The sequence below is a fragment of the Enoplosus armatus genome, chromosome 20 (assembly GCF_043641665.1).
Source record: "Enoplosus armatus isolate fEnoArm2 chromosome 20, fEnoArm2.hap1, whole genome shotgun sequence".
NCBI lineage: Eukaryota > Metazoa > Chordata > Actinopteri > Centrarchiformes > Enoplosidae > Enoplosus > Enoplosus armatus.
In genome coordinates this window covers 8111544-8170193 of record NC_092199.1, presented here as the reverse complement: position 1 = coordinate 8170193, position 58650 = coordinate 8111544, and the positions used below count along the sequence as shown (strand labels likewise).

Genomic DNA, 58650 nt, shown 5'->3' with positions numbered 1-58650 from the left:
CATTAGTGTAGGTAAGGTTTAATGAGACTCCATTGGATTGTAATCAGCGTCATGTCGGATTCATGTAAACTACAACATTGTAACAAAATGGCGACTGTTTAGGTGACATCAGTAATGCTGGCAACACTGTCATTTATCAGCTCAACTCAGCGGAACACAACTGTAGGTTTGTTACGTAGTTATTACCGGTTTCTTCCTTCGTTAAACGACTCGGTGGTTATTTGCAGACGTGCCTCAAACGTCCAACGGCAGCTGTCAGGAAGTGAGCATTGATTATAGCTACATCTGTCACTAACGCTCGCGCTGATCAGTTTGTCGTTGCGGACGTCGAGCTGTCAAAAGTCGCGTGCGGACAACTAATGGTTAAACTTTACGTATGATCTCCTTTTTTGTCTTTTTAGTCAGTTCGTGTGTGTTAGTTAGACTAAGAAATGTTACGGTGACATTTAGGAAATTACGTGCTGCAGGAATAAATGTTAACTTGTAAGGGTTTTTTTCATGTCGCAAAGGAATCTGAAACCGAAAATATGTATCTGTCGAGGAGACTATTTATACTTTCCCAGAACTCGGTAGAAGTTTCTAGCTACCTGTCACAGTGTGAAAACTTATACTTTTACAAAATAGTCTCTTTTTAAATGGACATGGTTTGGTGTGGTGTGGGGATTATGGTGTCAGGCTATGGATTAAGTCATTTCTTTAGCAACCATGACAGCTCCTGCATCTGTTTTTATCCATCTGTTTCTCATGTTTTAACACATCTTAAAAGTCCTGCATTCCCCTAGCTTAGCCTGCATATCCAGTATGCTATAAGCTAGTTTATATAATGTGAATGACTAGCAGTTACTGGAGAGTTTGTAATTTTCAAATGTATGTGACCCATTTCTTTTTCCCCTTTAGATTTGATCTGGGATTGCATCAAAATAAAGCTCCAGGTCAGCTGATAACTACCATTGTGGAATTTACTCGTGACAACTTTTCCTCAAGTTCAATGTCAGATACCCAGGATTGAGAAGTAATATGTGGATGCTGGCGTGGAACATACGTTTTTGACCTTATTAAGGATGTGGATGTACCCAGTGTTCAGCAGCAGAAAGGGGGAATCTGTATGGATCTCATTTTTGTGAGTGTAATTGTTCAACCATGGTAAAACTTGCAAACCCTCTGTACACGGAGTGGATTCTTGAAGCAATACAGAAAATCAAAAGGCAAAAGCAGAGGCCCTCCGAGGAGAGAATTTGTCATGCGGTGGCCACATCGCATGGACTGGACAAGAAGACCGTCCTTGAGCAGTTGGAATTAAGTGTTCATGATGGCTCTATTCTCAAGGTTACAAATAAGGGGAGCGCCTCCTACAAGGACCCAGGAAATCCCGGGAGAGTTGGATCAATCCCGCCTGCAAATGTGTCTGTGCCATCAAAGGAATCTATATGGAATTCAAGCGATCTGCGCCATATTGATTGGAATAAAATACTTAAGAGGGCCATCGAGGGCCTGGATGATACCCATGGCTCCTCACTAAAGAACATCGAGAGGTATCTGAGGAACCAGGATGACCTCTCAAACATTGTTGATAACCCTGCTTTCCGGCAGAGGTTACGGCTGGCGGCCAAGCGGTCAGTTAACAACTGCAGGTTGTTAAAAAATGGCCCGCGATATAAGCTCAGCCATGGCAGCGCGGAGGGAAGGGGCTCCAGGTGTCCAAGTGCTTCCCCCTTGGTCCTGTCATCAGTGACACTCCTCCCCCATGAGCGAGATCAGGTACACACAACTTGGCCTCTGCATTCTCACTAGATCACCTCATGCTTATTACCCTGGACTTTGGTCCGTCATATGCTGCTGTCATCCTAAAGGGACATCTCAATGACCACAATAGTAAAATTCCTGCCAAAATATTCTTCTTATTAATGTGCTATTGACTTCAACCTTCTTACCCAGCTTTAACATGTAGAAAGCTTTATTTTCCAAGAACTAAGGACTTTTTTGGAACTTTTAACAGTGGCATTTCCATGATATCATTACCAAGGAGGAAGGGTGAAAGTTTGGGCCACCACTGAGGGGAATTTTCTTGATATGAATTTTACGATTGTGGTCTTAATCTTTGGGCTTGGCAGGTCAGAAACAACGCCATCTAGAGTGTGTCCTTTTGGGGCTGTGTTGCTGTGGGTCTCCATAATAAGAGGGCTTGGATAATCAGAAAGTCATGCTGACAGTGTGTGGTAGGCAGTCTGCTGTAGGCTTCCCACAGGTTATGTAACTCTAGCCTAATGACCTTAGGGGATGTGGCTGGTTGTCTTGTGAGTAGCAAAGCATTAGTGAACAGATCTGAGATATTTTATTGGTTACAAGGGCATGAGCATAAACTAGTCTTCACGTATAGTTCTGAGAAAGGGCAGCTGAAGTATGTGTGGTAGGACAGAATATTCTCAGACTACATGCTGCTGTTATGACCTTTGTGCTAACTGAGATGCCCCAGAGAGGAAATAAAACCATATAAACAAACTTCCAGGTTGCATTGTTTCTGCTGCTTTTGGCACCTCAGGGGTGGTTTATAGTTTGCAGAGATTGTGTCTCTATTACTGGTGCTTAGCTATAACACACACTGTAAACAAATGTCTGTAAAATGAGAACATTTTTGTACTTGCTTTGCAATTGTAAAACACTGTCAAGCGCAGGAGGGTGTTTCATGGAAAATAGTTTTCATTTTGTGGCCCTGTGTGCAGTGTACAGTCATCTACATAGTTTGTTGTGAAGGCTTCTTGCAGATCGTGTGTTGAGGCTCATCAAGATGAAGTGCGGTCTAATAGTTTATGCACAAGTTATGCAGCTGAAGTGGCTAGCAGCATCAGGCTATAGAGATGTCACCCTGCTCCCCACCAGTTTCACAGTGAATAATCAGGAAGCGACACCTTGATACTGCAGCCACAACTGTGACTGTGTCTGTGGTCAGGCCAAAAGTGAAACTGAGAACTGTTTAGAGACACAGTGTCCTGTGATGGTTCTCATAGCTGAGGAAGGCCTGCTGTTTTCCATTTGGAACATTTCAACCTATTGCTCCCGGCCTGATGACATCACCTAGCCCATCCAGGTTTACCGTTCACTTCAAAGGATGAGATGGCTCTGCCTGTTCAGTTGTTGAAGCACGAGTGTGTGTGTTGAGAATAAGAGATACTTTGAGGCAAAAAAGAGCAGTCTTGGTTTAGAGTTTATTAGATTCTGAAGAGACTCTGGCAGGAACAAAGGCAAGGAATGAGAGTTTTTTTCCTGCTGTGTTATGCAACCACTTGAGCGCTCTCTCTCTCTCTCTCTCTCTCTCTCTCTCTCTCTCTCTCTCTCTACCAGCAGTTTTCTAATAGGACCCCACCCCCTCACTCAGGACAGCCTGCTCTTTTGAAGCAGCATAATTTCCTGTAATGTACTTAATTTAGAATCCCCAAGTAAATCATCAGCATCTCTTCAGCTGTGTTTGTTTCCCTATTTTCGCATTTTTGTGCTGTGCAGATTGCAAATTGCTATTGGTTTTAATCACCAGGCCTGAGAATATTCCTGATGGAAATTAATTCTCCAGTTCCTGGATTAGACTTCATAGCTCAGTCAGTGGAGACTATGTTATGAAGTGAAGACTTATTAAAAAAAATACTTTAGCTATCAGCTCTGAGCATTTCATCAGCAGTATGCACTGGCTGCATATTAGCACTGATGTCTTATTAATCTCAAGCTCTTTACATTAATTTTCTTGCTTGTATCTGTAATTCTCTTGTAGAAATCATATTTATGATGTTTGTTTGCCCAAAATCAGAGTTTTAAGGCTCAAGAAAATAGTTAACTCAGTGATTTCAGTTTGCCTCTGCAGGCAACATAATAAAAATGACACACATGCACTTTTTATACATGAACAAGAAGTAATAACTCTTGAGTAATCACAGCACTGAGGCCTTGTTTTCAAATGCCTTTGGCTGCATCTTTTAGTAGTAATAACGTAGAATGGCTTGTGATCAAGGACAAAAACATTTCTCCATTTATCTCTGCTCTGAGCGAATGTGATTTGAACTTTGATGAGCCCTAAATTGACAGACTTTGAGCCGTCCAGTTAACAAAACATTGGGCTTATATGAAGGGCTGCAACTAACTATTGTTTTCATTATTGATTTATTGATCTTTTCAATTATTTGTTTAGTCTATTTAATATCTGAAAATAGTAAGTTCTAAGAACCATAGGTCTCATCTTCAATTTGGTTCTGTTGTCCGTCTAAAACCCAAAGATATTAAATTTACAATGATGAAAAAATCAGAAATCAGAAACCGGAGAATGTTTAGCTTTATAAATGACCTAAACAATCAATCAATACTCAAAATTGTTGGCAATAACATTTTTGTAGACCGCCAAATTGTTTCAGCACTTGTTATGTGCATTTGGATTATGAGGATTACTTAGAACCAGGCCTATTCAACGACATTACAGTTGCAGACATTACCAACTTAAATTTGAGCATCATGTATGTTATTTTTCTTCCTCAACATGCGCCAATATGAAAAACTGATTACCTCTGAGCCACAGTGTTATATCCTACAGGTGTAGCCTCATCACACTGTAGCATTTCAGTGTTTTTATGTCCATAATCACAGCTGTGTGAGCAGCAGTCGGCTTCTAATGCCAGTACCTGCTTTCAAATATTGACCTGGCAGGTTGGAAAATAGAGTAATCATTGATGTGGCAGTAAACTGCTTCCCCTCACCGTAACAACTAATTGATACAACAGCCAGGAACAATGACCAAATCCCCGCTATATCCTTGCTGCATTTTCCCCTGGGGTTCATTTGGATGGTGTGGCAGGTTGAAAGGATGCTCCTGTGTTGTGTTTGTTGACGGATGAAGAAAAAAAGAAAAAAGAACAAGATCTCACGTAATTCAGCAGTAGTTCAGGAGGAGGTCAGGACCAATAGAGATTTGGAGGTCACAAATTTTGTTGAGTTCAGGATGCTGATCTGCGTCATAGAAACCAGGAACTAATTATGGGCATCCCAAGAGTGCCCTTCAAAGCTCTAGTCAATTGACGAGGCCTTAGTGTGTAAACTGATGATGAGGTGCGTTATTTATGGTCACACCCTGTGAGTGTTATTTTCCGTTAAGAACTTCCTCTCAAGCAAGGAAGGAGGCAGCAGTTTGTTTGATTCTCCTCTGGAGGCTTGTGTATATGATCTCATATTTTAAGGGACACCTTATGAAAGCAATATTACGTCAGTCTGAGTTTAGTCTGATTGTGATTTCAGCCGAAGATTGGTTACAGTTTGACTGGCTGTTCTATGAAGAGGTGACACTAAGTCTTCCCCCAGTTTCCTCTGTGAAGTCAGCCTCTCTTCATTCTGAGTGATCAATGGGGAAATCCTCTTAAACCATGAGCTCCTATTTTACTTTTTCTGAACTTAACTGTAAGCCCTTAAATGAGTGTTTGTTCTGAGACTTGCAACATTTACAGTGGATCATGGCGGCAACAATGAGAGCATGTTTTATTATTGAGGTAATTTGATTACATGCTGGTTAATCCTTTCAGACTGGAGTGCAAGCTTTAAGAATTGGATTAAGCCCTTAAACTATGATTACTAAGATCACTTACCCATTCAGATGTAATGGATAAAGGAGGTGGATCGCAAACGCAGCATATCTCCGAGGATGAGATTCATATATTATTCATTTCTAGTCTGTGAGAAGTCAACTCTTTTTTCATTCTCTGAGCTCATGCTTGTAGTTCATATTTTTGTGGCTACATCATTAAAGCTCACACTGGTTTTATTGCTTGCTTTAACCAACAATATGTCTGCAGTGATCTCTAAAAGCCTGACAAGATAAAATGTCCGAAAGCAAACAGACTTTTTGAGCACTTCATTCACAGCCTGTGCCCGTGTCTGTTTTTTAAACAGTTTGTCTCTGTTTGTGTTCCCACCCAGCTCCGGGTCGACCCCATCCCAATATGCAGTTTCTGTCTTGGAACGAAAGAGTCAAATCGGGACAAGCGGCCAGAAGAGCTGCTGTCCTGTGCAGACTGTGGGAGCAGTGGTAAGTCGCCTTGTGTAACGCTTCGGTTTTTGGATGTTCTCACGAGCTATAACATACTGTAGTCTGGCAAAACTGTTAGTATGTTGGTAAAAGCTCACAAGCAGCAGTGTGAATGTATATGAGGAACAGAGGTGGGCGACATGATTAAAATCATTATCACAATATTTAGAAGAGTAGTTATTAGATATATATCACAATAGGGCATATATATGTGTGTGTGTGTGTGTATATATATATATATATATATATATATATATATATATATATATATGCAAAATCCCATGTAAAATATCAAAACGTGAATGACCAAAACGCTTCAGACAGTTTTTAACTAAAATTAGCTTGGAGTCGTTCATTCAGACCAGGGTGGGTGACATGGATAACATCTTCTATCAAGGTATCTGTCATGGTCATTTTATGTCACAACAAAGTTATATTTGTACTTACTTTATTGCTACATAGTTACAGCATGATATAGTGCATTTTCTGGAAATTCAGTTGGCTAAATGTTTATATAACTAGATGTAAATGTCTGTTTTTTGCCTGAAATACCTGAAAAATCATTGTACTTTATCACATTGATGCAAAAATCCTGCAAATCCAATATTTTCATAGAGCATTCCTGCTCATTGATGTGCAAAATTGCCTGCATTCACCTGATACAGCCAGAGATATCAAAGCTACCTTGGTATAAAGGTTATAGAAAAATCTGTGGTTGTTGACAAATTTCCATCATCATACAATTTACAGTATACTGTCATATCACGCTACCCCGGTAGCAGCAGATCTCTGCATCGGTTAGGCAGATGTCACATTCTTGCTCCACATTTTTCACTTGCCTTTAAGGGATTTAATGGAAGAACAATGTTCAAATTGAGTGGCTGAAGGGATCCAAATTGCTTGCAACCCTCAGTGGGCTCAAGAAGGGCAGATGCTCCATAAGTGGCCGTTAGAATCTGAAATCACCCAAGTAATTTTCACTCAATTCAGATTCTTCTTATAGAGCGCACCAGGAACAGCGGATCAAAGATCAACCCTTTTCCCACTGCAGATTGGTGGCATTTCCTTTACTGTTCTTTTGTTCCAGACAAAACTGCTAACCCCCCCATAAAATTACCCCTGCCAAGGAGTCATTTATGTTTGAACAATTATTTTAAATGCCATAAGGAATTGTTCTCCTGGTGACATTTTTATAGCTCAAATTTGACTAAGTAGCGTTGAGGTGGTTTTCATTAACCGCTCGTAGTGTACACAAATTGTGCTCTCACTGTAAAACAGCTGTTTTACAACCATGAGAGGGAGCCGGGTGAGGGAGAAGGCAAGCTTTTACATGACTTTCATGGATCGGCTTCCATTAGAATGAGTGCTGCTACTGTTTCTGCCTCATTAAGATCAAATTATCTGTAATTAGCGCCTCAGATGTTTGATCATACTGTTTTTAGCCACAACTTGTGGCAGGGAGGGGGGAGTGTTGCGGACATACAGGCCAACCATTGTTTTTGATGATGTAATTTGTTAATATTTAACCTTACTGTGTGAATAAGCTTGGTCTCTAGCTCTGTGACACAGTCAACGCTGGTAAAAATGTGCTAATATGCATTTTGCTTCTGAAGGGCATCCATCATGTCTGAAGTTTTCCCCTGAATTAACCTCAAATGTGAAGAGATTACGATGGCAGTGTATTGAATGCAAAACCTGCAGCTCCTGTCGAATACAGGGGAAAAACGCTGTAAGTATAATGTTGCACGCATCTTAACATTTTCAGTGTTGTTGGCTTGGAGGTAGATCTCATTTTGTGCATCCCTTAGGATTTGTTGGTTTTCCCTCAGATTTGTAAAGCCTCTCTTGTGCACAATTTGGCTTATTTTTCCAGAGGACTTTAAATGACAGGGGGTTGTTACATGTATGCAACAGGGACATCCCTCACACATACCTGCTGTTCCCTTTCAGGATGAGATGCTATTCTGCGATTCATGCGATCGGGGCTTTCACATGGAATGCTGCGACCCGCCGCTTTCAAGAATGCCAAAAGGTGAGGTGTTTACACTGTCTGGCTTCTCTGTTTCCCACTCTGCTGTCATTTCAAAGCCTTTTCTTCACAGACGGCCGTTTGGGGCTGTCACTCAGCGCACAGAGAGGCAGCGGTGGCTTATTAGGAGCTTTGCATGCATATCAAATTATTTCAGCATCCCCGGGGAGATTTGCTATCTCTGGATTACAGTACTGACCCTACAGCGAGGCTTGTAATGATGGCGCACGTACTGTAGTAGGACATTTGGCAGGCAATTCATACAAGTCACATAGCTTTGCTCAACAAGCTGACATGAAGTCTATTTCACTGGACAGAATTGACCCAATGTTTTTCTTATGGATTTTCGCTTTGTGCTGAGTAATTGATTGTCATTGTGAGCTGGTGGGATCCTCGCCAGCTCTCGGTATTAAAGGAAATGTTTCAAATGAATGTACTGTATGTCCTCTGAATTGATGAACCCACCCAAACGATACTCTCTGTGTTTGGACCGCCTCCAGGAACCTGGATCTGCCAAGTGTGCAGGCCGAAGGAGAATGGGAAGAAACTGCTGCACAAGAAAGCCGATCAGATCAAACGTCGATATGCAAAGCCAATTGGAAGGCCCAGAAATAAGCTCAAACAAAGAATGTAAGGGTGCTATAATCTAAATATTAGCAGTTTCATTTTGTTCAAGGGATATTCATATTGATAATAATAACTTGTATTCCAAGTTAATTGCCAAGATCTGGGAACATAGCAACATTGCTGAAAGGAAGTTAAATGGTAACAGTGAACGTTCCTGGTTCAACTTTGACCTACCACTGTTGCGTGCGATGTTTCCAGATCAGAGCAATTACTGTGGTGAGTACAATGTTATCATAACAGATAAAGATTATGGTCAAAACTACTCAAATAAGACCCGAGCTGTAATTAAGTTTTTTTTGGGGCCAAAATGTGTCGACTGCTCACAAAAAACACTTGATACTCACAATATGCACCAATAAGTAATCCGTGGTGTGCAGTGTGCAGTGGTGGACGAAGATCAGCAAAATGTAATAAAAGTATCAAAAGTAAAAGTGCTCATTATTCAGAGCAGTATCTTATTATACATTGTTGGATTAATATAATTGATGCATGAATGTGTGAGCAGTACTTTAATGTTGTATTATAATACAGTTAATACGAGTTAAGTACAAGTCGCTCAAAATTGTACTTAAGTACTTTATTTGAGTAAATGCACTTAGTTACAGTCCACTTCTGGCAGTGTGACCTTCTACACTAGACTTTGTTTTTCTTGTCTTCACAGGTCTGTAACCAGTGGTGACGGCTCCATGGTAGCACTTGGAGGAAGGGGGTCACCTGGTAGGGGTCAAAAGATTACCGTCTGTTCCACACCTTCATCTGGTCATGCTGCATCTGTGAAGGACGCCAGAGACAGATTGGCTGTTGCAGACCCCCGTTGTGCGGTCGACGCCACCCAATTCACCACTTCCACCCCCACCACCACTCCCCCCCTCACGCCCACCTCCACCCCAGCTACACTCACCGTTAACAAGAAAACCAAAGGGCTTATCGATGGGCTTTCCAAATTCTTTACCCCTTCCCCCGTGGGCCGTCGCTCGCGAGCTGTAGCCGTAAAGTCACCCGCCAAACAGTTAAGCTGTAGAGACAGGGGTCCACCCAAACTGTCCAAGCCACCAGAGCCGTTTGCCTTTGCTGCTGACGCCACTCAAAAGATAACCCCCTCGTCTTCTGCACTTCCTCCCGCTCCCACGTTGCCGGGTCTTAGCCCCCCCTCGCAGGTGTCCAGCAGCTCCACCTCTGCTAACTCGCCCCAGAGCTCCTCCAGCCAGTCTAGTGTTCCTTCCCTGAGTAGTCTCTGCAATAGCAGCCAACTTAAGGGACTGTTTGACGGACTCTCTCACATTTATACTACTCAGGGACAGTCGCGGAAAAAGAGACTACCTTGCTACGCGCCGCCTAAGCGCATGCACCATAAGCAGGATTCACCCCATGCGTCCAAAACGGGGCCCCAGCGCCTTGGAAAGAATGAGTTTAGTAAAAATAGGTTACACTCCACATCTGCTGGGCCGGCCCGACCCAGAGGACACCCGTTTAAGATGGTCAGTCATTTCAAGCGTAACCCCTTCCTTAAAAAGCACAGGACACTAGGCAGGCTGAGGTATAAAGTGGGCCCTCAGAAGGGAGCCCCCTCACCAGGAAAGGGAGACTTGACAGACGGAAGAATTAAGCCTGAGAATAATCATGGTAAGCAAGGCTCGAAACTCCAGCCAAGACCTGCGTCTCCACACCTTTAAGCTTCTTCTTTATTTTTTTAAAGCTTGACACTCGCAGTTATTTTTTTCCAGACTAGAGCTAATCTTTTCTTTGAGAAGACACGCTCAACATTCTAACAGACTACTAATCTTCTGCCTAATTTGAATTCTTTTAGTTTCTTAACCCAGTTTCGTTGCGTTTTGACTTTTTGGCTGCGGAGTTTACGTGGCTTCCATCCTCTCGCCCGTTGGCTTTTGTCATAGTGCATGGCCCACTAACTCCCTCATGTTACTCCTTGCTCTGTCCTTGACCCTCTGCAGTAGTGCGCACATTGTGATCACTACCTAGTCGAGGCTGTAGTCACATCAGCGCTCTTCCTCATCCCACCCTCACTCTTGAAATCTCTGTCTCCACTCAACCTCACTTCCAGCGGTCATTAGACACATACAACCCAGTGATTCACCCACCCAAGTTGACTCATAGCTGACGTGATGATTATAGCCAGAAGTGCAGGAGCGAAGGCACAGTTTGAAAAATAACACGTAGGAAAAACAAATGGATATATGTTACAAGCAGTTCTAAACAATATACTGCACAAACACTACTTAGCCCAACAGTATATATCCATAAATATGTTAATGACGCATCATGTCCACTTGTAATGGGTTTTTGTTTTGGTGGTTAAGTCATGCTGTTGATGTCTTTCATAAAATTACTGCCTGCTTTCCAACATCAGTTGCTTTTCATGTCGACACTCGCTCCCTTCACTGCATCTGCTTCTTCATTCATGGGAAACTGTCTTGGTGGATGACTAAGCACATGAAAGCGGTTACGCAATTAGAGTGATTTAGTTTCACTTCATTACATTAGGGATTTTCATATAAACATGCAAAGATGATACATTATGAAATTCCTCCGAGACACGGCCTCAAACAGGCTCAGCAGCAGTACTCACAGTATAAGCACATTTGCATAGAATGCATTTATGAGATTATTCAGCCACGGATGCTTCAAACAGGCCGGTGTTGATGTGCTATCTGACGTGTTGATGTCGTGTTATTGTGCCTGTAACAGGCCACAACGGGGAGCTGCGTGTGAAGCAGGAGGCCCAAGCCGACTTTGCGGCCATGTCCAGAGACCACGTCACAGAGGAGGACATTGAGACTTTCACGCATGTCCAGGAACTCGCTGTGCAGGTGAGAAAACCGGGGGAAAGGGCCTAAACAGCTTAAACATCAACTGGAAATTTAGGCTTAACTGAGCGCTTTGCAACTTTATTTTTATTGATATTTTCAACTTAAACAACAAGGTTAACATGGGCAACACAAAACTTGTACAGGATCTTGTAGGCACATATATATATTCAAATCTTTCCAGTATTTTACATATTGTTCAAATCATATTCTTGAGATAAAGTTAAGTAAAGACAAAATTTATTTAATTGAGAATTGCAGTCCAGTCGTCCTATGTTTGTAAGGTTTACCTTCAGCCATCTCCGCGTGATGTAGCCGGCCTTTGGCTTTCCCAAATATTATCCCAGTCATCCTTTTTGTCTCAATACCATTTTATGGACTGGTTATTAGAGACGCTGTAAGATTGAATTTTCTGGGTCACCACATTTATCCATTTGCTTTTATTAAATCTTTTCACAGAGAACTGGATCTCTGATGAGCACAGACTCCATGCGATGCCCTGCCGTCATTGAATTTGGGAAGTATGAGATTCAAACCTGGTACTCGTCGCCTTACCCACCTGAATATTCAAGGTAATGTTGCTTTTACGCGACTGATAATGCCAATTTCTTTGTTACTTGAGTTGCATTTTATTTCAATGTCCTTTTAAAAACCCTCTCACACTGAAGCACAAACCGCAGCTCTCCTTTTTGTCTTCGTCAGATTACAAAAGCTTTATCTGTGCGAGTTCTGTCTGAAGTACATGAGAAGCAAAAACATTCTCCAGAGACACACAAAGAAGTGTGGCTGGTTCCACCCGCCAGCCAATGAAATCTACAGAAAGGACGACCTTTCCGTATTTGAGGTCAGCTTCCCTTTACAGCAATAAAGCAATAACTGTATGCTGCATGAGATTCCACTGAATGGGTTCTGGGAGGAGGAGGGTAAAATGGGAACTGTTTGAACAGTGTCCTCTTGCTCTTTTTATTCCGTGTTTAGGTTGATGGAAATGTCAGCAAACTATTCTGCCAAAACCTCTGCCTGTTAGCCAAGCTTTTCCTGGATCACAAGACCTTGTATTATGATGTGGAGCCTTTCCTCTTCTACATACTTACAAAGAATGATGAGAAAGGCTGTCATCTTGTGGGTTATTTCTCCAAGGTAAGAATTACAGAGTGATTATATGGGAAATGAAGGAATACCGCACATCATTTTTTTTTTATGGTGATACTGATACAGTAAGACTTTGCTGTAATTTGTCCATTTTTGTAACATAAAATGATGGGATCGATTAGTCAAGCAAAAATGCCAAACATTCATTGGTTCCAGCCTCTAAAGAGTGAGACTTTTCTGCTTTTGTCTGTTTTACATCATTGTAAATTGATTATCCTTAGGTTTTGGACTTCAAAAAGCCATTTGAAGATGAGATTTTGGGGTCTGGCAAATGCATTTTTCACTGTTATCTGGCATTAAAAAAAAAAGTTATGACAGATTAACCGACAAAAAGACAAAATTGTCATTTGTTGTAGCCATAATACAGAACAGAGTGATACTTTTTAGTGAAAGCTCATCACCCTGTGTGTGTGGCGTGCATGCGCACGTGCACAGCTTCAGACAAGGACAATGGCAGGTGCAGTAAATTGCCAGCTTCAGCAGAGCTCTGACATACTTGATCTGTTTCTCCTTCCCTCAGGAAAAGCTTTGCCAGCAGAAGTACAATGTCTCCTGCATAATGATCATGCCTCAGTACCAAAGGCAAGGATTTGGAAGGTTCCTTATTGATTTCAGTAAGTTCCTTAATGCTTTTTTAGACCACTGAACTGAGTTTTTTTTTTTTCTTTCATTGGTCCTAACAAACACTTTCAGATTAAGGGGTGGATTTGTAGCTTGTGGCAAGGTGCTGTTATTTGGTTAAGGCTTTGAAGTAGCCTAATCAAGAGCATTCATGTATAGTGCTTAGGCAATCACAGAAGATTAGGAGTGAGAAACATTACATTCTGGCTGCATACATTATTTGATGCCCAATAGTATTTCACCTAATCATTGCCTGAAGAGCTTTTTTGATAGAAAATGCCCCCATTTCTCTCTCCTTGACTTGTGATGAGGTGTCGAGGCTGCTTTTATGTTTTAGTACAGTAAATTCAACACATACAATATTTAAAGCCTTGTGGTCCACTTATGAAAACAGTTGCTGCCTTGAGTGGATTTCTGTGTTCAGGCAGGCAGTTTTTTGTCATTATAGGCATTTTATTGTTTTCAAGAGTTGTCTCTTCACAGAGTTTGTGTGTGATGAAGAGAAGGAAAAGGAGCGAGTGCCGCGTGGGCGGGCGGTAATGGAGCATTTGATTTCCTGTTCACTTTGGGAGCCATTGAGACACAGAGATGCAAGAGGATCTGTGATATTGAGAGTGTGCTGATAACAAAGACAGGGATTAAGGGAGATTGAACACAGCTGAGTTCTGAGCTCTTTGAAGGCTTTATTGGAAAATGTAGCTTTGGAGCTGGAAGTTGTTTAGATTAAGATTTTCTGTTATATTGGATTGTATTAGAGGAACACTTTGTCTCAGGTAGCTCTGAGAGCAGAGCATTAGTGGGTGCCTGTGTGAAAAATGTTCTCTTTCAAATCATAATTCAAAGGACGCGGAGTAGCTCTTTTGTATTGGTTTATTAATGATAACATACTTGTAAAATGTCACGAAATTAAATATGACTTTTTTTCGATTAATTTATTTGAATATTCATCGCTAAGTGTTTGTTATCACAGGCTCCTCTTCTTAGCTTTAGTAATGAATATTGTCATGATTACTGGAATATTATGTGTTCACTGTTTGGTGATTAGATTTGCTTGTTTGGTTCTCGGTAGTGGGTGCACATTAAAAGGCATTAATTAATTTCATGCCGCTCATAATGGATGACCCTTGACAGGGCCGCTATAAAGCTAATTACACACAGATACATATTAGTATTAGGTTTTTTTTCTTGTTCGTTATCTCTCCTAAGTGCAGTCTCTTGTGAGCAATGACATCCAGCTGCTTCTCTGTTTCGCTCTGTCGCTTTGTTTCCTCTTTACTCCCCTCTTTCAACCTCCTTTGTTGCCCTTGCCAGCATGTATCATAGCTTCTGACAGAGGTTGAAGGAGAGGAAAACTGATTGCCTCGCCTCCCTTTATACTATTTGAAGGTGAAATCCCGACCATGGTCCGGTGTCACATCCTTACATTAATATGTAATCCATACGGGAGGGGATGTAGGGTCTGAATTGCAATCTGAAATAACAGCAGCCTCTAGCTTGACTAAAGCATTTTGTTTTTGTTTGAATCTTGTCTTTTTAGGTTACCTTCTCACCAGGCAAGAAGGACAAGCCGGCTCCCCGGAGAAGCCGCTGTCAGATCTGGGTCGCTTATCCTACCTGGCATATTGGAAAAGTGTCATACTGGAGTACCTTTATAAGCACCCAGATAAACACATCAGTGTTAAAGGAATAAGCAGGGCCACTGGGATGTGTCCACATGACATCGCCGCTACTCTCCAGCAGCTCGGCATGATTGACAGACAGGATGGCAGGTCAGTTTCCGAGCCGCAGTCTCCTTCAGCCTTTGCTGCCGCTTCTGTATGCTGTCTGACTTATCCAGGCCAGCGGGGTATTTTTAACAGCGTCTCCATTAATGCCGCTGAATATTGACAGAAGTAAGTCAGGTTAAGCACCCCCAAGGACAAGGTGCACCTGCTGTCCCAAAGAGCTCATCTTTGTGCTCGTATTTAACCACACGTCACCCTCTGTCTACCTTCTGTCTAGCCTGGCTAGTGCTTCACTCTTTTGTGGACATGAACTCACGGGCTTTTCTCACTGTGACCTAGGATTGTGTTGATCAGAAGAGAGCGATTGATTCAGAGGCACAAGGAGAGCCTGAGGGCTAACCCGCATCGGAATGAAGTGGACCCCGACGCCCTGCGCTGGACACCTTCCACCACCCTCAACGCCGTCCTGTCTGAGGAGGAGAGGGAGGCAGAGATGGATGTAGGTTCCCTTGTTCAATCAAGAGACACTAGTTATTTGTTTACACTTGCCTACAGGGCTGTTAGTGGATGTCTGTTTGATTAGCTGCGGAGTTCAAATAGAGGCCGTTAATGGGGAAAGCATTCTCACTGTCAGCAGGCATCTAATGTTGTGCAAAATTGCCCTAAATCAGTTCACTTCATAATTGATAGTGCTGAATATTCCATGAAATGCAATCTTTCCACGGTTGCTTAACAGAAATGTTTCCTCCATGACGGGCAGACATCCAATCAGGACGCTGTTCTTATTATCAGGAGAAACCTGCAGTGATTCATTTGTCATGATGTTAATTCCAATCTCTTGTTTTCCCATTAGCCTCATTGCTTAGATGTTGGAGCTGTGCGTGCGCCTTTCCTAGAGATAATGCGTCTTGTCTGTTTAATTACCAGGCTGAGCGGCTGAAGGAGCAGGCCAGTTGCTGGGAGAAGGAGGAGAGAGAGGGCTACATGATGACTCACGGTAGTCGGCAACCTCTCACGAAGGTCCACTGTAAGATTCCCTACAGGACCTACGAACGCCGCCCTGCACAATCCTGGACCAGGCGCATCCAGCAGTCAGGGGAAGTGAGTGATGACGAAGCTGATGACGACGACGATGATGACTCCGATGGCTCAGATGGCTCACCACCCATCCTAACAAAAGCCCATGCGATGCTTGCAGCCAAGAGAAAGGTGACTTTTATTGTTTGTTGATGTGAATCATGCCTCTTTTGCATAACCACAAGTCAGCTATTTTCCCTAGTGGGATTATCTCATTGATTATCTAGAGTTTTATTCTAGGACAAAGTGGAACTGAATGTATATCATTAGATATTTTCCTTCATTAGGGACTATGTTGTGTACTCTAGTGAGATGGAAAGGTTTGATAAATATTCATGAATTCAGTGGAGGGTTCAGTGGTTTCCTCCTGTCTTCTGGAGCCTCCCTGTGTGCCTGCAGCTGTAGATAATAGATTGTGTTTTCACTGCTGGTGTCGAGACTGTGCAGGCTAAACCTTGTACTATTGTCAATGGTCATGGTTAATTTACTGCCCTCCTCTGTGCTTCTCACATCTGTTCTGTCTATATGGCACTGCCCCCTTGTGCTGGAGATAATATTACAGCTGGGTGCATGATGTCAGCGAGACCTTTTCAACAAAAACAGTATGGAAACCAGAAAAGAACGACACTGGCTCCTGGAGTTTATTTAGTGCATTAGTTACAGTATTGATTTCACATTCTTCTTGTGAAGGATTTCAGAGAGGAGAGCGGTTGAGTCGGAGGCAGCCGATGGGAAACAACTGGAGAATGTAAAATATAGACTGTGGTTTCTGCTTACTCTGCCTGTCTCATTTGTGGTTTTCCACACCAGGCTGCATTGCTCAAACATTTAGTCTCACAGTGTGGTTTTAACATTTTACATTTAGCACAAAAGCCTGAATGAATTTTTGCTATAACCTCATGGAGGTCATCCACCTAGTGCCCTAGTTTTCAGTCTTTACAGCTCGACTCTGATGGAGGTTTTATTCTCTTTTCATTGGTTCTTCATTTATGTTTCAGAGAACCATTGTGCTCAAGAAGAGAGGGCGTAAGAGAAAGAGAATAAACAGCAGTGTAACAACGGAAACCATCTCTGAGACAACAGAGGTGCTGAACGAGCCGTTCGATAACTCAGAGGATGAGCGTCCTATGCCCCTGCTGGAGCGCACCTGCAGAGTGGGCGAGATGGAGGAAGAAGAGGAGGAGGAGGAGGAAGAACAGGAGGACAAGACACCGATTACACCAATGAAGCGCCGGAGAGGACGCCCGAGGCTGGAGAAAAATGCACAGAAAGACAATCGTGAACACTGGAATGAAGGTATTTGCATCTTGACTGTTGTAAAACGGTGTACTAAATGATTTCTCCTAAAAATGTTTTATAGCAGATTATTCTATCTCTCAGGCAAAACATTAAAGGTTTTGTTTTTTGTTATCTGCAGGAGCTGACGTCCTCTCTAAGAGACCCAGCAGACCCCGTCCGGTGAAACGAAAGAAAGGCTGGCCGAAAGGAGTGAAACGTGGCCCTCCTAAATGGAGGCTAAAGAATGAACGAAAGATGGGCTTCAAGCTCAATCTCTACACACCCCCTGAAACCCCAATGGAGGCAGAGCAGCACCATATTCAGACTGAGGAAGCGAAAGGGGAACCAGACCACGATATTGTCAGCGCAGATGAGGGCAGCAAAGCAGGCAGAGGCTCGGCTAGTCCAGATATAACGCTAGAGAGGCTTCCTTCTGAGCCCCCAAGTCCTGCTGACCATGGTTCCCAGAAGTCGAGCTCCCCTGAAGGATCGCCCGTGGCTTCTCCGGTCTGCTCACCTGCCGCCTCTCCTGGCGCCATGTCCCCAAGGCCTGAGGAAAGATGTGATTCCCCAGCACCACCTGAAGATTACCAGCAAGAGAGTGAACACCGGCAGGACTCCCCAGCCAAAGATGTGGAACACAGCACAGTGGGTGCTGTATCACTGGAAAATGACAATGAGGAAGATGAGGAAGAGGACAGGCAGAGAACTCAAATAGAGGATCAGGATGCAGATGATGAAGATGACAGTCACAGCAAGACAGCAGAACCTGAGAGCAGCAAAGCCGAGTTGGAACAGAGTTCGAAAGAAATACCCGAGTGCGCCCCACCTTTTTTAGATCCAAAAGAAGACAATGACTCTGAGCTGAGTCAGCAGGTTTCTACAGTACCGTGTAGTGAAGAGGAACCAGCTACCGCTGCAGAAAGCATCCAAGAGGCCGTGACAGAAACGACAGTAGCAACACCACCACCTGAAGCTGTAGCAGTCGCTTCGGTAGCAGCTGTAGACTCTGATAACCCTGTAGACTCTGAGTCAGAGGAAGAGAGCACGCCCAGTCCTTGTCCGGATCACCCACCTCCTCCGCCTGCAGAGAGGCAAACACTCAGTCCCGTGCTGAGGGAGGATCCCCCAATCTGCACAGAGATTGACTCAGAGACAGCTCAAGCTGTTCAGTCCCTGACGCAGGAGACTGAGCGGGAGAATGTTTTCCAGGAGTGTGTGGAGAGTCAGGAGCCCTGCAGGACCCTGCAGACCTACACTCACGTGGCCCAGAGCCCCCAGCTCACCTCGCTGGATGACTGCCCCCAGTCGGACCACAGCAGTCCCCTTTCCTCGGCGCAATCCCATCCCAGCCAGTCGGTACGCTCTGTTAACAGCCCGGCGGTCTCCATCCTGGAGAGCGGCTACACTCAGATCAGCCCTGACCACAGTGCCATCTCAGTGCCCTCGCTCCACAACATGGAGACAAGCCCCATGATGGATGTGCCGTCGGTGTCGGATCACTCGCAGCAGGTGGTGGACAGCGGCTTCAGCGATCTGGGCAGCATCGAGAGCACCACCGAGAACTACGAGAACCCCAGCAGCTATGATTCCACCATGGGGGGCAGCATCTGTGGGGCGGGCCCCTCCCAGAACAGCTGCTCCTATGGCAGCATCCCCCCCAGTGGCCTGGCCCAGAGCAGCTGTGCCGTGAGCCAGCAAATGGCTGCCGTCAACCCCGGCAGCTGCGGCATGATTCAGCAGAACAGCCTGAGCTCGCCGCCGCACTGCAACGTCAAGTCGCCACAGGGCTGCGTGGTGGTGGAGAGGCCTCCCAGCAACAGCCAGCACAGCCAGCACAGTCAACACAGCCAGCGCAGCCAGCACAGCCAACACAGTCAACACAATTCCCACAGCAGGCACGGCCCACACAATCAACACAGCCAACACAATCAGCACGGCCCACACAATCAGCTAAGCCAGCACAGTCAACACAATGCCCACAACCAGCATAGTCACCACCACAATCACCACCTGCAGCACAATCAGCTCAGCCAGCACAATCAGCACGCTCAGCATAGCCTTCACAATCAACACAGTCAGCACAGCCAGCAGCAGCCCATGGCACAGTGTGCCATACCCACCAACTTTACCACCACCATGCAGCTGGCAGACATTCCTGAATCTGGCAACCCAAACTTCGCCCTCTATGAAAGGATCAACCACCAGGGGGAATATGGCAGCGGGCACTACTCTCAGTCGTCTGGCCTCAGTCTGGCCAAACTGCAGCAGTTCACCAACACGTTCATAGACCACCCTCACTCGCTGCCTTTCAACCACTCGGCCTCACACCCCATCACATCTTATGCAAACACCCCTTCGCTGTCCTCTCAGCACTCCAGCCTGGTCTCCTTGTCCCAGACCCCGCATCGAGTCCCCAACCCACAGGTGCAGGCCACCATGACCCCGCCCCCGAATCTCAGCTCCCCGCCACCCATGATGCTACAGCGTAACATGGGCATCCCGCCCTCGCAGCGGATCCAGCCCCAAATGGCCTCCAAAAGTCACATCTCGGCACGCTCCAAGTCGGCCCCGCTGTCGCACCACCAGCAGCAGATGTACGCCCGGCCGTCGCAGACTGTGGCCATGCAGGCGCCATCCAGGACGCTGGCCGCCATGCCGCGCATGAACATGAGCGTGAACATCATGCCGGCACCAGCCTACAATGTCAACTCCATGAACATGCCCTCCCTCAACGCCATGAATGGTTACAGCATGAGCCAGCCCATGATGAACAGTGGCTACCATGGCAACCATGCCTACATGAACCAGTCACCCCAGTACTCTATGCAGATGGGCATGATGGGAACACAGCCATACCCCCAGCAGCCCATGCAGGCTCCACCACATGGCAACATGGTGTACACTCCAGCTGGTCACCATGGTTACATGAACACAGGCATGTCCAAGCAGTCCCTGAAAGGGCCTTTCATCAGGCGGTAACTCTCCGCAGGACTGAGCTGTCTCTTCTCACGTGCATTTTGCTGTTTAAAGATGCACTGATCTGGCCTTTTTTTTTTCTTTTTTTGGTGTCTTTTTGTTATTTGTTTATTACTTAAAAACCAGCAGCAGCACTTGGAAAGAATGCAAACATTTTCATCAATGAGTAAACTTTGAAGCTAATGTTAAAAAGTATTTTTGTTTCTCCAGATGGGAAGCCTTACATCATTACGATGAAAATCTATTTAATTAGTGTTAGTGTCTCTGATGTGTCTTTAGAGCAGGCGGGTTCAGAGCTCAGAGGTAGAGATTTCATCAGTGGTCTTGCAGTCGTGTAGCAGCCTCAAATGAAGCCATTTAATGTGCCTGCTACAAGTGGAGTTAGTGGCTGTTTGAACCTGTTCAGTGTACCTGTCTAACAGTGCTGACAATTAGTTTGTACTATACTCATGCCTTTGTATATTTAAATTATTGTACTTATTTTGTAAAGTGACAACTAGCATGCTTCAGTCTCTGTTAGTGACAGTGCATTGAGTAGTACTGTACAAGTGTTGTGCTTAATAGCAAGCCATTTTAAAGATATCTGGCCTTTATTAGGTTTCCCTCCACAGGGAGAAAGATGAAACTATATTTTGTTAATTCTAATAATGTAAAAAAATGTAAACTTAGTCCTGTTTTCTGTTCGGTTTGAGAGGTTTTATTGCTATGTATGTATAATTCTGAAGTCTTTTGTAACAGATCTCCTTGAGGCAGCTTTCTGTTTAATAAAGCAGACTGATTTCTGTCAAAATAACAAAGCATATCTCAGTGTTTGTACCCTGAAAAATTCTAAAACATTTCAAAGTGTCCAGAAGTGTGGCAGAATTTAAAAGAACTAAATGATTATAACAATGAATAACAATAAAGAAAATATAAATTTAGTCCAAAGTTGATATTTTACATAATGCCTTTAAAGCTACGTTTTCATTCCATCTGTAGATTTGTTTTCTATCTTTATAAAATGTTGGATTTATATTTTACCGAAGTGTAGAAGAATAGAGCCTGTGAATAGACCAAACTAAGCTAATGGATTGCATGTAAAACGCAACTTGTACTTGTGTTTTTGTTTATATTGCTCTTTTGTAGCCTTTGTACCTGTACAGAGTTGCTGGTAAGAACAGGGGGGAAATACCTGGCTATGTGCACAAAAATCGGACAGAATGACATTCTTGTATTTATGACTTTTCTCCTTTTGTCAGTTACTTAAAATGCTGTACATTTTAGCATAAGAATAAATTATGATTGACCATGTACTTTGATTGTTCTCCTTTTAATTTGAAACATTTACTAGCCTGACGGGTGTCACAGAAGGAGAGATAGATTTTGAATTTGTGGTAATCCAGGCAGCTGTTTTCTCTGCAGAAAAGTTATTTTAAAATAAAAAGAAGTGAAAAGGGAAGCTTGACTTGGACTTGACTGCTCTGAGACTTGATTTTACTTGAGATTTCACCCTCTAAAATCTTGACTTGATAAGCTAAAATATTATCTCAAGTTTTTACCTGGTAAATACCCATGAAAGTAAAAAACAAAAACAAATGGGACAACAATAGGCAGGCTTGCATTGCCACACACGTTCAATATTTAATTATTAGGCCTCTGCACTAAAAGGAACTTGTCACAGTTAGTAAAAAACATGGTTAACACAACTTTAAAAGGGAATATGTTCAAATGCCGACAGCATTAATTCCTGAAATACTTCATGAAATTTGCATATTTAGACTTGTGACATAACTTGAATTGCCCTCAAGGACTTGAGACTTGATTGGACTAGCACTGGTAGACTTGAGCCTCAACTTGGATTTGTCTCAAATTACTTGAGACCTAAATTGGATTTGAATGACTTGCAGTGATAGACCTGGTACTTGACCAGGACTTGTATCGAATTACTTGGGCTATGACTTGGACTTGTCTTGAGCCAGAGACTTTTATTTGTCCCCGATGACTTGAGATTGGACTTGGACTTGTCACCAATGACTTTAGGCTTGACCTGAGGCTCAGCTTGCCCCACAAGTCCTACAGTTGGCTCTGCTCTGTAGAGTCTTGCCTTTTCTCCAGGAGGTGCATGTCCAGCTCTCTCAGCTGTTTCAGGAAGCCCCAGTTGGGGATGATCCGCCTGCGGTTTTTCACATGCTCAATGGCGTCGACCACCGTCATCTTCTCACAGATCATGAGGTAGGCGAGGAAAAGTGTGGCGGACCGACTCCTTCCCATCACACAGTGCACCAGCAGTTTATCTGAAGACACATAAGTCAAACAATCAGGGAATAGATACAATGCATGTTTATTTTTATGTCAATTTAAAAGGTCAGTAAATTTTTTTCACTTTCCTACTGGTCTATCTAAACTGCAGAAAGTTTTTCTTCCACCAAATTTCATTTGTGGTTGTCAAAAGAATAGAAAACTTTCCAGAAACAATAACTTAAATGAAAAAGTCTGTAGAAAATCCCTTAAAACCAGGACATTGTTCCTGAAAAATATGCAGTTATTAACACGAGTTTTTCAAATGTAGTTTCCATTTCTTGGAGCTCGACAAACAAAAATTCCTTTTGTGCCAATATGCAAGGTATACAAGGAACATCTCAAAATCCCGGTGCCTGCAACCAAAACGTTTTGCCATCGACTCAATACAATGGAGGTGAATCAGATTTCAATTGTTCTCAAACCATTGAAAAGCATTTGACCCTTGAATTGTGTGTCCTCTTACTCTGAGGATTGCTCAGTGTCTCTTCTATAAACCGGGCAGCAGAGGAGAAATACTGGCTGAGGTCAAAGGTTGTGACGTCTTCTGCTACTACGCCATAGTAGACGATGTCCATGTCGCTGTAGTAACCGGCTCCGGTGTCCACGTTGTTCCACGTTCCCTCTGCTGCATTCAAGATGTGCGTAATCCCCAACCTCTTCAGATTATGCTTGTTCTTTGCAGTCTGCCTGCAAGAAGCCGAGTGAATTATTGTTTTAATCCTCTATTATTTTATTCAGTTTAGTAATTTAATACTTTTTTTACTTACTCGTCCCCGATGTAGACATTAGGCCAGACCTCGTTGACATGAGTGTAAGCCACACTCCCACGGTTGAGGATTTTCTCCAGCTCATAGCCCCCAGGTGTGACATATTCATCCACTGGACTGGATTCCTCTGCTGCCTTTGTAGCATTTATCTTGGTGCCAGTCTTTGACTTGTGAGAAGCCATTTTCTCACTGTGGCTTCCTCTCACACATGATTTATTAGCTTAAGGCGGAAAAAGAAATACCACACTTCCACTTTTCTCCCTCTACAATCATGAAAAAGTGCAGTTTTGTTTTTTTTGTTTTTCACATGCATCTCCAACACCACTCACCAAGAAATTGAAGTCCTTGGTCTTCCTGCTTGAGAATTTTGTTTTCATCATCCTGGCAGCTTGTTGTGAAGCAGTCACTTAAAGGCAGAACACGGTGAGGTTTAATTCTGGCAGGCTCAAGTCAGGGCACAGATTGTATAACCGCTCTGTGACGGGCATCAAATGCAGAGGATATTTTTAGGGCTGTGATGTGGCGGGCCCCTGACCTTAGCTGCCACGTTCCTTGCCTGTGGGGAAAACTTCCACCCAGCCAGTCCCTGCCATCCACTTCTAAACACACAACTTTAATCTCCACTGCTGGCAGGAAGCCGTGCTTATCCAAACTTTGCACTTGCCAAAGGATACCCATATTCACTGGAGTGAACAGGGCACTCGGAGCTTTTGCTCAGTCGTATGAGCGACTCCTTGAAATTGTGTCAGTCTCTCTTAGCCTTTCTGCATATCTTCAGACACCGGGAGAAACCGTGTAAGCGCTGCCTCACAACACCCGTTAAGGATGTTCTGCATTTTCTGGAGCCTCTCTGGGCCAAAAGAGAACTGAAATGTGTCAGACTGTTAGACAGATGAGGTTTTTCACAGGATGGCACATGTCTTTGATTCCCCGTTATATGATATGCATGGTCCATTCAGTGATCTAAATGCGAGCCCCCAAAGTGAGAGTGTGATGATGACTGTATTGCAGAATGGCTGGATGAAGCTGCTAACATGTCAGACAGAGTTTTCACACCATCAGACTCCTTTATTTTTCCCTCATATCTTCATACTCTGCCATCATTCATTCTGACAGTGAAATCATTAAACCTGTGATATCCAATTCCTTTTATTTTGACAGCATCTCTCTCTCTCTTTCTCCCAGTGTGCTCTGGAGAGCATCTCTTATTAAGATGGCTTCAGCGTTTCATCTCTTTTCAAAGTCTGACCTGAATCTGTATACACTCTCAGAACCATGCTGGCATATTTTTATCATCTTGTATCAAGCCTCTTTAGACATCACAGTTTTAACTGTACGGCGCTGGATTGCAGCAGTTAAGACACAGTATTTTGAGAAATGTGAATATATAAGTGGAGCATTGTTTATTTATAGGAATACGCTGTCTTTGTGTTGTTCAAGTGCAGCAGGGGTTTTGGCAGTTGTGCTACATTTGTTTTAATGGCCTCTGTGATATTGATTGTGCTGTGTATTCAACATAAGCTTAAAGGAACCTAGCAGTGTTTTATTATGTTTCAGCCCCTTAACTACAAATCATGTTTACTTTACATTTTTCAAGACATTGAAGACAGACGTTGGTGTCAACTAATTTCTGTATGCAAACCAGTTCACAGTAGAGCTGTTTTTACATTCTTTCTGTGTCTAGTCATAGGAGACAAGTCCAAGTCATGTAAGGCTAATTCAAGTCAAGTCTCGAGTTATTTAAGGCTAGTTCAAGTCAAGTCTCAAGTCATTCCAGTTAAGTCAAAGTCAAGTCTCAAATAATGCAGTCCGAGTCAAGTCTCTATGACGGCAAGTGTTAAGTTAAGTCTCAAGTCATTCAAGACAAGTACAAGTTATGTTTTAAGGAATTTGAGATAAGCCCGAGTCAAGACACAAGTGATTTCAAGTAAGTCCAAGTCAAGTCCCACATCTTTATAGGCTAATTGAAAATGTTCCTCCTCAAAGCTGTTGTGTATTAGAATATCTCAGATGAATTCCTTTCAGGGATTGCTGCAGTAATTTAATGTAGATATATACTACATACATATAAAAGATCAAAAGTATAAAAATGTAAAAAAAAAAGAAAAAAAATGAGGCAAGTGTCATGTTAAGTCAAGTCTAGGGAGTCAAGTCTCAAATTAATCAGGTCTTACAGCAAAGTCCAAGTCAAGTCTCGAGTCCTCATATTTGTTTGTCTGACTCGAGTCCTAGTCTGAAGTTTTAAGTCTACAACTCTCTCAAGAGGCTCTTGAAAATGTTTTAATCCACAGGGAATAAGTCAAGTTGTAAATTACATTATTGTTATTAGGTAATATAGTGCAGACCTTTCAAATGAATCTGCACTTAAACAGCATTATAATGCAATGAAAATGTGAAGAATATGTGATTTGTATTAAACAGATCAAAACATGCAAAACTACAGGGAATAGTCCTTCAGAAATCCCCGTCTGAGGAAATTATCTCACAGTGCTGTATTTCTCCGGTCCTTGATGTTATGTTGTTTTCCTCTGCAGGGCCAAGGAGGAGTCCAAGTGACAGAGTTGATTCAGAAATCCAAGATTTGGAAGAATGTTTCTGTGCCTGCGAACAGCCTCCAGAGCCTCTACGAGGGTAAGTCCTTCTTTGATCATGAGGAAGGCTAGTGCCAGAGTCGCTGAGCGGCTGATGCCTCGTGCACAGTGGACGAGCACCTTACCTGCACGGACAAGGGGAGAATCTCTTAAAATGTCAGCTGCGTCTATGTAAGTCATGCATTAATGTTGGGGTGTAATGTAAGAAAGTTGGGATGAAAACAAACTGACAAGACAGCACAAAAGGATTTATTTATTCCTCCTTGAATGTGAAAAATCTAACGTAGCAAAAACTCAAGTGTCAAGTTGCTCCATTCATACTTTTTGAAATAGTTTTTCTTACAGATTTTAGTACAAGATGCAAAGAAATTCACACAAACTTACCTTTTGGAGGACATCTTTTAAGACTATAAACTTGTACACATTGTCAGGCAGCAGTTGAGCTGAGACAGTTTAATTTCATTGGATAATATTAATTTACTCCCTCTGGCATTTTATATATATGCAAAAAACAAAATGTGTGCATTTTTGGGTCATCATTTCTCAGATTTTCAATGTAATTTTCAGCTTGAGAATGCATCTTGGCACATTTTTATACCCCCATATGTAGTGCTATGATATACAGTATTATTGCACCCCAAACCTAATGTGCTTCTTTTGTTTTTTGTTTGTCAAATGGACTCGTACCTTTGTGACTCAGAGCACCGTGAATGAAATCAGCCGTCTCAGTGAAGAATGGGCTCAAGTCAAAATCTTTAGAGTCTGGTGCTTCCACTCCATGATACTGTATGTTGGTGTCACTGTAGAAACGTGGCCCAGTGTCAATGTGCTGGGGGCCGTCTGCAGCATTCACCACATGTGTTATTCCCAGATTCCGTAACAGGGTTTTATGCTGAGCTGTTGCCCTGTAAACGACACAAGAGATGATACAAGGAATGTAGCCTTTGGAGATTTTCCCTCGCCTGTGGCCAGCTCTGTAAGCATATGTTGGCAAATGCATCACTGGTGACTCAAATGTACAGATTTTATATTTGTCCCATCAGTTGGCCAAATACATGACTTGTTTGCAGCAACAGTTTCACAATCAGATCAGCATATTGCAGCGGGGCCCCCAAAGTGAGAATGTCACTTACGCGTCTCCGATGTAGAGGTCGGGCCAAACCTCGTTGACAGCTCCAGTGGGGCGTCTGTTCTTCAGCAGAAGGCCGAGCAGATCGCAGGTGGGTGGTGTCTGATACTCTGGCTCCTCCTCTGGGCTCATATCTGCACCTTTCACGTTAGTGTTGTTGTATATGATTATCACAGATTATATTCAACTCAACACGTAGATAACAGATACTGTTCCTAAAGACTTGATGTTCCTGGATGGGAAATCTGAGAAGTTATTTTTGCTGTCATGCTAGTTTTTTCTTCCTGTTGGCATTTGGAAAGGAATCACAGTAAACTCAGTAAACCTTATTGGTGCAGCTCGCTCTGTTTGCCATCTGAGCAGAGTATCAGTGTTGTTTAGAGGCTGAGCCCCGCTGGAACGAGACAGCTGAAGATGCCAGAGTCTGGGCAGGAGCAGAGTGGGCTATTTATTCCTCAGATGACTGTGACAGAAGCCAGGCTGCTTGTGTGGCGACAACGTCGACTGCAGAGCCACAGCAGTGTTTACAGTTGTAATAGTGTAAGTGTTTCAAAACATGGTGAGGAATTATTGTCAGGTTGCCACATTAAATGAGTTCAAAACACTTCAATTTGTACCTAATACATACAATTTAAAGGATAATGCTAGTGTTAGTTTATCTTTTCATTTTCAACAACAAATCTGAAGAGACTAAACAATGATTTTATTTTATTATCATGCAAAAACTGTGAAAAACACATAAAACATGTTGCGTTTGGTGACATATTTCTTTATTATGATGGACATGGACGCTGTAGTTTATTCTGAAACCACTCAGAGACTTCATTTTCCATTTCTGGAGAGAAGCTCCTAGTCTGGCAAACATTACTGAGCATGCTCAGGACAGTTTACTGTTTACACTGCTGAGAGAAATGAACTACATTTGTTGTTGACAATCTCAATCTTTTCTGAGCACTTTAAAGGAATAGTTTTCAAGTTGCTTTCTTTCAAGATTTGATGTGGAACAACGACACCACTCTCATGTTTGTGCATTAACTATGGAGCTGGAGCCAGGAGGCGATTAGCTTAGCATAAAGAATGGAAGCAGGGGGAGACAGCTAGCCTGGCTCGGTTCAATGTTTAAAAAACAATTCCACCTAAATGCACCTTCAAATCGTATTAACTAACAGGATATATTTAGTGTGTTTAATCTGTGCTCAGAAATGTAGGTTTTTTTTCACATCTCTAAACATGCCATCAACACTACTTTTTCAATATAATGTGAGTATTTTTAAGGGTGCTATATAGTGCATGAATTATTCACTCAGAGTTCAGACACTCAAATGAAATGGCGAATAAATAGAAAGTGATTTCGGACACAGCCCTGGAGTCTTGCCGTGACTGTGAGGTTGCCAAGCAACTAGTGGAGACTCCAGGAAGTCACTGGCCAGCCAAGAAATAGTTAGAGCACGTAACTCCCCATGAAACCACAACTTGTCGTTTTTACATTTCTATTTGTTTACAGATTAAACAAATGAGATATAATGTGTTAATTAGTGTGGTTTAGAGGTGCTAGGCTAGCTGTTTCCCCCTGCTTCCAGTCTTTATGCTAAGATAAGCTTCTATCTTTAACATATAGAAGTTATAGAAGACATAGGTATCAATTTTCTATCTATCTAATGAGTGTATTTCCCAAAATGGTGACCTATTCCTTCAAGGAAAGACAAAACAATCTCACTATGAATCATTTAGTTCTTTAGGCTCTTTTATTTGTTGTTATTAGTTTTTTGAGTCTACACAGACAATACTCCTTTTTAGGATGAAGTCATTGTTGTTCATTACAATAAAAAGCCTTTAATGTAATATAAGTCACTGTAATTTCTTCAGAAAAAATGGAATTGGTCTTACAGAGAAAAGACAGAACATTCATATCTTCGTTGTAATATCTACTTCAAGCTCAGATACTGACAGGAGACAGCAATATAATCCAAATATATCTCAAGTCCGCCCGTTACCGCTCCAGCTCCTCGATGATCCCTGGCAGTGCAGCTTCTTGTCCAACTCTCTGAGCTGCTCCAAGAAACCAGCGTTAGGGGAGATGTTCCTGTTGGCACTGACGGCTTTGATGGCGTCCACCAGCGTCATGTTCTCGTGGATCATCAGGTAGGCCAGAACCAAGGTGGACGAGCGGCTGAGACCCATCGCACAGTGGACAAACACTTTACCTGCCAACCAGCAGCAACAAAAACTCAACATCATCACTCCCTGTGGATCAGTCCAGAGCTCAGCCATCCTCTACCAGCTCCATTTCTATATTTACAACCATGCAACGACTGGATTATTGTGGCGAACTTTATTCTAATGTCTAAATTGTGGATTAAACACCATGCACATCACAGAGAGGAGTACTTCTAACTCCTGACTAAAAGTTTTCCACAATGTTGCAACAAATGTTTCAACACACAGTAATCCCTGGTTCCTTATCGGGCCTGAGGATTAGGGCGCATAGGAGCGCGTAATTGAACTGTCTTGGCGTCTGTGTATTTCTGCCGGGGATTACTGTAGGTCCCGCCACACACTGGAGCCTCCGATCAGCCAGCATGTGAATGAGGAGGCCTCATCTTATTACTGTCATGTCAGATACCGACTTCACTTTGCATAACAGGCCAGGCAGGCACAGGCCACAAACATAATTGTGTAATTTCCATGTCCAATAAAAGTGTTGCTTACAAATTACCAGGGCAATCCATTTAAAACCAATTTTCCTGGCCAAGGTCTGAGTTTATGAGAAGATTACCGTGGGGGAAAGATATTAGCTTGATATTATGTTTAGTGTTTGATTTGCATTTTAATGACTAATACAACTGGGGGCTGCTGTAATGGGAATTGACTGACAAATGTTTCTGTACTTCGACTTGTAGAGAAAAAATTTCTTCTCCAAGCTAATGTGTAAGAATGATGAGAAACACCTCGAGCACGGCAAGAGCTCCTCACCTGTGGGCGAGCTCAAAGCGTTCTTGATAAAATTGGCCGCTGGGTAAAAGAAGGGACTCAAGTTAAAGGACGGCATGTCAAAAGCTTCCACTCCATGATAAGTGATTTTGGTGTCTCTGTAGAAGCTGGGGCCCGTGTTCACGTTGAACTTCCCATCAGCAGCGTTAAGTACATGAGTGATGTGGTGAGCCTGGAGTGTCCTCTTGTCTTTGGCTGCATACCTGAAGGGAAAAGCATAATCATCTGTCAGTGCAGATAAGCGAAAGAAGGATTTGTCGTTCCTTTGAGCACAGTTCATGATAGTAAACACATATGACCACTGCACAATAAGGAATGCTTGTAAATTATTTAGAAGTTGTCGTGTTCATGATTAATAAAACATTTATGCTTTATAGATAATTTATGAGCTAAGGACCCACATTTAAGTCATGAAACCTTTTGGTTAGTAGCTTGCTTTTAAGATAGACTTTTAAAGGCTCTGTTCACCCAAATATTAACAACAATTAATAAATAAATACGTATTTCATTGGAACTACTTTTCCCCAAGAAATAATACATATAAAAACAGCTGACAGCGAGGTCTGTGGATTATCAACAGCAGCAGAGATACTGTTTCTGAAACGATGAGCTGCTATTTAATTTTTTAAATGCAACTTTTCTTTACTTTAAAGGCCACGAATAAAATTCATTTCACAGAGACAGATTTCTAAACCTGGGCAAATAAAACATTGACTGTTGTCTTCTGTCTGGGTGCATGGACTCTGTACCTCCTGCAAACATGTTGTATTTAGCATGTTAGCATGTTAGCATGTTCTCGTGCTAATGCTACATCCATGGCTAATTTGTGTGACGTTAGCACTTTTTTGCTAATGTTTAGTGTATGGCCTAATGTTTATGTTAGCGTGTTAACGTGCACAGGGTTAGCATGGTACCATGCTAATGTCAGTCTAACAACAAATGTCTGGTAACTGAAAACTTGAAGGCTTCACTTACACCTGGGTTCATCCAGAAAGTAGCTACTGTATAACTACCGACTTATTATTACTGAAATATGATACTTGATTTACAGAACCTGCAATAGCATATTTTTTTGCCACTAGGGGGCAGCAGAAACAAGCTGTGAACACCGACAACCTTAAGTCAATATGGGGAACTTGTTAGCAGACAGTTTATAGCATAGTTTTTTTATCCAGCAGACATGAAGCAACATTAGAATTTATTTAGAGTTGTGTTTATGGCCGCCTGATGAATGTAAGTCCTTTTAGCTGCTTTTGATCTCCACCAAATCTTGAGGCAAATATCTGGCTCTTTAGCTGCTAAATGAGCCACCATGTTCACCAGCTAATTAGACAGCTAACATTAATTATGTATTGTTAATTGTCTTTTTATGGTAAAGCATGAAATTAGAAGGTTCCGGTCTCACATGTCTCCAATATAGATCCTGGGCTGAACCTCATCCAGATGGCTGCTGGCTCCTTTCTTTGTCCACATCAGCCTCTGGAGCTCTGAAGCCGGGGGGGTCTCATACCTGGCGTTTGCCCCCTCAGGGCTCGCCAAGCAGCTGAGGCCTCTGGGCATTTCCGGGCGCTCCACTTCTGCTTTTACAACCTGTCGCATAGAAATACCACACATGGTAGGAGTTCAAGCTGCGTGTTTGTTGAACCAACAGAGCTGGTCATTGCTATGAAATTTGGACCACACAGAGTGCTGAGAAGTCAACAAAAGGGTCAGAAATGTTTTTGTCTTAACTTTTCTCAGCTACAGTTTAAGATAGAAGAATGCTAAATAACTCCTCTGATGACTTCTTATAGGCTTTATTGAAGTGAGACCTTCATCTTAGGTATCACTGAAGGAGAAATACAATGTGGGATTACAGTGAGGATCATTGATTAGAACATCAGGTATATACAGGACTATAGCCTTTAAATATAGACTATAAATATGTCAATAAATGTCCTCCACAGCAGCAAAGGACCACAAGAACACATAATTGTAAGATGACCTTATGATGCTCTCATTATTCTATCTACAGTTTGGTAGCACTTGGTAGGTTTATTTATCTCCAGAGATACAGAAAAATTGGTATTCAAGGCTTATAAACATCAGCTTTTCATTTCCTGCAGGCACATCTAACCTGTGCATTTACAATTTACACAATTTACTGGGCTTTAGAGAGACTTATACTATGCGTGCTGTATACATTAGCATCCATTTAGGCAGCTGTGTGATTCTGCTCCAGGCTGAGGACGTACAAACGATGTGTATGCAATTGTTATAGTAAAGAAACCGATGGCAGCTCAGATTCCTATTTGCATTCTGCTGGTGTGCGGAGACATAATGTGGCAGTCAGGGTTTGGATACTTATTGTCGTGTCCACAGGGATGAGTCATTGAGACCAAATCTGTTTCAGTGACCTTTTGTTAAGCTGCCGTGGCATATGGAGGTGCACTCAAACATCATGATGGCTTTATCCATCTCTGCATGTGCGTGGTTGCATCATGTGTGTGTCTCTCAGGGCATGTGTATGCAAGAAATGTTGCATCTGACCCAGCATATGGTCCATGCGTATGACTGTGTGTGAGTCTCGAAGAGTAAAGTGTGTCTTTGCACAAGTACAACATGTGCCCAGAGTACCTGGAGGCTACCTCTTCTTTCTCCTCATTGATCTATAAGTACAACCCTTCCCTCCCTCCCACTGTCAGGGCAGAGAACTGATTTCCCTGGTGCACATGTTGAGCTGCAGCGCTGCTTTCATAGCCTCCCCCCTTAGGCTAACCTGTCCTTCCTGCTCCAGTTCTGTGTAATTAAAGATGCTATGTATGGGAAAGTGCCCACGGTTAACATGGAGGGCAAATAAAAATGGCTTTTTACCTCCTCCGGGCCTCTTCTTGGTGGTTTTATGAATTACACTTCCCTCTTTAGCCTTTTGGATGGGGTTCGTCTGTATTTGTGAGCAAATTAATAAAAGAAGAAAGTGGTAATCCATCAGGTAACGCAGTATCATCACAGTACAAACTCATTTATTAAAGTGCTTTATAAACATGTTGACCTTGCAAACAACGTTATACAGTAAAATAAATCCATACACTGTACACACTAATAAATATTTTCCAACAAGGAGGTCTCTCTGCAACAAATTCATAAGAACACATTTTTAGAAGACACTTGCCTCGGCTGGAAACGTTGCTTTTCAAGGTCTCTCTGTACAAGAGCTACATGTAGGTCGACAGCACAACTGTCTGCGTTCTCCTTGGTAATCTACCCTGCAACCTTTTTTGCTATTTTAACATCTGAATCTCAGCCCAAAATAATTCTGGCATCATCTTCTGCATTCCTTAAAGGTTATCCGAGCTACCAGCACAGGAGAGAGGATAGGACATGGCTTTTTCAATAGCAAGAGAATTAAATCAGTGCTGCTGTACTTGAGTTTAAATCTGACACAGTCTTTACTGAGATTCTTCCCTACAGATAAATGTGTTATCTGGACATTTGGTAAAATTAAAAAAAGCATGTAAAAAAAAATTACATTGAACTTCTGACTCCAGCAATACAAATCAATGCCATATAATTCAGTGTCGTTTTTCAACATACTGCTGTTCCTCTGTTGCACATGGGAGAGGTTTTCCTTCAAGGCTTTCTGCCAGAAAGCGCTTTGGAAATCTGGTGACGTATATAAAGAGCAAAAAACGAGGGGCGAGGGGTGGATCAATGGGTCAAATGCAAGACTTTCATCCAGGAGAATAAGGATCAGTTCCTGTGCGAGACCAATTTTGACAATTGTCCCTTATTATCTGTAGACTTAGTTGACTTATTATCGCAGTTTGGTTAGGTTTAGACAAAAAACACGACTTGGTTAGGTTTTGGAAAAATGTCATAGTTTGGGTTCAAATAATAAGTCAATGTTTAACTACTGCTTTTGGGGCCTAAAACGAACAAAACTGCGAACGTTTCTCAACGATAACCACGTGTTAGAAAGCCTTCTTCTCCCATATGTTCTTCTATCATAATATTTGGAGGTGTGTTTCCCAATGAACTGTTCATTTTAATGTTGATACTGATGAAGATACATACGTGTGATTGTGTGCATGCATGTGTGTGATATTGTGAGTCTGAGAGATAATGATTTAGAACAGGCGGGAATCATTGCTGTCAAACTCTACTATATAGTAGATGCATGTGCAAACCTTTTTGTGTCTGACGTTGCTAATGTTTCTCCAGATGACAATCAAAAGACCTGAAACCTTGTGATGTGCAGTGGTGATCAGCTCAACTAGCTTGACAGATACACCAAAGGAATTTCACACTGTGAACACTGATGGGTTGGTCTCGTTAAAGAGACAGATGTAGATTGATTCCCATTTTGAGTTTGAATGTTGACTTGATCTTTTCGGAGTCATCTACAGAGTTTGCAAAAAAGATTATGCTTTGTAAAACATTTTCCATAAGACATTTGGTCCATTCTGCTGTAATTCTAAGTGAGGTGCTAAAGAGAAAAACATCTTACAAGAAAGAGAGGTAAAGATGTAACTGAAAGTTTGAATAGTAATAAAATCTCCTCATCATTACTCTTGTCTCTGTTTGCACTTCACGTTACATTAAGTTGTAATTTGTTCTGCAACCAAAGTGTCTTTTTGTTAAGACATTCACCCCAACAAAATATATAGCCATGGTAGCAATGCAATTCATTGCTAGACTCTGAAACAAAAAATGTCAAGCTTGGCCTGAGGGTGGCGCCACATCTCAGGCACAGCTTGTCAGGCTCAGCTGCTCCTCATTGTCAGATTTGACGCAATTTTCCTTCCAGCTTGACGTGTACTTTGTCAGCCTCAACTGTACTCAGCTGTGCAGCGAGCTGAATGCTAACCATCATGCCTCCATGCATGTTACCAACTAGCCTCCTGGATGTTAACATACTGTTAGCATCTAACATTTGCAATACCGTGTCAGCATGCTAACATTACATGTTAATTTGCTAATGTTTAGCATGTAAGTCTGAGTATTTGCATGTTACCATGTGTATACTAGTGTTTGACATGCTAGTGAAACATGCTAATATTTAGAATAACCTGAAGAAGGTAATATGTGCTGATTCATAGAGTTAAATTAATGAATTAATTAGCATGTTAATATGTTATATGTTATGTTAACATGTCGTAGGCTCGTTGAAATAATTTTTTTTCTTTTAACATGCTGTATTAACATGATATATTAGTGTTAATCTCCATGTACAGCTGAGTATGACAGAAATTCAGTCATTAGTTGAACCAATTTTCATGACAACCCATTAGCTGTATAAATATCTCAGTCTGGACTGTCGGACCAACAGACAGACCGGCATCACCATTACTAGCAACCACGCTGCCGCGTGGCTAAAAGGTGTAAACTTCTATTGATTACAGGATCTGACATGTTTTCTTTTTTCCTGTCAGCTGCAGATCCAGATCCAACAGCAAAGCCAGGAAATTCCTGTTGGGGTAGATGGCCCTTTTCTTGATCAGTTTCTGCAAAGCTCGTTTGAGCGAGAGGTGGCGGTAGATCATGAGGTACGCTAACACCAAGGTCGATGACCGGCTCATTCCCATGATGCAGTGCACCAGAACTTTCCCTGAAGAAGAGACAAGATGAAGGGAAAGGGGCATGTGGAGGAAGGATTAGTGAGAGGTCTCAGTCTTATTAATATCATACATGGCTGCCCGTCTCACGCTGTGGCCTTCCTTTTTTCCTGCTGTGAGCTAAAAATAGTCCCCACAATTCATTGCCTTTGTTCATTTAAGGTCCCTTTGCAGACTGGGCCCGACTGTCTCTTTAATCCCAACTCGTCCTCTGCTTGATAGCTTCTTTGAAAGGAGCTATGGTCACATTATAGACTTAAATTCTGCAAGGTAAGACCCTTATTATTACTGCTGGCTGAAAATACACTCACATATTACAAGTTGTGTTACATTGTGGTGACAGGTGACATTGAAAGGACGGCATGAAGGGAGAATTTGAGTGGATGGGCTTATTGAGGATTTATGGAGTGAAATAAAATATGTAATGTGCAGGAATTTTAAAAACTACCATGTTTTTGTAGCAAATGACTCAATCTTTATAGCTACTGAGTTATATAATTAAAACTCACTGTGCAGAAATATGGTAATTCATGTGAAACAGAAGCCCAGAGGAGTCTTACCATCAGGTGACTTCAGAGCTTTATGAATGAAATCAGCTGCAGACTGGAAGTAAACATCCAGATCAAAGTGTGTCGAGTCATCCGCTGGAATGCCACAATACACAAAGCCATTGCCGTAAAAGCTTTGGTTCCCTACGCTGCCACGCTTGGAGTGTGCAGCGTTTAAAACATGAGTTATTCCTAATTTCAGCAAGACAGCCTTGTTGTGTGCTACTGCCCTAGCAAGACAAAGAGACAGAAAGAAGTTCAAGACTTGTGTGAACGCAAAACATCACAGCACAATGTTTTCACGCCAGAATAACACAATCATTTGCAGGAGTTCTGTGAAAGATAATGACTGTCTAACATTACGAGTAACAGGTTTCACATTTCCTTGCAAGGCTCAAACTCATTCTGGTTTCATTTGGAAATAAAATGTATACTTACACGTTCCCTATGTATATTTTTGGCCAGACTTCATCAATTTCATTGAGATGTAGTTTGCATGAGTCCAAAACCTTCTGCAGATCCTTGACAGTCAGATATTCTTTGCTCTTGTCTTTCAGGGTTGACATTTTAAGTCCAAATCCCCCCGTCTTGGATCGATTACTGGTCCAAATGTTTGTTGTATTAAAGCAGTTCCCGTCACTCCGGCTCAGGGTGATCCGTACAAGCAGGTGTTTATCTGCTGTCACTGGACAGTTACCCAATTTAGTGCTTAACCTAGCGTGTAGTCTTACTTGCGCAGAGGGCAAAACAACAAACCGTGCAGCAGCCTGGGCTCTGCTTTTCACACTGCTGTGGGACTCTAATTTAATAAGCCTCAAACAGAATATGAATCATTCCATAAAGCAGTGATAATTGGATGTAATTAAGGACAAAATATTTAAGTGCATTGCTTATACTGGATGACAGAACGTCCGCTGTAATGCAGCATTTATGGAACAGAAATACTGTAACAGCTAGTTTACTGCTCTGACATAAATATCTTGTGAAAGCAAATTGGCCAAAGAGGGTAAAAATTAAGCTTTGCCATTGGCTGCACATGACATCAAACAGCCTTCACACTGCTGCAAATGTTATAACCCTCCCATTACGCTACAGGTCAATTTCACCCATTTCAGCTTTTAAATTGAAGAAAAACATAATTAACCTCCCTTTTAAGCCATGAAATGTAATGACTTTTCCTCGTTCAGGGTCATGAATGTGTAAGTAAAACCTGGACGCAATGAAAAGGCAGTTCTGATGTTGTGTACAAAATCAGTCAATAAAGGTCTCCGGGTCATTTTGACCTGGAGACAGTTATTGACTGATTACTTAAAGTGCTGCTTCTGCTTATTGATGAATCTACACGTGGTGGGAACAAATCCCACCTGATATGTACATACAGTTTTAAAAATAAGATCCATGCCTGCTGGTGAATGTGTGATTCAGGTGAGATCCAGTTGCAGGTGAGTTGTGTGTGTGAAGAGAATAATACTGTGTATATACTTTGTATTTGAGAAGCTGTTTTCCAAACATTTTAAGCAATGCATTTTTCTGAGAGAGACACTTGACAATGAGCTCCAGAAGATTATTCTGAGCAAATAGTGATCCAGGTTTTCAGCATACGAACTCCAGTCAAGTTGAGAGGACAACGAAACCGACACCACATGTGTAAAATGCAGAAAAAAATGACATTTGCAGGAACATTTGCAGTTATTGTTCATTCAGTATGTGGACAGTACATAAATCAATCTAGGAAGTTAAATTCTTGACAATAGCAATCATGCTATATACCACGTGCTATTGTGGTATGATTTTAGAAATACTGATGTCATGAGTACAAATTCTTCCTCACTCCAACTCAACACACAGCAAAGGCAGCAAAAAAAACATCCTATCTCCCATCATTCTGGTGTAAATGCTGTTTCAAAGCTTTCTTTACGGGCGAGGGATTCAAATAAAGTTGTACCCGAGTTAAATAAAGCAATATGTAATGAATGAAATTTAAAGTTTTGTGTCAAAATGGATCCAAGGTGTTTTAAATTAAATGTACAGCAGGGCTGAAAGGTTTATGTTTGTTTCTGTGCTCACACAAGAAAACATGGCTAAAGTATTCCACAACACAACATAATGGATGTAAATGTTTCTTCAACATAATGCAAAGGTTAACTGTGTCATTTTGTGTCATATTCAGCTTTAAAATGGATTCTGCCTAAGGGTGAATTAATTACACTGATATCCTATTAATATAAGGGTCAATATCCTGTGCACAGGCAGCCTGATTCACATCAAACACAGCACCACAGTCAAATACATTTGATTCAATACCATTCTTGAAACCATCTGATAGTGAAGTACAGTATCTCCCTCCACTGGCAGATGCTGAATCCTTCATTTATCTTGAGGAAAAGCAGGCGTTTGAGGTTTTGAAAGGTAGAAAATCTATGAGGTGCAGAGGGTTACTCAGGATGTCTTGTGTAGTTTCATCTCCAAAGCACGAAGCTGTTTGAGGAATCCTCTGTTTGGGAAAATCCACCTGCGCTCTTTGACCTTATTGATGGCCTCTAGTAGGGTGTAATGGTGGTAGATCATTAGGTAGGCCAGGACGAGGGAGGCAGACCTGCTCACTCCAACTGCACAGTGGACAAAAACCCGAGCTGGTCAAGAAGAGGAAAGAGATTACAATGAGCTACAAGCATGAGCTGATACTGGGATTTTATTCTGGATAAGATGAGTGACTTGCAGAGAGTCTGAGTGACAATAAAGCAACACAATGGGTATTTACCACCAGCCGTGTCAAGTGCACTCTGAATATAGTCAGCAGAGGGAAAGAAATAGAGAGAAAGGTCAAAGGACAGTGAGTCATCAGCAGGCACTCCATAATAATCCACAGTGGAGCCGTAGAAGTCATGACTCCCCTGACAGTGCATCCTCCCATGAGCTACATTCAGAACATGAGTGATTCCCAGCTTCCATAGGCTGAAGCGATCATTGGCCACCGACCTGTGGACAAAGGACAAAGGAATCATAATAAGAAACACATTACAAGGAGACAATCTAGTGTTATTTTATAAACTGTCAAGAGCAATGTCAAGGACTTACATGTCGCCAATGTATAGGTTAGGCCAAACTTCATCCACATGATTACCAAACCTTTTTCCACCATACAAAACCTTCACCAAGTCTTTCACAGAAGGCGTGGACGGGGGAACTGCATTACTTTCCTGTAGTTTGTCCATAGATGACTGCATGAACATTTATAGTTACCTACATAACAAAATGCTACTCTGAAACTACCCATTTGTATGATTTCTTCTCCCAACATTTATTTTCAAACACTGTTGAGGCTTTACTACAACCATGTTGGTACTGACAAGGACAGGTGTTCCTGGTCTAAAATTAAACCAGTGACCCATACTCTAAATGTTGGTCAACCTCACACCTCTGAATAATTATGAAGTGCACTTTATGTCCAATTTCTCTTTTAACTGCACAAATAATTTACTGCTTTTCGTCATAACAATCACAATACTGCAGAATTAAAGACGCTGCAGTACCCTCTTCTGACCAGTAGGTGTCACTGTTGGCCAGCTGGAGCCATGCCCGGTGTAGATTCTTACGTGCGCAGCTATTCCAGACATTACCGCCTTGTGTTGTCAACAGTAACGCTAACCAGCGCGAAGCCAGGGCGAAATGATGTCCAACAAGCCCGTGTTATTGCAGCAAACGCTAATATGATTTCTTCAGATTCTCGTGAGATGCCATTTAGCTAGCGAGCTGAATAAATAAGTTCCCGTGTCGTCCTCTGTTACATCTCAGGCCGGGTGAGTGAGCGTATGGCAAACGTATTGATCAAGCTAGCAAATAGCCTGCTAGCTAACATTAGCTAGACCTGAATTAGCCTGCTGGGCAGGGTTGTTGTGGTAGAGGAAAGGATGATTTCGCTTGGTTTCATGTACACGTCAGGCATGCTTCTGGTTGCGTACACTGACAACTACCAGATTGGCTTGCTATCTTACAATATACTGAAAGAAGTTAGCTTCGGGCCCCACCTTACTGATAGCTAGTAATGTAGGTTATTGCAGGTGGATGGGTACTGACCATCTACAATGAGTAAACCTCTAAAACCACAGTGCCAACATCTCATGTAACCCTTTAACAGATAGAAATGCTAACTTTGTGTGGCTATCATGGCAATCCTGGGAACGGACTTAAGAGAAAGGGGTTAGTTGCCACTGACACAGCTCGAGTTTAAATGAGAATTAGTCCGGTCAGTGTGTAGGATAGTGTCGGCTAGAAATAGGATTGGGGATAATACCGACAAACCAACAAGTCAGTATCTATAACAAGCACAAAAGTCTTAAAGTCACTGTATGGCCTGGGGAATATGTCTGCTCCTTCACCCACATTTGTTGGGTGTGATTTCTATTGTGCAATCTTATCTTAGCAAACTCTTGCGAGTGTTTGCCTCAAACTGTGAATGCTCAGCTTGCATGAGGAGCTCAGGAATAGTCTTAAACTTGGTTATCACTCATAATTTTGTCACAAGGTGAAGTTATTTTCTGTCTATATGGCAGTCTTGCATGGTGTGTTTGGAATTAGTATTGCTGATTCAGTGGAAATAAGGAGTGCCTACTTCTGCTTAAGATGCCTTTATTTGCTGGTGAGGAAGTCACTAAGTTGTTTGAGTTGCACTTTTTGTCTCTGAATTGTGATGCTCTTTTCTCCAGTCTTCCGAGTAAGGAGGAAATGACGCAACTGAGCGTCCGTCGCTGGACCCCCAAACACGTCGCAAAGTGGCTGAAGGAAGAGGGCTTCTGCGACTATGTGGACCTGCTGTGCAACAAGCACCGGCTGGACGGCACCAGTCTGCTCGCCCTCAGCGAGTATGACCTCCGCTCACCACCTCTGGAGCTTAAGGTGCTGGGGGACATCAAGCGGTTGATGGTGTCCATCCGCAAACTCCAGAAACAGAACATGGACGTGTTGGAGGAACTGGGTCTTCCTTTCGATGGCCACTCTCCTACAGGCTCTGGGGGCAGTTTGGACTGGCTGTGTAATGGAGACCCAGGCAGAGACTGTGATAGCACTGACACTGCACCAGTGGGAGAGGAGTATCACCAGTACACTAATGGGAAGTACAAGCAGCAGACAAGGCGCCTGGATCCAGAGTACTGGAAGACAGTGCTCAGCTCCATCTATGTGGTGTTTGTGTTTGGGTTCACGTCCTTTGTCATGGTCATAGTGCATGAGAGGGTGCCTGACATGCGCACATACCCTCCACTGCCAGATATTTTCCTAGACAGGTGAGTGTGTGAAAGCTAAGACACTCTTAAGACTTACAGCACTGGTTAGCCATCTAAAAACATTTATCAGCTATGAAATTCCAAAGAGAGAGTGAAACAAAAATATATATTTTTATCAACTTTCAGAATATCACACCAGATGGTGGACATTGTAATTGCCCTACTTCCTTGTAGCATGTTTCTATTATTGTCCTCCTATATTCCTGATGGGCTAGCTTAGGTTCAAAGAGCTCTTTGAGTGTTTTTTAAAGTGACCTACTTTGTAGTGTGACCCGTTGTTTGTGACCAGCTTTGAGTTTTTCATGGGATGTTTATTGGGAAAGCTGATTTCAGGGAAATGTGTGTGTTTGGCAAGATAAAACATGCAGAAGCAGAATCATCAGTCAAGATGTTAGAAACTTTAAACATAAAATTAGAACCTGTTTGAAATATTTAAGTCTTAACTGCAGTAATTTAACCCAAAATATGTTACAAGGGTATTTTTTAGAGCTAAAACTAACAATTAAATAATGATTTAACGAGCAACTTCATGATTGTCTATAAAATGTCTGAAAAAAAATTACTTGTTTTGTCCAACCAATAGTCCCAAAGCCAAATATATTTAGTATGCAATGATATAAAAAGTATAAAAGCAGCACATCATCCTTGGATCAGAGAATGTTTGGAGTTTTTTTAAATGATTAAAAGATTACCTAAAACAGTTCTCAATTAACTTTTTGTGGAACAGCTAATCGACTAATGTCTCTTTTGTTTCTCTTTTCAACAGCGTGCCTAGAATACCATGGGCATTTGCCATGGCTGAAGCATGTGGAGTGATCCTCTGTAATATCTGGTTGCTGGTGCTGCTGCTCCATAAACACAGGTAGAGTCCTGACAGTCTTTCACATCAGTGCAATGCTGTCATTATGCTATAGCAAATACTATGGAAAACCTGGGCTAACTGTTTCTCACGACTTGTAGGTCCATCCTTTTGCGGCGCATGTGCAGTCTGATGGGGACGGTGTTCATGCTGCGCTGTATCACCATGTTTGTCACCTCCCTGTCTGTGCCAGGACAACACCTGCAATGCTCAGGAAAGGTAACACCTAATTCATGTTTTCTGTATCAATTCTTAAACTCTACACCTCTGCCTCTGAGGAAGATCGCAGTACTGATAGCTTCACTTCTTCTCTAGATGTATGGTGACATGTGGGCCAAACTGCAGCGAGCCATTGCCATCTGGAGCGGTTTTGGGATGACGCTGACAGGAGTGCATACATGTGGTGACTACATGTTCAGCGGCCACACTGTGGTTATTACCTTGCTCAACTTCTTTGTCACAGAGTGTGAGTAGCGTGCTTCTAAGTCTGAGGTCATATTTGTAGTTTTGTTTTACATTCAGTGGAGAACAGAACCACTTAACTTTGTACTTCAAAAGCCCCTTAAACGTTTGATATTAAGATTATGATGAAATGGCCATGGAATAACTGATAATAACTGAATTTGATCATTAAAAGACCAAAGTGAAGCTCTAAACATTACTTATGCTCCTCCGTGTGTTCTGTATAGATTATGGCTTGAATAAGGCATTTTTAAGCTTTTTAGGAGATGTTTGTCCGCTAGTGATTGGGTTTGGCATTTGTTTACCACTTAAACAAAAGTTTTTCAAGCACAAATTCGGTTATAATTTGGCTTTATCATTTGGGTTAAAGGTCTGAATTGAAGGTTGAAGGTCTACTAAATGTATTTATTTGCACAACGTGCAGTTTAAAACCCTCCTTAAAAACAATCAAAATATATCTAGAATCATAAGAAGTTATATTGTGTTCGACACAGGATTTTAAACTCAAGCCTGATTTTCACTAAAACATTCACTAAAAGATAATAGCTCTGTTAAGACTTACATACAGTTTCTTTTAAATTGTCACAGTGGTTGCCAGATTTTGTCCACTTTAATTCATGAAAATCAGGAATTTATGAGCTGTTATTAAAAATTGTGACATAAGAGGGTTAAAGTAATAAATCACTCGGAAGACACAGATAGAGGATGAAACTGTGTAACCATATTTGGCAACATTGTCCCTTTGTTGCCACCCAGTGCCCTTCACTGGTATTACAACTATAAAATAAAAACTGGCCTTCCTCAGTCTGACCTAGACAGAAATAGTCTGTCACATAAGGATATGATAGATTTCTGGATGTAGTAAAACTCAACAAAAAAGTATAATTTGTTTAATGTGTCTTCAACTTTTCTTTTGTCTTATTTCACAAACAGACACTCCACGAAGCTGGAACTTCATTCACACGTTGTCCTGGGTCCTGAATCTCTTCGGCATCTTCTTTATCTTGGCTGCACACGAACACTATTCCATCGACGTGTTCATAGCATTCTACATCACTACCAGACTCTTCCTGTACTACCACACTCTAGCCAACACCCGGGCCTACCAGCAGAGTCGACGAGCTCGCATCTGGTTCCCCATGTTCTCCTTCTTTGAGTGCAACGTCAACGGGCCCGTCCCCAACGAGTACTGCTGGCCCTTCTCTAGGCCTGCTATGATGAGGAGGCTGATTGGATAATGAACAGCATCAGCGGTTCTGTCAGACACTTAGCTTGTGCTGTTTCGTCTACTTTGTCAAGTTGCCAACTGAGGCGGTGTGTGATATCTTCATCAACAAAGACAACTGATGTGATCCTGTTAGCACCGAGGCCTGATAGGATACACAGAGCCATACCTTCTTATATTCCAGGACTCATCTTATAACCTGCCTCCCCTGTCACCATTTTTAGGCGGATTAAACAAAATCCACAAAACCCTACAGAGTTTCTTAAAAGCCCCATCAACACTTCACTTCATTTGAAAAGCGAACACGGTGAGATGTGTCTCATTTACTGGTTGCGTACTTTTCCTCTAAAGGGATATCATTTTATGTAGCATGAACTGTATTTTTCAGTACCTCACAACTTAAACGTACTTGTCTGTTAGAGTATTTGGTTAGCACATGATAAAAGGAAGCCACATCAAAACATTCTCAGGCAGCAGTGTACCTAATCTTTCACAGCAGTTTGCCATTTTCTGTGTAGTTACAATAATTGATTATTTCAAGGTTTGCATCTGGTTTCTTGACTGAAAAGTTTGTCATCAAAACAACTCTATGGACCACTGTTAAAGCAATATGTAAAGATCTATATTTCACTGCTTTTTTCTGTATAGAAATATTGTTTCTCATGTTCAGAAACAGATGTTGGCCATCTTTTGAAAGTCTTTTTCATTCCTTGAGAATATGCTTACATTTTAATAATAATGATAATGTTACTAAATTTGGCAGAGTAATTGATGGCTCACTGAAAGATACAGTAAAGTACAACAGATCTTTGTTTATGTTGTTTACTTAGCCTGCCTTTTCCTTACCAGACCTAGAAAAGATACATTCAAGGAAATGTCATTATCAGCCAAAAACATGGAATCAAAGATTTTATTTCCAGCTGTCTTAAATATAATTCCATTTGCCAATTACCTTGAGGGTTATGATAGGTTTCTCTGTGTAGAAATGTCCCAAATCTTTCATGTTTACTGTTGAATAGTTTTTTTTTTTTAATCATCATAGTGTAAATGACCAGAATTAGTTTTCCTTAATAATCCTTTAACATGAATCTATAGTAATAGTACTTAAAGAGGACCCTTAAATTTGTATGTATTTGTTTATATTAATTTATTTAATTTTGTAATTGTTAATAGGTATTTTTATATTTCATATACAGTGTTACAGCAACATGCACATGGAGAAATATGTTTACAGTTGCTCTTAACTATGTATTTGTTTGAAACACAATGTGCTTTGTAAGTGTAACGTTGATTTCAGATTGGCCTCTACATTTCATTGAGCGAAACCTGCCACTGTAGTAAGTTGTAATTGATTTGGTCATTACAGCATGTTAGAAACATGATTAGTCTAAATGGAGTTGACGGTCTACAACACATCCTTTCATTGGGGAATGATGCTGTTGTGTTTATATGCTCCAGCAAAGCCACATTACTCGTTTCATGTCTCATTCAGTCATTTCCATCATTAAAGAGCTGAAATCAAAGACAAGGCGCTTGTTTTTTATTTCTACTCACTGCACAGCCACATAATGAATATGCATTATAGAAGGATAGATACTGTATATATATACACAGCATGAGAAATAATCAGTTTAGTAAACTGTCGGAAGCTAATGTTTCTTTTGGGAAGCAAAAATAATTTGTACATTTGATCATTTTATAAGGGGACAGACAGACTGAACTTCTGAGATGAGATGGACTAATTAAGTACATACTAAGTTTTCTTATGTAATAGTGCTATTTATGCTACGATAGGGCCACATAATTTAAGCCAACCTACATAAGAACTGAGCTATGGACACCAAGGCTAAATGTAACAGTAACTGACATCAATAACACTGGGGAACACAATATTTGTTGAGTTAGGTCTGACAGCTGTTTTTAACTAATTTTTGGGTGCGGAATCCAAAACTGATCTCAGTTTTTCTCTATCACGTCAACTTTTTGAACTATAGGATCCCCGTTTTCTTAAAAAATATGAAAAATACTGTACTTAACATATATGTGTGTGATAGTACTGACCTATTGGGAGCTGCACACACCTCTCATCGCACTGTCTCAATTGTGACTGCACAAACAAGTTGCCACGTAGCTGTAGATGAGTCCAATCGTAATCAGCTGGCAAGTCTTACTACAGCTAATCAGTGGAATTTTGCTTATCTGGAGGGTAAGCTGTGGAGAAAAAACTTGACGTGCTAGAAAAAACTGACTGCAATTTTGGAATCAGCATGCCAATTTTAGTTTTAATCAGCATAAAAATCTAACTCAACAGAATTTTTTTTTCAAATTGTTCCCCAGTGTAATAGGAAAAATACGAAAGCAGTACTGAAGTACCTGAAGTACTTATAATATCTATATGTTATAGATTTATTATATGTTTGACTTCATTAATAATGTATATTTTTATATTTCCCCGGCATTGTAATGTTTTGTGTGTTTGATCATGTCAATCAGTAAAAGCTAAGTAAAACGTTACATTAGCGAATCGGTTACCATGGTGATTTAGAGATCTTGCACTTGCCGGTGTGCTGGTAGCACATGTTTTGGCATGAAAAATATTGACTTTTGCAAACGACAAGAATTACGTTTGCTGTTTCCGAACCATAAAACAAATACTTAATTAATTGACCGTGAATTACAAAACTATCATCTCGCTCCGATTTCAGACGGGCACAAAATAAACAGCCATATTTCGGGTCCTGCGGCGCCGAGGTCAGGAGGGTGTTTGTTGCGGTGTCTCCTCCATATCGTCCTACACCGGACCCTGCCGCTTTTCCTGTCTCACAAGTTGACAGCAAAATCATCAACACCAGTAATACTCGGTAAGTAATAGGCCCTATAATTACTTAGGTTGCTCATGTTGTATTTTGTTGGAATGTCAGCAAGATGGTTATCAAACGTCCCATTTGCTAGCTAGAAAACGCCCCCTACCATCCTCATGTTTTCAAACTCCTTCAAAATACTGAAGCAGGCACCGGTGACAGTTAATATTTCTTATCATTGGCAAAGTTCACACCTATTTGAATAGTAACATTTGCGAATGTGCAATCCTCAACTGTGTATGCCCCTAATTCATAGGAAGTTCCTCTAATTTCAGATTTCAGCATTAATTATTCCCCATTTTATCCGAAATGTTACTCTACTAACGGCTGCATTTTATAATTACCGTCATGCCGAATTATACTAGAAGTGGTAAAGATGAATACGCAAGGTTTGCCAGGTATGCTGTCACACCTTTAGCCCTAACGTTACGACCGTGTTCCTGGTTACTGTAAGCAGACATTTTCAGACAAGCCTCCGGTCTAACCTTGACAATGAGGAGACGTGAGAACAGAATCTGAGAGTAATGGAGACCGTAAGACTCTGAATCAAGTGGTGCAGGTGTCTGACAATACAAATGTTTTAAGGCCAGTGACAGAACTTTTGTTATTAAGTAATAAAATAAGTAATGTTGGAGTTTAAACATATCTTAAACAAAACCAGTAACTAAATGAGTCATAGCTGCAGCCAAGCTTTTAGAAATACTGCCAAGTTCCCCCAATGCCTCTTCTCCTAGATGTTTTTAATAGTTGTATTTTTCATTCTTTAATTCTCACAAATGTATTTGCTTAATGTATTAGCTCTTTAATTATTTCCCAACAAGAAGGTCTAAATCCTCTTCTTCACAATATAAGGACTACAATTCTCTACTGTTTCATTTACTGTTATACGCTATTATATTTTTGTTGTTGGCCCAAAAGTAGTCCATTTTAAATAGATTGGGTCTAAAAATAAAACATTGTCGGAATTGTAGAATGCAAATTCCCTCAAGGTGGCTGTAGTGCACAAATTCCCAGAAAAGATGATGGTCCACAGAGGACATGACCTCAGCTTAGTCAGTGGTAGCTACAGCCCTGGTTGTAGTTAAACTTTAAAATTTCTGTCCTTTTAAAGGCTTCACCAGTTTACAGATGCATGTTTTTCTCACTTTTATGTACACACATTTATGGTCCTCTGTCATCATTTACACTCTCTGAAATGTCCTTTTTTGTGACAGGCAAAATGGCAGTTCCTCCAACATATGCAGACCTTGGAAAATCAGCCAAGGACATCTTCAATAAGGGATATGGTAACTGGAAGCAAGATAAAAGGCAGTTTTATAAGTGTGTATTTATTGACCCTCAGAGGACAGGCCGGCTGTTTGAAATGCATTGCCAAGCCCAGTAAGTAGTCCCTCACTGTCATTGTCCTTACAGGTTTTGGACTGGTTAAGCTTGATGTGAAGACAAAGTCCTCAAGTGGAGTGGTGAGTTTAGTTGTTACTATAGATATACATCGGTGCAGGTATTAACTGATTTTAGGTTACCACAGATATAATGTTATCAGCATTTATGTTGGCCAATAAGTAACAAGAAAGTGCAGTACCAAAATGCCAAATATATGTTTGAGGTCATTTAGAAACATAGTTTATTCATCAGAGAGCACTGACAGTTTATTTTTCAACAGTAAAATGTCCCGTTCAGTATATATCTTTAGTTTAAGGGATCTATAAATCGTTTGTTAAGTGTGTATGTTTAGAAATCACTATCAGCTGATACATTTTTTAAACTCACTATCAGTATTAGTATCTGCCTTTTTACTGTATTTACTCTCTTAACTGCAGTGCACTATAGTGGTATTAGATGAACTTCAACCTGCTGTATTGTTTCCAGGTAAGATTAATTTCCTCTTGTATTCACTTCAGGAGTTTAAAACGTCCGGCTCATCCAATGTAGACACCAGCAAGGTCACCGGAACCCTGGAAACCAAGTACAAGTGGGCTGAGTATGGGCTGACGTTCACAGAGAAGTGGACCACGGAAAACACACTTGGAACAGAAATTTGTGTTGAGGATCAGGTAAACTGAAAGCTCTGCTATGGTGCTGATCATCCCACTAATGAAACAGGTCTAAATTAAGTGTGACTGATGGAATGATCTTCTTTAGATCACCAAAGGGCTGAAACTTACTTTTGACACTACGTTTTCACCAAATACTGGGTAAGCTACAGTTAATGTTAACCATAAAATCACTACCTGCGATCATTGTAGAGAGAACAACCTTCTAATTTCACTTCCTTATTTTTATTTTCACAGCAAGAAGAGCGGCAAGGTCAAGACTGGTTATAAAAGGGAATACCTTAATGCCGGTGTCGATGTAGATTTGGATTTCGCTGGTCCTACTATCCATGGAGCAGCAGTGGCCGGCTACGAGGGCTGGCTGGCTGGCTACCAGATGACCTTTGATACAGCCAAATCCAAGATGACCCAGAGCAACTTTGCCGTTGGTTACAAGACCGGGGACTTCCAGCTCCACACCAATATGTACGTTATTAGCATCAACAAATATTTGAGCCAAGCAGGATGAGTAACTTAACAATAGCTTTCCAAATAAGTCACTGATCTATTGATCATGTGGTATTTTTGTCAGGTGAAACAGTTTGAAGAGTATAGATACCTACTCATTTTACACTTTCTCCCCCCTCAGAAATGATGGTTCAGAGTTTGGTGGATCTATTTACCAGAAGGTAAACGACAAACTGGAGACTGCTGTGAATCTTGCCTGGACAGCAGGCAGCAACGGCACTCGCTTTGGAATTGCTGCCAAATACCAGTTAGACTCCAGTGCCTCCATATCAGTAAGTGTCTTTTTTTTTGTCTTTTACCTTCCCCAAGTAAGCTTTGTTTCCCCTCCTGTTTGTCAGCAGGGTATCTAAAAAATGTGTTGACATGTCAGTGAAATATTGTTGGAAATTAGGCCACGAGCCAAAGAAAAAGTGATTGGTGTGTGCGACGATTAAAAAAACATTTTGATAAGACATTTCCACCTTTTTTCTCATGAACTATTGTTTGCTTACTTAAAGTATATCAAGATATAATTAAAAACATTTTACACATTTTATTAGACATTTGTGTAGCATTGTAGGCAGTACTGTATGTACTCTTTTTAGTGTTAGTTGTTAGCTTAAATTTGTTTTTGCTTTTTCTCCAGGCTAAGGTGAATAATGCCAGCTTGGTAGGAATTGGATACACCCAGACCCTGCGGCCTGGTGAGAACCATTTCTAATATAATATACAAGCCTCCTACAAACACTATGGGCCTCTTTTTCAGTTACTTAAAAAACTTTTTTTTTTTGTATTTCAGGTATGAAACTACTCCTCTCTGCACTGGTGGATGGGAAGAATATCAATGCTGGTGGTCACAAACTTGGTCTGGGCCTGGAGTTGGAGGCATGAGGGTCTGCTCTGCCATTTCTTAAGAATAAGAGAAATATTAGCTGAATCTGACCCTGAGCTTTCTTGTCTGGTCAGCGACAGATATTTTAAAGAGATGAAGTCAAGACAAAAAAAAGAAGCCCAGTTCTCTAGCACTGTTAACATGGAAACCTTTCCAACAGACTCCTTTCAATGTGGTTGCAGTAAGTAGTCATGTTTCCATCACGTGTATTTATAAATCAGTTACTCCTTCGGCCAATTTATCCTTTGTAGTGATAGAAAAGCCCTCCTCCCGGTGCACCATGTCCAGGAATGGTTTCAGAAAACAAAACCTTGTTATTTTGCTCAAGTGTGATAACGTAGAATGTAAATCCAAGCTGTTATTTTGCACAGTAGAATATACCTTTATTTAAGCGCTTTCTCCTTTGTTTTATTTGCACATTTTATTTGTATTTTAGTAGTGATGTTCTGCCTGTTGGCGGGTTACTCCGACAAAATATGCTTATCAAGATCGAAGCCAATCTATTGGCTGGCACTTATCTTTCTAGAGAGGCTTAATTGTGCTGTGTGATGAGTTTGAGACCTCCGCTACCTTAAACACCTGCTTCTAAGTTGCAAGACAATGTTAAATGGATTTTCCTTTCCTCAGTGTGACTTGAGAGAAAGAATATCCGAGTCAATCATCCACTTTTCTTCCCATTTTTGAGGACTGTGACACTAATCAGGAAGAAGTTTGTGTGTTGGCGTGTGTCTTTGCAATAAAGTCCTGAAATCAACCTTCATCCTCTCCTGTAATTTGACAGTAATACATAATTAGACAGCATGGAGAATAAGTTGAATTTGGTTAAATAATGATGCACTACAAAAAAAAAGCGTGCAGTTTTTTTAATCAAAGTTATTACAGCTACCATCACATACCCCACATAATAGTTCACCTAACTTTAAGAAGAGTATCAGTGTTACCTTTCAAAGCCTACAAATCATTACACTTATCAGACACCTGTCCTATAGTTTGATGGCCAGTGTGAGCCCATCTCCCACTGTGAGCATGCTCAGGCTGATTCGAACATCTTGGTGCAGCTTCTTGTTCAGCTTGTCAATGGCCAGAGTGTCCGCATCGTCAGGGGATGGATTCACCACCTTTCCGCTCCACAGCACCTGCAGGACCAGGAGAAAAAAAAACAAGTTTAGAGGATTAGCTGCTTGAAATATCTACTGCAAGAACTGAACCTTGAATACATGAGTGAAGCCCTTACATTGTCAATAGCAATGACACCCCCTTTCCTCAACAGTTGCAGCGACTTTTCGAAGTACTTCTCATAGTTCACTTTGTCTGCATCAATGAAGGCAAAGTCAAATGTTTCAGCCTGGCCAGCAGACAAGAGATCATCTGAAAGAAACAAGAGGGAAGTATTATGTCAGTAATACTTTGGGTTATAAGCCACACCTCCATCACATTGTACGGAATCTCCTTCTAGTCAACAGTATTCCCACTGCTAGATAAGAAACTCATCTGGAAAGACCCCCTCAGATTCTTAATAGCTACTAAAGTGAAATAAGTTCACTTTAAAAATTGTCCACAATCTTTTACCTATTAACAAAGAAAATATCATTTTGTGAATCTGAAATAATGTAAAATTTTGTCCTCACGGGAAGTACAGTTTCATTATTAAAATAAATAAATAAACTTTATTTATGATGATAAATACTCTGAATTATATAAGTGAAATTATTTGTAATAAATTGGTAGGCAAAGCAAGGCCACGTGATCCCGATGGTTTATGCACGTGACGTCTCACTACGTAGTCACGGTCACTCCGCCGTTTAGCAGCAAAAAAAACTTCAAAAACACGCTTGTGTATTCAATTGATTCGGAAATAATTCACACTTAAGTTTTTAGAAACTGCAAAAAATAAAGAGAAGAGGAGCAAATGGATATCTTTGACGGGTCAACTGGAACCCAGGTACTAAAACGTACGTTAGCCGTTAGCTGAAGTTATCTATATTCAGGTAGCTAGCTTATGTTGTGTTTTCGGATAAAACCATGGGGTCTGTAGCTGTGTTACCTAGCATCTGACTAGCTTAGCTTAAAGGGTTTAGCTAAAACGCAGATGGTTCCTAAGCTGGACCTTTTGTCTATTAAAGTGTAGTGGCACTTTTAATTCTGATTTTCTCATAAAAATATTTTTATACTATAAAAACTATCTATACTTATTAATAGTTACCTAGTATTATTAATCTATACAAATATTAGGTTACAATAAAATTGCAGTGGGAATTGGTCTTACAATATATTCATGATTATTTTTTCTGAGTTTAAGCCTCAGGTGACAATTCACGCGTCTCACCTGCCTACATTACTGACAAACTCATCCACTCAGTGGGTAACAGTCCCGGAAGGTCCCATAGAAAAGCTCAGGGAAGCGGCCGTTCAACGGAGGTGGGGCGGTTAACCAGACGTATGTTTGCCAAATCAACGCGTTAGTCCTCATCCTTAAAGTCTTTAATGTCGCAAAACTGAATAACGTTAACGTAGAGATGACATCTTTGTGTAGCTTGTCCAAATAAGTTTTCTAGTGGGGCGTCTTCTTCACCTAGATGTGTTGCGCCAAGCCGTAATGGGCTCATGACTGCCCCCTGAGGGCAGAAAGGGGAAAATGCCCACTGGTGCTTGACGGTAGGTGAGGAACCCCCCCGCCTCCCCGAACTCATTCCACTCTCGAAAAAAGACTTAAAGGTTTTAACTAGCTTGTGAGCACCCAACAATGGGGCTTAAGACCAAGTATTTTTGTTCCAGACAAAAAGTAGTTAATACCCATCTTAAACCTTAAACCTCAGCTAAGCTAATGACCGAAATACCAATAATCCCACTGACATGTATTATTATTAAGGCACAAGCAAGCCTTCTGGAATGACCTTTTGTAACTTTTGCATCAGGAAATTATACATCTGTCAAATGACTGTCACAGTTAGTTAAGAAAAGATATGTATTACTGTACCAAGAGTTTTCAATGCTGGCTGTATGCGCAGATCAATTTTTTGCTCGACTCCAGCCTGTAAACATAGAGAAACAAATCTTTTCAAAAGAATAAGAGCAGCAGATTTGTTGTCTGACAACAGATGAGAAATGATGTATTGATTTATATCAGGATGTCTTTTGTGAATGTATTTGCATGCATGATAATATTTATTCTGTTTCAGAGTTGGTTATGCAAACATGATGTTATATGTTTACAATAACCCGGTTGTGTTATTTTCTGGATTATGATGAATCAAAATAAGATATAATGTCTGAAAGCAGCTGGCTGTAGGTTTACATATCGTACATAAGCTACATATCAAGCCTATTCAAAATATTCCAACTGCTCATGAATACAAGAATGTATATGAACAAGCATGTAAACAGATTTATTTATATAAACAGATTTGCAGATTAAAAAAAAAATAATAATAATAAAGTCCCCAGTAATGAGCAGTTATCAAAATACTGTGTGCTTGGAAACATTGAAAAGGAAGTGGAAGTCTGCATTTATTGACTTTGACCAATCATCAATCAGAATGAAAGTCATTAAAAGGCATTAAGTTCTGAAGGCGGTGTTGATGCAAATCATTTTTAAGATTTTCATTTTTGCAATAATTATTTTTTGCTCAATTTCTTTATAGCAATATTGTTTAATCACACTTCCATAGAGCAACTAATGGTGATACTGATTGACTAAAAGATCGATTATGTGCCCGATCAATCATTCAGTCTGTCACAAAATAGTAAACAATGGCAATCAAAATTGAATTTCAGTGAATTTCTTAAAACTGTTTTGTCTGACTAACAGACCAAAACCCAAAGATACTGAACTCGCATTGATATAAAACAGAGAGATCCTCCTGTTTTTGAGGCTGGAACCAGAAAATGTTTGTCATTTTTGTTTCATAAATGACAAACAAGTATCAGTCAATCTGTTAATCTGCTAAACTCTAAATCTTTTCAGACAGGATTATTGAAAGTTGAAACTTGAGTTGGTAATTGTTTTTCAGTGTGCTGCCCCCTCTGGCCGACTGGTCCCATAGTTGTCTTTTATCACACAAAAGACAACAGACACTGAAGTCTGCTCCACATGCAGATGCACAGACTTTCATCAAACAGGACTACAGTACGTCTATTACCTGTGGCGTATGAAAATCCTCTGCACTGATCAGCACTTTGCAGTATGGGAACAATACAGCAGTATTACACATCATATAATAAACCTCATGATAATACAGTTTTTTGACAAATAATAAAACAGATGTGAGTGGTACCTCTTTCCAGAAGGGTTTGCCAATGTTGGTGTAGTCTTCACTGATATCACATGCCACTACAACTCCATCGTCGGGCAAAGCCAATGCAATGTTCAGTGTGTTGTAACCTGTGTATACTCCTGCAATGAGAGGGCACTAAAATCAGCATGATGGATGATGATGGATGACTTCAGACAGGGAAAGTATTGCTGTGACGGCACTGCAGTTATCACCAATACACTTAAAACAAGCAAGCCATGGTGCCAAAATAAGGTTGGGGTATAAATAAATATATAAATAAAACCACCTTGCCTTACAGCGCATATACCTGCAATGTCTTGTGTAACCCAATTGCTCCTAGTAACCTGGTTTTGTGTGTGCATGTAATAGATACTTGTGTCTAAACAGGATAAGGATTGTGGCACATGTGCATGCTTCATAGACTAGATGTGATGTTAAATCTGAGGCCCTTACCAATCTCCAATGCTTTCTTGGCGTTTATTAGCTTTGCCAGATTGGCCATGAACTGCGACTGCTCACACGCAACCATCATGATGTTCCAGGAGTCTTCCATTGTCCTCTAAAAGCAATGGGCAGAAACCAGTTGCATTAGATTCACAAATTACACTGTGAAACATGATTAAATCTCATGACATAGAGTGCTTAATTGTGCCAGAGCACAGCAGTATTTAGGATACCAAGACATCCTTACCAGTCTGAGGCGTTTCAGGACCGGATGCTCCCTCATGGAGTGATTGAGGACGTACTGCATCAGTGGGTTGTCTTTTCCCCCGCAGTGACTTTTGGAGATGCTCATTGTGGAAGATTTCTTTTTCCCTGAGGGCGAACATGAACCATGAAACAATTATAAAGATCTTAAGAGCATGATTATGCCATGGGACCTACCATCCAGCCCATACATCTTTCAAGAAACTTTAGTCTGGTCTAGTTAATGTACATTATTTGATTTAGATTAGATAAAACTTAAATGATCTCAGAGGGGAAATGCAATTATTGCACCAGCAGCAAACAGATCCAGATAAAGGAATGGAAATCGTAAGACAGTATAGCTTTACATCTTGAGGGCAATACAAAGAACCAGTTTGGATTAACACTATCTCCTGACATCTGTGTCCCTACGTTTGTGGTTTGCATGTGCACCAAATGGTTTCTAATATTGAACTGGTTTTTGCACAACTACTTGGTCATGCAGCTTTGCAGTTTTGTAATAACAATTATGAAGGTAAATAGAGGCCAGAAGGGAAAGTTAATAAATGAGTGTAAGTGGACTTTGCACTGTGCGGCTCTGGACTGTGTCTAAATCTGTGCAATTCTGTAAACTCAAGGCAGTGTCTCTGGAAAATACATTATATCATACTGTATGAGGTGGAAAATAGGATTGACATGATCATGCATACTTTAAATAAATACATTCATGTTAATACATTCAATTATGTTTTTCTATCCATGTAATACCCTGGTAAACACAGGATTTAATTTTTAACTGGTGTACGATGTAATCTTAGCTGGGGGAAAAAGGTGCTTTAAGGTAGCGTAATGTAAGACTCAAAGTTGGGTGACTCCGTGGAGCATTATTTTGTTTCCATAAAATGAAACCGGTGAGATTCATTCAAAATCCTAATTAACATAACCCCCAAAATTGAAAAGTTCACAGTATTAAAAAAAACACAATAATAGTAGTACAATATTGACACTCAGACAAAACCTTCTAGATATCATATTATGCTTAAAATAAACAAAAACAAATCAAGCATTAATTCCTGTTTCAGATTTGTGAGGGTGGATTTACTTGTTTCTCCTCTGTCCAGAACACACCTGCACTGAAAACTTGTACTTTTGCGTGTCAAACCAGGTCTAAATTTCCAAAACAAACACCTCCCTCTACTGATTCATCACCCTACACACCTCACTACTGACAGGTTGCCTTGTTGTAATAGCGACGTTATAAAGCTTTAAAGTCTTTAGGCTGAAATACCTTCTCTCTTACCAAAGAAATAACCGGTGACAAAAACAAGTCCCAGTGTGATGGATCCAACCAGTGCCTCTTTGGAAATATTACGAAAAGACATCGCTTTAACGGCGACTATGATCCCACACGATTAAACTGACCCCAGCTCAAGCACTTCCGCGTCGGCTGACCACTGTACCGTAATACCACGAATGGAGGCGAAGCTCCGCTGTGTTTAAAGCGATCAGCGTGGGAGACTTCTGCTGCGTTTACATCTGCGTTTAAGAGTCCGACTACTACCATCACGTGACTGCCATTGTGTTCAGCAGCGATGCTACGAGGAAAATGTTAAAAACATACAGTACAGCGACTCCAACTGAGGCCAGTCGCACGGAAAACGTGATAAAAGTCGAATGCGTACTCGATAAACCTGCTGGACCAGACATTTTCCTCCTAATGAAACATGTTACAGAGCGCAGACTTGAGCCACGAAGTGAAACCGTAATGCAGCCACAAACCGTGAAACAACTCACCACAAAGTTGCGTGTACGATGATGGTCTGAGGGGTCTGAGAGAGGGAGCGGATGAATTCCTGCTTAAACGAACCTTAAAAATTCGGTCAGTCACGTAGCGCTAATAACGGTCATATGACTTACAGCAGCCCTCATGATAGGATGTGACTCAGACGCCCACTGTTACGACTCACTGTTGCGTGTAAGTGCATGTCCCCTTTATCGGAAACATGTCAGAAGGTATTACAAATACTGTGTCAAAGTGCTGCTGAACTGTGGTGGCCATTTTTTACTCTAGTAAAGTAGAATACCACCGGGTGAATGTGTTCTTTTACAAGTGCAAGTAAAAGTACCTTTACCTGCAGTCCTATTTCAAAATTGCACTCAAGTATATAAAAAAGTTATTTTTTATGGCAAATCTCAACAGTTTTTGGTTCCACCTTCTCTGATCTGATAAAACAAGACTTTTGAAGACATCACCTTGGACTCGGACATTTTGCACGTTTTTTCTGACATTTTAGAGACTAAATGATGAATCGATTATGCTACAAAATAATCGTCAGATTGATTGAAAATCTGTTTCAGCTCTAAATACAAACACACACTCCTGCTGTGTCCCTGGGTATGAAAATCCAGTAGGCTTCTGAATTTATGGTTTATTCTCAGAGGGATACAGTTGGTCACTTTGTGTACGTAAAATGTAAAATAACTCAGACAAAAATAATAAAATCAATGTAATGAAAGTAAAAAATATAAATGAAATGAAAAAGTAATGTGAAGATAACATGAGACTCTTCCATCTTGGATAAGTGAAAACAGATTAAACCCATCCATCCATTATCTTTGTGTACCTTCTTAAGGTGAAGATGAAGACTTGTTGTACAGGTGTTCAAACAGAGAGGGGCAGTGTTGTCATGGCAACAAAGCTTACAAAAACTACAGAACTACTGCAGACGAACCATTTGTGAACACTGAAGATCAGTGTTCACAAATGGTTCGTCTGCACTCTGCTGGTTATAGCTGTGAAGGGATTATTTCAAGTGACAGTATACTGACTGTAAAACATATTTCCTCAATGCTGACGTATATAAGACAGTTTGGTTTCATGTGTTCGGATTGATACTTGATTAACAATTTATCGATTCCTGCCCAAATCCAGATAACGACTCCGCTAAATGAATTATGCTCACAATGAAACAGTATAAAAAAGGCTAATACTGTATGTGCCATCCCTGCAGGGATAAAGTGTTGTTTATTCTATGGGAGTTATATTTCTTTTTTAAATGAACAGTTAATATTGGCTCTGTAGAGTTTCAGTTTTAGCCTGAAGTTTCTGATCAGACCATCTAGTGACACCAAAACCTTCCACTGGAAAACAGACAAAAATATTCTACAGTTCTATGAGGTGCATCAAAATTTAAAAAAATGAAAATATAAAAATTAAATGAATCTAAACTGACTTTCTATAAAATACTGTATGTCAAGTAGCCGGGATTAGTGAGGAACTTAATATGTATGGATGACCTTTAAT

The 58650-nt window shown here is 41.2% G+C and overlaps 9 protein-coding genes across 10 annotated transcripts; 3 read left to right on the top strand and 6 right to left on the bottom strand.

Annotated features, from left to right (window-relative positions):
- Nucleotides 1–1140: 1140 nt before the first annotated feature.
- On the top strand, nucleotides 1141–21656 carry kat6b (K(lysine) acetyltransferase 6B). The gene is made up of 16 exons (XM_070926637.1): nucleotides 1141–1758; nucleotides 5944–6052; nucleotides 7666–7781; nucleotides 8003–8084; nucleotides 8582–8711; nucleotides 9370–10331; nucleotides 11415–11536; nucleotides 11993–12105; nucleotides 12236–12377; nucleotides 12512–12673; nucleotides 13206–13299; nucleotides 14844–15075; nucleotides 15370–15529; nucleotides 15958–16239; nucleotides 17106–17403; nucleotides 17525–21656. Exons 1-16 carry the CDS (start codon nucleotides 1141–1143, stop codon nucleotides 20365–20367), a joined length of 6465 nt encoding a protein of 2154 aa, XP_070782738.1. The 3' UTR covers nucleotides 20368–21656.
- Nucleotides 21657–22172: 516 nt separating this feature from the next.
- LOC139302973 (dual specificity phosphatase 29-like) lies at nucleotides 22173–23593 on the bottom strand. Its single transcript, XM_070926638.1, has 3 exons — nucleotides 23412–23593; nucleotides 23108–23331; nucleotides 22173–22637 (listed from the first exon to the last, which is right to left on the bottom strand). Exons 1-3 carry the CDS (start codon nucleotides 23591–23593, stop codon nucleotides 22417–22419), a joined length of 627 nt encoding a protein of 208 aa, XP_070782739.1. The 3' UTR covers nucleotides 22173–22416.
- Nucleotides 23594–25924: 2331 nt separating this feature from the next.
- Nucleotides 25925–27263, bottom strand: LOC139303380 (dual specificity phosphatase 29-like). The gene is made up of 3 exons (XM_070927167.1): nucleotides 27136–27263; nucleotides 26690–26907; nucleotides 25925–26127 (listed from the first exon to the last, which is right to left on the bottom strand). The coding sequence occupies exons 1-3, from the start codon at nucleotides 27261–27263 to the stop codon at nucleotides 25925–25927; spliced, it is 549 nt and encodes a 182-aa protein (XP_070783268.1).
- A 1845-nt stretch (nucleotides 27264–29108) lies between these two features.
- Nucleotides 29109–31682, bottom strand: LOC139303691 (dual specificity phosphatase 29-like). Its single transcript, XM_070927524.1, has 3 exons — nucleotides 31528–31682; nucleotides 30105–30325; nucleotides 29109–29335 (listed from the first exon to the last, which is right to left on the bottom strand). Exons 1-3 carry the CDS (start codon nucleotides 31680–31682, stop codon nucleotides 29109–29111), a joined length of 603 nt encoding a protein of 200 aa, XP_070783625.1.
- Nucleotides 31683–35497: 3815 nt separating this feature from the next.
- LOC139303693 (dual specificity protein phosphatase 13A-like) lies at nucleotides 35498–36830 on the bottom strand. Its single transcript, XM_070927526.1, has 3 exons — nucleotides 36703–36830; nucleotides 36277–36494; nucleotides 35498–35709 (listed from the first exon to the last, which is right to left on the bottom strand). Exons 1-3 carry the CDS (start codon nucleotides 36828–36830, stop codon nucleotides 35498–35500), a joined length of 558 nt encoding a protein of 185 aa, XP_070783627.1.
- A 1873-nt stretch (nucleotides 36831–38703) lies between these two features.
- On the bottom strand, nucleotides 38704–39497 carry LOC139303692 (dual specificity protein phosphatase 13A-like). Its single transcript, XM_070927525.1, has 3 exons — nucleotides 39343–39497; nucleotides 39026–39243; nucleotides 38704–38897 (listed from the first exon to the last, which is right to left on the bottom strand). Exons 1-3 carry the CDS (start codon nucleotides 39495–39497, stop codon nucleotides 38704–38706), a joined length of 567 nt encoding a protein of 188 aa, XP_070783626.1.
- A 759-nt stretch (nucleotides 39498–40256) lies between these two features.
- LOC139303610 (sphingomyelin synthase-related protein 1-like) lies at nucleotides 40257–44105 on the top strand. Its single transcript, XM_070927457.1, has 6 exons — nucleotides 40257–40274; nucleotides 40987–41546; nucleotides 42313–42408; nucleotides 42507–42624; nucleotides 42721–42871; nucleotides 43801–44105. Exons 2-6 carry the CDS (start codon nucleotides 40990–40992, stop codon nucleotides 44103–44105), a joined length of 1227 nt encoding a protein of 408 aa, XP_070783558.1. The 5' UTR covers nucleotides 40257–40274; nucleotides 40987–40989.
- A 2829-nt stretch (nucleotides 44106–46934) lies between these two features.
- LOC139302930 (voltage-dependent anion-selective channel protein 2-like) lies at nucleotides 46935–51139 on the top strand. Its single transcript, XM_070926584.1, has 9 exons — nucleotides 46935–46953; nucleotides 48168–48239; nucleotides 48367–48416; nucleotides 48855–49007; nucleotides 49096–49148; nucleotides 49245–49472; nucleotides 49636–49786; nucleotides 50140–50197; nucleotides 50293–51139. The coding sequence occupies exons 2-9, from the start codon at nucleotides 48173–48175 to the stop codon at nucleotides 50382–50384; spliced, it is 852 nt and encodes a 283-aa protein (XP_070782685.1). The 5' UTR covers nucleotides 46935–46953; nucleotides 48168–48172; the 3' UTR covers nucleotides 50385–51139.
- A 94-nt stretch (nucleotides 51140–51233) lies between these two features.
- Nucleotides 51234–57269, bottom strand: LOC139302932 (catechol O-methyltransferase domain-containing protein 1-like). 2 transcript variants are annotated; one of them, XM_070926586.1, is made up of 7 exons: nucleotides 57141–57269; nucleotides 55351–55475; nucleotides 55113–55218; nucleotides 54660–54778; nucleotides 53363–53417; nucleotides 51620–51753; nucleotides 51234–51521 (listed from the first exon to the last, which is right to left on the bottom strand). In XM_070926586.1, exons 2-7 carry the CDS (start codon nucleotides 55453–55455, stop codon nucleotides 51369–51371), a joined length of 672 nt encoding a protein of 223 aa, XP_070782687.1. In that variant the 5' UTR covers nucleotides 55456–55475; nucleotides 57141–57269; the 3' UTR covers nucleotides 51234–51368. The 2 variants fall into 2 exon arrangements, with proteins under 2 accessions (XP_070782687.1, XP_070782686.1); XM_070926585.1 differs by lacking the exon at nucleotides 57141–57269 and adding an exon at nucleotides 56647–56768.
- Nucleotides 57270–58650: the final 1381 nt, after the last annotated feature.

Coding starts and splice junctions, on each gene's coding strand:
- LOC139302930 (XM_070926584.1), top strand. CDS start 48,173: ATGGCAGTTCCTCCAACATATGCAGACCTTGGAAAATCAGCCAAGGAC. Junction 48,417..48,854: donor CAAAGTCCTCAAGTGGAGTG/GTGAGTTTAGTT, acceptor TATTCACTTCAG/GAGTTTAAAACGTCCGGCTC. Junction 50,198..50,292: donor CACCCAGACCCTGCGGCCTG/GTGAGAACCATT, acceptor TTTGTATTTCAG/GTATGAAACTACTCCTCTCT.
- LOC139303691 (XM_070927524.1), bottom strand. CDS start 31,682: ATGCCCAGAGGCCTCAGCTGCTTGGCGAGCCCTGAGGGGGCAAACGCC. Junction 30,326..31,527: donor AGGATCTATATTGGAGACAT/GTGAGACCGGAA, acceptor TTTTCCCTTCAG/GTATGCAGCCAAAGACAAGA. Junction 29,336..30,104: donor CGCTTTGAGCTCGCCCACAG/GTGAGGAGCTCT, acceptor GCTGGTTGGCAG/GTAAAGTGTTTGTCCACTGT.
- LOC139303380 (XM_070927167.1), bottom strand. CDS start 27,263: ATGAGCCCAGAGGAGGAGCCAGAGTATCAGACACCACCCACCTGCGAT. Junction 26,908..27,135: donor GACCTCTACATCGGAGACGC/GTAAGTGACATT, acceptor TGTCGTTTACAG/GGCAACAGCTCAGCATAAAA. Junction 26,128..26,689: donor CGGTGCTCTGAGTCACAAAG/GTACGAGTCCAT, acceptor TTGTCCGTGCAG/GTAAGGTGCTCGTCCACTGT.
- kat6b (XM_070926637.1), top strand. CDS start 1,141: ATGGTAAAACTTGCAAACCCTCTGTACACGGAGTGGATTCTTGAAGCA. Junction 10,332..11,414: donor TAAGCCTGAGAATAATCATG/GTAAGCAAGGCT, acceptor TGCCTGTAACAG/GCCACAACGGGGAGCTGCGT. Junction 12,106..12,235: donor TACCCACCTGAATATTCAAG/GTAATGTTGCTT, acceptor TGTCTTCGTCAG/ATTACAAAAGCTTTATCTGT.
- LOC139303693 (XM_070927526.1), bottom strand. CDS start 36,830: ATGTCAACCCTGAAAGACAAGAGCAAAGAATATCTGACTGTCAAGGAT. Junction 36,495..36,702: donor AAAATATACATAGGGAACGT/GTAAGTATACAT, acceptor TTGTCTTGCTAG/GGCAGTAGCACACAACAAGG. Junction 35,710..36,276: donor AGCTCTGAAGTCACCTGATG/GTAAGACTCCTC, acceptor TCTCTTCTTCAG/GGAAAGTTCTGGTGCACTGC.
- LOC139302932 (XM_070926585.1), bottom strand. CDS start 56,728: ATGTCTTTTCGTAATATTTCCAAAGAGGCACTGGTTGGATCCATCACA. Junction 55,476..56,646: donor TGTCACCGGTTATTTCTTTG/GTAAGAGAGAAG, acceptor GTTCGCCCTCAG/GGAAAAAGAAATCTTCCACA. Junction 51,754..53,362: donor GCCAGCATTGAAAACTCTTG/GTACAGTAATAC, acceptor TGTTTCTTTCAG/ATGATCTCTTGTCTGCTGGC.
- LOC139302973 (XM_070926638.1), bottom strand. CDS start 23,593: ATGGCTTCTCACAAGTCAAAGACTGGCACCAAGATAAATGCTACAAAG. Junction 23,332..23,411: donor AATGTCTACATCGGGGACGA/GTAAGTAAAAAA, acceptor GGCTTCTTGCAG/GCAGACTGCAAAGAACAAGC. Junction 22,638..23,107: donor GACACTGAGCAATCCTCAGA/GTAAGAGGACAC, acceptor ATGTGTCTTCAG/ATAAACTGCTGGTGCACTGT.
- LOC139303692 (XM_070927525.1), bottom strand. CDS start 39,497: ATGTTCATGCAGTCATCTATGGACAAACTACAGGAAAGTAATGCAGTT. Junction 39,244..39,342: donor AACCTATACATTGGCGACAT/GTAAGTCCTTGA, acceptor CTTTGTCCACAG/GTCGGTGGCCAATGATCGCT. Junction 38,898..39,025: donor TGCACTTGACACGGCTGGTG/GTAAATACCCAT, acceptor CTTCTTGACCAG/CTCGGGTTTTTGTCCACTGT.
- LOC139303610 (XM_070927457.1), top strand. CDS start 40,990: ATGACGCAACTGAGCGTCCGTCGCTGGACCCCCAAACACGTCGCAAAG. Junction 42,625..42,720: donor ACCTGCAATGCTCAGGAAAG/GTAACACCTAAT, acceptor CTTCTTCTCTAG/ATGTATGGTGACATGTGGGC. Junction 42,872..43,800: donor CAACTTCTTTGTCACAGAGT/GTGAGTAGCGTG, acceptor TTTCACAAACAG/ACACTCCACGAAGCTGGAAC.